The 72,089-nt window shown below is 43.2% G+C and overlaps 1 protein-coding gene and 1 long non-coding RNA gene across 3 annotated transcripts; both read left to right on the top strand.

The window, feature by feature from the left end:
• Positions 1-17,673: 17,673 nt before the first annotated feature.
• STRIT1 (small transmembrane regulator of ion transport 1) lies at positions 17,674-38,567 on the top strand. Of its 2 annotated transcripts, XR_005377240.1 has the most exons (6): positions 17,674-17,688; positions 27,066-27,183; positions 28,044-28,142; positions 35,010-35,212; positions 38,232-38,324; positions 38,425-38,567. XR_005377240.1 is itself a non-coding variant. In XM_038571270.1 (3 exons), exons 1-2 carry the CDS (start codon positions 35,200-35,202, stop codon positions 38,318-38,320), a joined length of 102 nt encoding a protein of 33 aa, XP_038427198.1. In that variant the 5' UTR covers positions 35,038-35,199; the 3' UTR covers positions 38,321-38,324; positions 38,425-38,567. The 2 variants fall into 2 exon arrangements, 1 of the variants encoding a protein (XP_038427198.1); XM_038571270.1 differs by lacking the exons at positions 17,674-17,688; positions 27,066-27,183; positions 28,044-28,142 and having other exon boundaries at positions 35,038-35,212.
• Positions 38,568-61,588: 23,021 nt separating this feature from the next.
• LOC111092004 lies at positions 61,589-70,258 on the top strand. The gene is made up of 3 exons (XR_005376748.1): positions 61,589-61,724; positions 66,928-66,996; positions 70,075-70,258. It is a non-coding gene; the product is annotated as an uncharacterized LOC111092004 (long non-coding RNA).
• The last annotated feature ends 1,831 nt before the right edge of the window (positions 70,259-72,089 follow it).

Below are 72,089 nucleotides of genomic sequence, written 5' to 3'. Positions count from 1 at the left end.
TTTCACTCAGCATCATACCCTCCAGTTCCATCCACGTCGAAGCAAATGGTGGGTATTGGTCTCCATTTCAAATGTCATAGATGTGTTCATTCTCCACAAAGCGTCTTGTAACCCAGATTCCTTTCCTCCTTTAAACCAATTTCCTGGTTTGGTTGGGTATCGTGTGCCATCTGGTGGCGTGGGGTGAGCAAGTGCATGTTGTTTTTAGAAACCGGCTCACTCTGATCTTCCTGTCTGGCCTGCTTGCTCCCTGAAGAATGTCAGAAAGAAAATCCTGCAGTAAATATGTGTCTGAGGGGCATGAGATCATTCAGATAATTTTACAAAATCATATCTAAGTTGTAAAAGACGGGTAACGTTAAAACATTCATTTTTAAGCCCGACTTAAGGCAAAACTGAACTTTTCCTTGGCAGTATCGTTACATGTCAGAGATTATGAGGAAGTTTGTGTTAAAAATATATGAATCCTTACAGAGGATCATAGGGGAAGAGAGGAAAAAAAAATCAGATGAAATCAGAGAGGGAGACAAACCCCAAAGAAACTCTTCATCCTAAGGAACACACTGAGGGTCGCTGGAGGGGAGCGCGGTGGGGGGACGGGGTCACTGGGTGATGGACATTAAGGAGGGCACGTGGTGTATGAGCACTGGGTGTCAGGTAAGACTGATGACTCACTGACTTCTACCTCTGAAGTTAATAATATGTTAATTAATTGAATTTAAGTGAAAAAATCTCTTAAAATATATGAATCTTGTGGGAATACTTCTAGTCTGATTGTGAATTAAACTAATTTTAGCAATTGAATCAGCTTTGTCTCTATCCACAGATCTATCCATCTACTCTCTCTCTATATGCCTGTTTTCTAAGATTTGATGTTCTTATAGGGTGGTCATGGCACGCACAGGATTAACAGGTTTGGCTGCAACCTAAGCAAATAGGATAATTTTGCCAACCAGAGACAGAATGACAGCAGATAGCATTACCTTCAACGCTGCCTTTTTGTAATGATGCATGGAGTAGTTGTCAAAATGATCCGTGGGCCAGTCCTCCTGCCAGCTCCCCCGTCACCTCACACCCGAACCCCCCAATTCTCACCGTGCTCTCCTCCACCTCGCAGAGCGCTGCTCTCCTAAGCCTTGCAAGACTCCGCCTGCTTTCTCCCGCTGTGCTACTGGATCTGTTTTTTCTATTTCCTTTCCAAGTGTTCTCCAATAGGGCCCTGGACTAAGGGGATGATGGTGCCACCAGCCCTCATCTCTCATCTTAGATCGTTCAAAATAAGGCATCCCTTCTCCCTAAAAAGACATAGATTACATCTCCGTAGAAATGCAAATAGCCCCTTCTTAGGATTTCGGTTTGCAAAATTCTCGATCTGCTTGGCAGAGTTTAAGATGTCTCTGTAGTGGGGCCTCTGCTTTTGCTCAAGCCCTAGGCAAATAATTTGCTTCTTAGATCATGCACCCTCGCTGCCAAGTCGATTTTCTTCAGTACCTCATTCACAACCCTCTTCCTCCCTGCTCTCCTCCCCACTCAGCCTCATCCCACCCTGACCAGTATTCCTTCTGGTCTCCATGACAAACTTGTGTTTGACTCTCGCCTGACATGGTACCACTTCTCTCCCATGAACTGAAAACCAGCAGTTTTCTAAAGCCCACACCAAATCATGCCTCCTCCGAGGGCAGGACCGTTGTTTTACCCCCTGCCAGGATCTACCTGTGCTCTCTTCTTCTTCATCAATAGCTGAAACTTTGGAAAACCTAGGTGGCTTTGCGTTACATCAAGATCTCTTTCTAGATAGTTCCTTTTAGACATCTTGTGATCTGAAAGTCATAATCATTGGAAACATTGCTTGGCAGAAACCCAATACAAAAATCCAGAAAGATTTTCTTTTACAACTCTCCCTAGACGGTGAACGGCTTGATTGAGCAATATTTTTTAGGTTGCTAGCACTTGGCAGAGCTTTCTGTGAGGAGTATTGTTGACTCATGTAACAATGAATAATTTTTATATTGAAATTCACTTCTAACTTACCTGATGTTTCTATTTGCCTCGAGACGTTAGCAAACATAAAAATGAAAAAAAATATTGGCATATAACAAGGGAATATTTTTAATCTAGCGTTTTTACTAGAAACACGTTATTGCTTTTTTTAAAATGGAAACACCAATTATTTTATGTTCGCAACAGAATCATTCAAATCATAAAGCATCAAGAAAAAAAAAAGCATTTAAGAGAATAAGAATGATTGACTCATAGGACTCTGACTGCCCTGACACTATACATTCCAGCTTGGGAATTTTCTGATTTTGTAGAAAGGCCATTTTTTTCTTTCATTACTTCTTTCCACAGACCTAGGACATTTTTGGTGGGGAGAGGACGGTTACTGATGCTTAGGAAATTTTGATGTGATATTCCTGCCCTTCTAGTAATGACTGGATTTTCAGTTTCTGCCATGGGCATGTTACGGGATGCCAGGAATTCATCATTAGTTGTTGCCGTGAAAAGGGAGAGAAAGGAAACAATAATAAATATATAACCTATCTATGTATTATATTTAATAAATAATAAATATTTAGTACATAAAAAATACAATGAGCTCTTGTTGTTGGTGCTTGTTATAGTGAAAATGGTAGGCCCTGAACCATTTGACACTGGACGTGCCAGTTAACTCATTGCCGTGTGCTACAAAAATCTCTAGTCTAATGTAGCTTCTGCAGACAATGTGAAAACAGCATGTCCTATTACCTCCAGCTTTAAATCTATGGACAGAGATGTGTCCACAGCACGGGGTAATCAGCCACTAGAAAGGGAAGCCGCGTACCCAACATGACCACCGTAAGCTTTATCATTTGTGTCTTGATCAAATCCAGGCGATGGTAATTAGACATTCAATTGGAATTAAAGGTCAGGGCTGTGTTATGGCCAAACGAGGGAGCTGTTGGGTACCTAATGCATGTGAGAACCGGGCTCTCCCTTGTAAGCAATGGGAGGCAGTCGACGGCGTTTAAGGATCGGCTGAACCTGTTGCATGAGCAAGATTTAAAAACCGGAGGACGCCTGCAGTCTCTGTCCTTAGGGGAGGTGGCAACTGCTCAATCCCTAAGGGTCCTGCATCCCACTGGGGAGAGAGGATTCAGCTTACTTGGTGATGCCTAAAAATCTAACATAATGTTGCCTCTTTTGTGCTCGTGTGTCTGCCTCAAGTGACCTTGTCAGGAAACCTTAAAGGGATCCAGGGAGCTGGACCTCTCTGAGCTTACACATAGTTTATAAGGGCTGTCTTTGCTGCTTGCTAATGAATGTTTGGTCAACACCTACCTGCATGCATGTTACCCTGGCTTTTGTTATAACCTGATAGCAAGAGTGTGGGGCTGCAGCTCATGCTCCTCTAGAGGGTGCTCTATAGGCTACCGCTATGATCACGCCAGCTGAGGTTAGTGAGCCACAGTACGTAGACTTGTCCTTGTCAAATGCCTTCGCTGAGGGAACACATGCCAACATCTCATCCGTCAGCACTGCTGGTTTGTTAGACTGGATTGCACTTTGGCAGAACCAAACTATATAGCATGCTAGAGGATGCAAGTCTTATGGGGGCAAAAAAAAAAAAAAAAAAAAAAAAAAAAAAGAAAAGAAAAAATAGAGCAAGATAAGAAGAAGCAGTGTGGGGGCAGGCAGTTGGGTCCTCTGGGGTCTTGGCCATTTTAAGCACCTTGAGTTTTCCTCTGAGAGAACTAGGGAGTCGTTGGAGGGTTCTGAGCAGGGGACTGACATAATTCTGACTGTTGGACTGAGAGAGGCGTTGGGGAGCTGGGTTGGAAGCTGGTTTTACTACTTAGGATGCTTCTCCGGGGAATCCAGGAGATGACAGGTCCTCGGGCGTCAAATACTGGAACTCCCTCCCCCCACAAAATGTAAAATTCACCATATCCAGCATCTAATCCAGATCACCAGGGGTATCTGTTTCCTGGGGCTGCTATAGCCACGGCGCGCCAACTGGGTGGCTCGAAACAACAGAAATGGGCCCCGTCACCATTCTGGGGGGCAGAGCAATGAAGGCGAGGTGTCCTTTCCCTCGGAGACTCTGGGTGGCCGCCTCCCTGCCTCACCTTGGCTTCCAGGGGCGACTGTCGGTCCCGGGGCCCCTGGGCCGTAGCCGAGTCACGCTAGCTTCTGCTCCTGTCATTGCGTGGCTTTCCCCCGTGTGCCTCTGTCCTTCCCTCTTCGTGTGACACCGGTCGTCCTGGGCGGAGGGTCTACCGCTCCGGGGCGACCTTATGCACGGCAACAACCCTGATCACGCCCGCCTGTCCCTGCAACACCAGCATCTCTCACTGAGGCAGCAGGGGAAGGACGTGGACCGGACTTGGCGGGTGTGGGCCGGGCGAGGGCACTCAGCCCCGGAGACCCGGCATGCGGGAGGCAAGAGACGGCGTCTGTAACCCGGCGACCAGTCGAGCGGTAGAAGCCGAGGACAATCTAGTGACACATGGAAGTCACTGCCGCGGATGCTGCTGCCACTACGGTCAGGATTCTCCATAGGCTCCACTTTGGATAGTTTTCTTTTTCATTTTCTTTTTTAATCACTATGTGTTCTTCTGGATTAGTTATCTTTACATAATTCCACTTCATCCCACAGTAGCCGAGGGGACACAGGTAAGAACTGGAGCTCATAACGTGTCCCCTAAAAAATCCTTGGTGAGTGGGAGTCGTGGGGATTTTCAGAACTCCTTCCTCACCCTTCGACTTGGAATAATAATACGTCACACACAAGTTGTGATGAGCAAATGACATTTTTATAAACCACCTGGCATAGCACGGACCCTTAAGAAAGGGTAGCAAGGGGGATCCCTGGGGGGGGAGGGCTCAGCGGCGGAGCCCCTGCCTTCGGCCCAGGGTGTGACCCTGGGGTCCCAGGATCGAGTCCCACGTCGGGCTCCCTGCATGGAGCCTGCTTCTCCCTTGGCCTATGTCTCTGCCTCTCTCTCTCTCTCTCTCTCTCTCTCTCCTGAATAAATAAATAACATCTTAAAAAAAAAAAAAAAGAGTAGCAAGGATTCCTGTGGATCACGGCGGAGGCGAGGAGCGAGGGCCTCACCGGTGGGTGACGAGGGAGCTGGCCGCACTCAGGGGATCCGATGGTTGGGACCTACTGCCCTTGGTGCGAACTCCCCGACGACAGACACGTGGGGGGGCCCAAGTCAGGCTTGAGTGAGCAGTTCTCATCACAGGAGGTCTTTGAAGAAACGGTTTTTGATGACCGTCCGCTCCCTGCAGTAATTAGACCCGGGTCAGCCCCGCGTGTGTCCTCGGGGCCTGGCGTCAGCGGTCGCGTACCGTGCCCTCCCGGCAGCATGACAAGGCTCTCCGTTGTCCTAGACACTGTCTTTGCACAGGCCTTTGTTTCCTTCAGCAACAGCGGAAGTCCCACTGGGGTGACGTGACCCGCAGCGACCGCGCGACGGTTTCTTCTAGAGCCAGGCACCTGCCACAGGGCACCTGCCGGGGTTAGGGCGCCGGCCAGCACCTGCCCTCTGGGGAGCCCTCCCGGGAGCTCGCCTCTGGGCACCGTCCTTCCCGTTGTCCCTCCACCTGTGTTGGTGGCTGCTTCCTGCCATTAGAAACTTCCAGATAATTTCAGCCTGCAATTTTTTTTCCTCTTTCAGTGCTTCAACAGCCATATAAGTAAGTCCTGAATTAAATCCCTTCTGTTTTGGGGGCACCCGGAGGGGTTTAGTGAGCCCAGGGCGTGACCCTGGGGTCCCGGGATCGAGTCCCACATCGGGCTCCCTGCAGGGAGCCTGCTTCTCCCTCTGCCTGTGTCTCTGCCTCTCTCTCTCTCTCTGTCTCTCCCATGAATAAATAAATAAAATCTTAAAAAAAAATCCCTCTGTTTTAAATACCCAGGGTAACTATTGTCTTGACTAGACCCCAGCGGAGAGCATGTACCAGGGCAAACAGCTGGAGCCAACCAGAGAGATGACAACAGTGGAGCGGAGGGTGGGTAACAGGAAAAGTGCAGAGCTAAAAAAATAAATAAATAAAAAGATTAAAAAAAAAAAAAAAAAAAAGAGCAGGGCCGGGGGTGCCGGGGGCGCAGTATCCAGGAGGAGGACTTCTGGGGCAATCCCGCCCTACCAGCCACCGAGGGGACTCCAGGCAGGCGTGCTGTCCTAGCCACCCGCCCCTTCAGGCCCGGCGGCCTTGCCCAGGTGGCACCCCTGCTCCCCGCCCGGCTCCCAGTTTGCAGGCCGTGAGGACGAGCGCAGGGGGCCCCTGAGCCTCTCTCCATGTGTGGCTTCCCCTTGAGCGGTTCACAGGTTTGCCCAGGGCCAGCTTGGGGGGACTGACCACGCAGAGGAGGAAGGTGGGGGGGCCGGGAAGATTCTGTGCACCTGCTCAGGTGGGCCCGGTGGCCAGCGGGGGTCAGCCCAGGAGGGTGGCAGCCACATGACGTGGCGAGCAGAGCCGAGCGCGGCCGGGCCGGGGTGTAGGTGTCACGGGGTCACCCAGCCAGGGTGCGGTGTCACAGGGGTCACCCAGCCACCGCACCAGCCCTGGGGGGAAGGGCCCCGTCTTTCCCTAGTGAGCTTTACCAGAACGGGTCCAGTCTGTTTACCACGTTTTAAAGAACCGGACCTCTTTTCATGTGTCGCCTACTGTCGCGAGGTCGCCTGGATCTGCACACGGTCAGCGTGGGCCCGTGAAGCTCCCAGGGAAGTGCACGTGCATCCTCGGCTTTCGGGCAAAACCTGCTTCGTATCGTGATGCCAAGTGAGTGGATGGCAGCGCCTTGTACCCTGGGCAGGTGGCCACGACCACCACGACACGGGAAACTGAAGAGACCTTTCGCAAGTAGTTTGAGGGTGATTCGGCTGCCTGGCCTTCGGGTTCAGCCAACATGAGAAAGTACCAGCTGGGCACGGAACACCTGGACAGGGATAGGATCCTGGGGACTGATCATCGGATAAATCAATCATTTCAGTGTGGCTCAGAGGCCGCCGGTGTCTGTCGTCCTTGGGCCGCACCGTGCATGGTCCCCACGTAAGCGCAGGCAGGCCTGGAACCCTTCTGTGTGGCCGCAGGAGGGCGGGGGCAACAGGCGCCGTCCGCTTTCAGCTGTGGTGTGGCCTGTGCAGCTGACCCTCCCCAGACCACAATTGGCCGCCCGGAAAAGGGTCCCCCGCACCCGGCTGGGACTCTGAGCTGAAGGAATGAGCTTGCTCCTGCTCGACCCCGGACACACTCCTTCCATCTTGTGACGAATTGCTGCGGGGCCCACGGACACTGGGACCGGGCGGGTCCGACGGGCCCAAGCTCATGCTGAACAGTCGTGGACGCCGGACAGCTGGGTGGCCCCATGACCAAGCCCTTGGTCTCACACGGAGCTCAGGAGCAATTGGGAAGGTGTTTTGCAAAAGGTGTGTAATTCCTTCCTGCGCAGGGCATGGCCTCGTCCCGACCCCAGGGCCCGCGTTGCCGTCCTCCACGGCGCTCACACTGCCCGCAGCGTCTCTTCCCCGCACCAGGATCTCTAACACTGCGGGGTCCGCGGGCCCAGAGACCCAGGCGGCCGGGCCCCTCGAGCTGCTGTGGTCGGACCTGCTGCAGACCTCTCCTTCCCCGGGCCCCTGTCAAGCCTGGTGGTCCTTGTGTCACCTGTACGGACACTGAGGGGCACGCCCAGGTGTGACGTAAGCTGCCTTTAGAACCTCGATGCATTGAGCAAACTTTTTCAAGGGAGAAGGTGTGAGATACAATAATTTGTCTTTATCTTTGGACGGGATCTACCGGCAAGCCTCTTGCCATTGGACCCTAGATTTTTTTTTTTTTTTTTTTTATGTTTTAACGTAGTCCCTTGAATCTTTGTAAGGCTCATCTTCCACGTTCCAGAGAACATGGGTCTCCCCAGGCCTTCAGCACGCCAGACCTCTCCCTTCTCCAGCCCAGGCAGCGTAATGCCACACAAGGAACGAATCCGTGTGATTCTCTGTGGGCCTATCCAGATGGTCCACATGTCGGATTAGCAGGGGGAGGAGAGTTGACCTGGCTCTGGGGCAAATGATGACCGTGTAGTCCGGCCTGTTCCACACGAATGCAAACTGTTTTGGATCTTCTTTTCTGGCCACCTCCCCCATGGCCTCTGAGCCCCCAGCCCCCAGCCGGGACTTAGCTCTGACAGGCAGTAGCAGAAAATTAGCAAACGCTCGGAAGAGGAGCGATTGGTGCGGAGGAGAGCGGGGTGGGAATGGGCAGGAAGATTCTGAGTGGGTCATGGTTTCAGCTCAAGTGCCGCCTCCCCCCTGAAGTCCTCCGTGATGACAGCGCCACTCCCTCCTCACAACCCTCCCTCATTTGCACCTTTCACAGGAGCCACTTGTCACGTCCTGCTCCCTTGTCACATCCTGCCCACACGCAGATGACGAGGACTCCTCTAACAATCTAGGCGCAGCGAGGGGGCTGGGTGGTGGATTTCCAATTTTCAAAAAAAAAAAAAAGAATTCATCTTTGTTTCCCACCCCTCACAAAGGGCACCGTGGGACCTGCTTCTAGTAGGGTCACAGCAGATGCGAGCCCAGCCAACAGAAGCAGGAGGTGAGAGCTGGGTTTCAGCCTGGGGCTTGTAGCTCACAAAGATCAAATCCCAGTTTTCAGGAAATGAGAGTGTGTAGACGCGCTGGTTGGGACCTTCCTGGGTGGTGAAGGGACTTATCCTGTGGATGTGCCCAGAAAGGTCTCCATCAGCAGTAAAGCCCCCGTCGGAGAGCAGTGGGTTAAACATTTAGGAAGCGAGTGGGGTGCAAATTACCAATCAGGGCACACATTTAGACGCTCATTGATCTATCTGATGCATCCGATGAGGGTTTTCACAATAAACCGAAAGCCTTGGTGTCGGTGCAACAGGAGGCAGCCCGAAATGGCATAAAAGACCGACATCATCCAGTTTCTGAATAAATACCAGCTCTCGGGAGCTGGTCATGGGCCTTGCCGAGCCCCCGGCCTCCGGAACCGGCTGCAAGCGAGCTCTTGCTGCGGACCCAGGGGCAGGAGGTGCCCGAGGCAGGTGGGCCCCGCAGCCACCGCAGCCACCGCAGCCACCCCGCTGTCCCTGGGGCTGTGATGAGTCTGCAACTCCCGCCCAGTTGCCCGTGAGAGCGGGGCCGGGGAAGCCACGGATACACGTGGCCTGGCTTGGCCTGGACGGAAAGCGGCGGCGGGGCTCGGTCAGGGCCGCTGCTGGGCCCGGGGGACCCTCTGCCTGTAGGTGCGGCTGCACGCGGGAGCCACGCTTTGCCGGCTGCTCACTAGAGGGTGGTAGACGCTCAGAGCTGCCTGCGTGAGGCCCGAGCTCCGTGCAAGCTCCGTGCAAGCTCCGTGCAAACTCCGTGCAAGCTCTGTGCAAGCTCTGTGCAAGCTCAAGTGTGTCCCCGGACTGGGAGGCTGGAGGCCAGGCGTCCTGGGGCAGAACATCTCACCGGTTTTAAGGAAGAATTCTTTACCCGTGTAGTGAATGGATCAGAATAGCCTTCCGACTGGTTTTCTGATGTTACCACACGTGTCCACCGGCGGACGACGGAAGAGTGAGGGAGACACCCGAAGAGAGGAGGACGTTTTAATTACAAGGTCCACGTGGAGAACCAAACCCGGCGAACAACAGGTTCAAGGCACAGGCTTGCTGGGAGCTAAAGGTTCTTAAGCAACACAAGCCGCAGTTTCATATGGTTTAACTCCGTGTTTTGGGGTCGCCTTTGTGCGTGTGTGTGTGTTTCCCTGGGGACATAAGGTGTTACTAATTTGTTTTTTCACTTGATATTATGCAGAGACAGTTAACGTTCACGTGTGAATAGAGATTCCGTACAGCTTGAGCGCAGGCTTCGCATCCTGTGCGGATCAGAGACGGTTCGCTAAGTTTTGAAAGAGAATTTTTAAGGAACTGAATTATCGGTCCGAATTTTATCTGAAATCACTGTTTCCCTTAACTGTGTTTTTTTTTTTTTTTTTTTTTTTTTTTAGCTACTCAAGAGCAATAAGAAAGGCAAGAGGGAGGGGCAGCCCAGGTGGCTCAGCGGTTTAGCGCCTGCCTTCAGCCCAGGTCGTGACCCCGGGTCCCGGGATCGAGTCCCACCCACGTCGGGCTCCCTGCATGGGGCCTGCTTTCCCTCTGAGGCCTGTGTCTCTGCGCCCCCCCGCTGTGTCTCTCGTGAATAAATAAATAAAATCCTTAAAAAAGAAGAAAGGCAACAGGGAATCGGTGTCAACAGCACTGGTGCTTGATTAATGCCAAGGACGTGTAATCTAGTTGTGGAAATGACACTGATGGTGGCGCAGGGATAGAAGACAATGGGACAAGCATGCCGGCGCCAGTCCAATATTCCTATAGCGCTGAGGTATAGACCCTAACTGCTAAAGAAGCTCAGAGAAGGAATCAGGCTTAGGTGAAGGTTTCTAAGAGGCCTAAAGAGGGAGCATAATTTGGAATACAGGGGGTTTGTTTGTTTAGTTTTTTTTTTTTTTTTTTTAATGTCTCTTCCTTTTCTTCTTATTTATTTATTTATTTATTTATTTTTTAATTTTTTAATTTTTTTTCTTTTCTTCTTATTTAAATTCGATTTGCCAGCATAGAACACCCAGTGCTCATCCCATCATGTCCCTTCCTCAGAGCTTGTCACCCAGTACCCCCGTCCCCCCACCCACCTCCCCTTCAGTGACCTTCCGACCTTCCGTATGTTTCCCAGGGTCAAGAGCCTCCCATGGTTTGTTTTCCTCTCTAATTTGTCCCCATTCATTTTCCCCTCCTTCCTGGAATAGTTTTGAGAAGGTAGGGACTGTGCCTAACTTCTCAGGACTGCATCCCCAGGGCCCTGGGGTGAGGCCTGGAATGCAGTTTTTTTTTGTTTTTTTTTTTTTTTAAATGTCAACACCTCTGCTCTTTTTATGTAAAAATGGTGATATTGGCCTCCAGGGGAGGATGTATCATTGACGATATTTTCCAGGAGTGTGAGGAGGCCATCCACGCATGCATGGATCGGGTTTTCCTAATATCTTTTATTAGAGAAGTAGGTAGGTTCTGGAATCCTGTCTAGGTCCACAAGTCAGAGAGCAGGTCATTAGCTCTTGTTGCAAGGGAACTTTCAACCTTGGCTTCATAGGCCTGGAATGAGCTAATTAATCTGCCACAGGGGATATGTAAAATACGCTCAGCAAAAATACATCATTTTTCTTTTCTTGAACGATCCAGAATAAAAGTGAAAAGCAGTAAGAGAAGTTTTAGGGTTTGGGAAGATATGTGGTTATGAGGTTTTTTTTTTTTCTTCCCTTTTTCTCCCCCCTCTAGTCTCTTTAAAAATTCTAACACGAAATCCTGTTCTGAATAAATACGCAGGCTAGGACGAAAATGGCAATGCGGGGTTAGCCAGACGTGCAAAATGCCTTACAGATTTTGAGACTATATTCTGGTTTTAATTTTTTCATGCTATATGATCCATGCTGGCTTCAGGCCATGCGTCCGTCCTCTTAGGTTGGAAACCTCTTGCCAGGCGGAATGTGGCTGGAAGTTATTAGAGACGCCAGTTCCATCGACTCTGCTACTTTGCACGGGCCTAGGGCCTCGGTTAAAGAACTTAGAGTAGATGCATTTGAATTTTGTGAGTCACTAAACGCATTTCCCCCCTTTAAGGGCCATACAACAGCCATAACCAGGTTTATTCAAGGTACAAAATGTGGCTGCAGTTTCCTGTATTGTGCACAAAATGCTAACATAGCTTAAACATTTAAACATTGGGGTTACCTACAGGATAGGGAACCACAATCTCCTCACTAGATTAAATGTTAATGAATTGCAGTGAGGGTAGAAAATGAGAACACGCGGAAACTTCCTGAAATGTTAGTGGAGCTATTCCTGCAGGAGGGACACTGCTCTGAGACTGGGGTTCCCTGGCGTCGCTGGCTACTAATTAGCCGTGTGTCCTTTGGGGAGTGTCTTCCCAATTCTGGCCTCACTGTCCATATCTGTAAAGTGGCTAGCCGGAACCAGACAACCTAAGGTCCCTCCTTGCTCTGCGGCTGTACGCTTCACGTATAATAAATAGCTCACTCGATGTATTTTAGGTGTCGAACTGATTCCAGAACGATTTGCATGTATTCACCTTGAAAAAGGGATGGGCTTCTGGGTGAGAAAAAATGCAAGACAGACTTCATCAGTACTTCCATCCCCAAATTGTGCCACTAACACCAGGGCCAATTTTTGATATGCTGTACCTTCAGCTTAAAAATAATTAAAAATCGTCAACGATTTCCTGCTTTTCAGGGTGGTTTTCGTGTTTGTAACGGAGAGCCTCGCGTGTACTTGCCTGAATTATACTCTGTTATAAATGGAAAAGAATTACAGTGAATTTGGTGGGGAGGTTCGTATGAGCCTTTTAATTTTGAGATGCGGTGAAGACAGAGAAATAGAAAATCGGGGGTTGACATTTTGCGTTTTATTGGGATTAGATGTCTGGAACCAGAACTGGGTCCGCAGCCAAAGCCCTGCCACGGGGGAAGTAAGTGTCCCTGCTAAGTCAGTGTCCCCGTGCGCTCGTAGGCCTATGTGCGAGCACCTGCTTGAGCTCTGGTGTGCGTTTGCCGGGTGCTCCCCTCTACGGCCGCTCATCAGGGTGATGTCAGGCGGCTCTGACCAGGGGCTATCGCTAGACGGAAGGTTCCTGACTCCAGGATCGTGGTGCATCTGGCACATGCATGTGCGTGAGGGGGAGAGGATCGAAATACCCAGGATCCAACTTCAGCCGATGTCCCTCATCTCAGAAATCTCAGAAGTGCATCTTTTTTTTTTTTTTTTAAGATTTTATTTATTTATTCATGAGAAACACAGAAAGAGAGAGAGAGGCAGAGACAGGCAGAGGGAGAAACAGGCCCCATGCAGGGAGACTGATGGGGGACTCGATCCCAGGACCCCGGGGGTCACAACCTGAGCCGAAGGCAGCACTAAACTGCTGAGCCACCCAGGCTGCCCTCAGAAGTGCATCTTATCTATTTCTGTTCTTACCAAACTTACACTCTAGCTTTTATTATTTTATTTTATTTTATTATTTTATTTTTTATTTTATTTCATTTATTTTATTTTATTTTATTTCATTTCATTTCATTTTTATTTTATTTTATTTTATTTTATTATTTTTTATTTATTTTATTTCATTTATTTTATTTTATTTCATTTCATTTATTTCATTTAATTTTTATTTTATTTTATTTTATTTTATTTTATTTTATTTTATTTTATTTTATTTTATTTTTTGTCCCGGTGCCTTTTCTTCTTTGGATTTTCCCTGAGTAGACAAGCATGAAATGAATTTCTCATTGCATTTTACTAATGTCAGGAATTCCTGGAGCTCAATATGCCCCATTGGTAATGGTCGGCAGCCCGGGGATGGGGAGTGGCTGCTTTGTGTGATGCCTGGGACCCCCTCATCCCACCAGCTGCCCCCAGTGTTGCAGCCAGGCCCCTCCCCAGGCATTGCTCTTGGCCGAAGGAGGTGACCTTGCCCTGCTGCCATCTCGTCCCTGGGGTGCCCACATCCCCAAACTGGCCCGTGTGGAGGTCCTGAGGGAGTCCCCATGCTCAATCCTAGGAAGATAAACCCTTCTGGAAAAGTTAATAGGGCCTGTCTGGAATCTTAACACGTTGAAGTCAGTGCTTGTGTTGTTCACTTTAGTGTCCAGCATAAAATTTAAATTAAGTAAAATAAATGGATGCAATTTTATGATTCGGGAGTAAAAAAGACTCCTTTTTTTTACTGCAAATATTCTTAAAACTTCATTCCCTCTTTGGATATATTGGAGCATTTTTTTAAAAAATTGCCAGATACTGCTCAGTATGGTAATCATTATGTCTCTTACTGGTGTCTTTATAAGATTTATCCGCTAGCCTTTTTCATCTTCATTAGAATGAAAAATTAAAATGCTTCATGTTATTCATGAGAAATACTTAGTGGAGCTGAACACATATATAACTGGATTTTTTTTTCTTACGATTAATTATTTATTTCTTCACTGTTATGACTCAAATCACAAACATAAATGACAATGAAAATCTCAAAGAAACAGCCTAATCTGTTTTGCACCAGTTTATAGGTCCATGCCCTGTACTTTGTATGCAACATCTATTTTAATTTAATTTTAATTTTTAATTTTTAAAAAGATTTTATTTATTTATTTAGGAGACACACACACACACAGAGAGAGAGAGAGAGAGGGAGGGAGAGACACAGGCAGAGGGAGAAGCAGGCTCCCTGCAGGGAGCCTGATGTGGGATTTGATCCCAGAACCCTGGGATCGCAACCTGAGCCAAAGGCAGATGCTTGACCACCGAGCCACCCAGCTGCTCCTATTTTTATAAATATATAGGTTTTTTGGGAGGGGGAGTCATGACTGAACTTTGTAACTTTTGTCCACCTTTTAACCATGCCATATGAGATATTTAACGGAAATTGTTGGTATTTGCCTGTTAAAGAAAATGTTGGGCTTTTATTATGATGATCTCTTGCTAGATTTAGAAATGAACAGATGAAACAAAGTGCACTCTATATCAAAATGGCACGTAGAAATTTCAATTGCTCTGTGTATCAAGAATATGGATAAACAGCATATAGAAATTTTATTTTTCTAGTAAATGGAGGAATTTATAACTTTGTAGTATCTTTTGTGAAACAAAATCAGGCCCTTCGGTAGTAAAATCAAGGTGCATTTAAAAATTTATCCTAGGCTGAAGCTCCCAAATATTTTGTGCGTGGAATGCAATATTGGGCATTTTTCAGCTTTGTTTAGTCCAAGCCCAAGGTGTTCATAGCCCAATACGGTTTACCTAATGGATGCTTTCCCTTATCAAATGACAGCTGTATGTATGGTTTGATATTATGAAAGTCATGGAGTTGTTCAGGCTGGGGCAGGGAATCTTGTATCGTTAGCATTCACTATGCAGGTTACATAAAGCATTTCCAGTTAAAGCCTGAAGCTGCCATCATGGAGCTAGCAGAGGCGTCAAGGCCATGGGCGTGGGGAACACGGCCTAATGTTCAAATAGCCTGTGAAAACACATGCTATTTACGGCGTTGAGAGAACAGTCTGGTAAAAGAATCACACTGGGCTTCCATAGCCTGGCTTGGAAGCCTGTTCTAATCCATCCATGTCTCTTCTTGGGTGTCAAAGAGAACTCTGGGTAGAAGTTTCAGAAAATAATTTCTATTTCTTATTTTAACTGGGTTGTTCAACCCTTTTCTCAGGTGCTATTTTTGGCTCTTCCAAATTTCACTTGTGTCTCCCAAAGCCAGTGGGGGGCGGGGGGAAACAAATATAAAAACAAATTGCACAGATGCTGATATTTGAGGGAATAAAATGCCCTTTGAAAGATCTGGATAGGAATTAAATATGTAAATGGAGACTCATGTGTTTGTCAGACTTATGAGGCATAACAAATTCATTATTAGTATTTGGGGCAAGGGATGTGGCCTATGTCTCCCGTCCTGATAAAATCTGCTGTTTCCAAATTGTGTTGGTCATCGTTGTTTTGGCATCTTTTACCTTCTTTGCTTTGGGAAAGGCCACAAAAAAGGTGGTGATTGCTTACAGCTAAATTAATTTGGGAAATTCTTGGTTAAATCGATTTTTTAATTTCTTGGAGGCTTTTACATGAAAACATACTGAGTCTTTAGGAAAGGGTTATCATAGTGGCATTTAGCTACTTATTTGATGGCAAAATCTTTTTTTTATGTGTGCACCATTCATTAATAGAGTATGTGTTAGAAATTCTGGGATTTCTGGATCAGTTTTGGAAATGCCGACCTTGCTTATAATATTGTAGGAAGTTTTTTTCTTAGCTTTGAAAGCTTTAGGTTTTCTCTCCCAACGCTTTCAAAGTCACTACAAAAATGCAATGATTGTTCATCTTTTAATTTCTTCTTGTGTAAGATGGGCCAGACAACAGAAGTCATCCCACATTTGAAGATCCATGAGAATTATTTTTTGAGCAGGACAACTTTATTTTTCTCTTTTTTGTTAAAACATAACTTTCTTAAGCAACATAACTTTTTTCTGTGTTGGACTTCTTAACCAGCAAATGAGCAACTGAAGGAATGAGAAGAGATGAAGATTAATGATGGTGTGAATAACTTGGACTTTTTGGACCCTCCCTTGTTCCTCATGAAGGCATGCTGAACTTTAGCGGTCTGAGCAGTGCATGTGAGGACGGGCATCTGTGAGGTTGGATTCTTCAGCTGACTGCCTGATATCACCTCTTCTGCTGGGGAAGTGTGGGTGTGTGTCTATCAGTTCTCAGGGACTTGTATTAAAAACATGCATTTCTATTTCATTTAAAGCATGTTACTCAGACCCATCTTCTGGATCCCAGATTAAAAAAGTAATTTAGTACCACTTTGCACCACCGAGGAATCTAACATTTACAAAATATTTTATAGATAACCTAGTTTTTAATTTTTTTTTTTTTTTTTTACTGTGCTGTTGTACCTACTCAAGTTTTAATAAAACAGGCTTGGCTGTGGTTTTACTACAATGTGGTTATTGATCTATGTTTTTTCCTACTTTGGGGTAAGTTTTGAAAACCCAATGCAGTTGAAATACATTTAGTCAAAATACGCCTGCTCAGAGTGCTACATCAGCAAACCCATTTTTCATGTTTCTGTAAATGTGCTACTTGACCAGAAACACAGTGTATCCCATCAGCCAATTCCCAAATACCGATTTCCTCATTCCTTGATCTTTCTAAATGAGGTCAGATACGCAGCGCCAGCCAGTCGTGCCCCGCTGCCCCGTTGCCATTTCTCATGATCTACAGCATTCCCTCTTGCCCAAAATCCCTCAGAAAGACTGTTCCGTTGCGTGTGAGACATTGTACTCCCCCAATCCGTGGATTGTTTTCCCTTGAAAAAAGAACATCAAGCTTGTTACTAACTTGTTTTGGTTTTGTCACTTGACCTTGCTTTGCAAAAAGTATGTATTTCACCATTTTTAAAAAATCCTACTTCTCAGCAGATCATGAGCAACAGATGTCATGTGTTTTCCATCTCTCTCAACCCCGTGTCACTAGCACAGCGTTACGCAAGGTAGATATTCACAAAATGTGGTGAGATCATGTCTGCAGATCAGTGTTGTCATTCTTTATAGTAGTATCCTACACGTGTTTGTGTGAGATCCCCGTGTAATGAGAAATGTATATTTGGTCTTCACTGGTTCCTGGCACAGAGCTCCTAAAAATCCTTGGAATTTCCTGAATGATAGGGATGAAGGGAGCATCTTTTGTTACTCATAACAAGCCTCTTTTGACTAAACCAGAGTTGGTGCTAATGAGGTGACCATCGGAGGAAGGGGGCTGGTTGCCAGAGGAACCAACTGTGTGATTAGAGGTTTGGAACTTTCAGCTCTACCCTCTGATCTCCAGGAGGGGAGAGGGGCTGAAGATGGAGTTAGTCACCAACGGCCAATGCTTTAATCCATCATTCCTGCATAATCAAGTAATAAAGGCTCCATAAGAATCCTAAACAACCGAGTTCAGAGAGCTTCTGGGTTGGTGAATTCATGAATATGCTGAGAGAATGGCACATCCAGAGAGGCTTGGAAGCCCTACGCGTTTCCTACATTTGGCTGTTCCTGGATTATATGCTTTAGAATAAACCAGTCATAGTAAGTAAACTATTTTCCTGAATTTTGTGAGCCATTCTAGAAAATGATTAAACCTGAGGAGGGGGTCATGCGAACCCTCCATTTATAGCCAGCAGGTCAGAAGTACAGGAAGGAAGCCTGGACCTGAAACTGATGTGTGAAAAGTGGGGCCAGTTTTGTGAGACTAAAACTCTTAACTCCGGGTGGACACTAATTTCGAGTAGTGTCAGACATGAATTGTAGGACATGAGGGTTGGAGAATGGGTTGGTGGTGTGGGATATCACCTCCCCCCCCACATAGTTAGTGTCAAAGGTATTCTGTGAGTTGAAACAGATCAGAGTGTTAGCTACTAATATCATTTATGGACTGTCAGATATTTTGCTAATGCTCACCATATATTTTTTCTGATTCAAACGATCTTTTAAGATAATATTCTTGGCACCATTTTGCCAGTGAGAAAACCAAGAGAATTACTCAGCCAAGTTTATATTTTGAATAAACTGAGTTTTCAGTTTTTCTCAACTGCCAACCCCCACCTACCCCCACCCCATACATGCCTCTATAACCATATAAAATTGACCAAACCCAATTTATTCAATGAATATATACTGAGTGCCTCCTGTGGGCCCAATATTCTGCAGGATGCTTTGTGTGAGAACATACAGAAGGAAAATAATAATAGGAGGAGAAAACACGTATTTAATTCTCAAAAAATAGATATTTTTCTTGTCTTCCTCTGTGAGATGCAGTGAGGCACAGGATTGCTACGTAATTTGTCCAAGGTCACACAGCTAAGTATCAGAGCCATTACTGAAACACAGGACATCTGACCCCAAAGCCTAAATGCCTCTTCTAAATATACCAACCCTTATATCAATATGTTTTTAGCCTAATTTGAAAACAAAACAGATATACATGGTACAGCTATAGAACTATGATTTCATAGTGTCCATACAAATTTGTTTAGTACATGCACTGCCGAAGCGAGCACGTGTCCGTACAAATTTGAAAGAACATGCTATAACCTTCAGTTCAAGATAGAAAAATACTTTCATGGATCTCACATGCAATTTTCATGAGCTGCTATATGATTCAATAATAGAGATCAGTTCAATTACTTGGTTTAATTACGAATTTTTGTTCGGTAAACTTTTTATGTAATCTTTTGACTGAAATTCTCTAAAAGAATCTCCCACCATGACTATTTCTGCCATTACTATTCTCAAAAAGACAAAGACCAAGAAGATCACATTTAAGCCTCTGAATAGAATATAATATCTTTGGTGAAATGCAGTTGGCTCATTTAGACATAGTTCTGCTCAAAATAACCTAGATGGGCTGGATGGAATTTATTGCATTACTAATGTTCTAAAGGCAGATTTCCCAGCAATAACTCACCCATAAAACTCCACTTTAACAAAAGGCTACTTGATAGCATAGAATAAACTGGAATGCTTTTTATAGCCAGGGATTTCCAAACCATAAATATTCCCAACCCTGTAAGCAAATGGGTCAGAAATATTTATGAGGCACCTTGCATTTTTATCACCCCTGCAATGGAATACAGCGAAATTTCATCATGACCACATTCTATCTTACTCTAGTCTGGTGATGGACTCCTTGGCATATCATAAGCAATCCATTAGTGAGAGGAACTTTGGCATTCAGAAAGGAATGAAGGGAAAAATAGAGAAGTTGTTGAAACTGGTTATTTTCGAGCAATATGCTATCAATTGCTAAACTAAGTCTAATAGTTAATTTCAGAACAATGTCAATGTAATTAAGCACACATGAACCAAGTATTTTGTTAGGCACAAAGATAAATAAGACAGGATGGTAGAGACTAGGTAGGTACTTGGACACACAACTAGACCACAGTTCTTAGCCTGCTTTTGTATTAGACTGTGACTGAATTCTGGCCAGTGGAACGTGGGTAGGTTGACACACACCTTCAAGGAGAGCTTAAAAGATCTCCCATGCATTTCTATAAAGGCCTTTAGTTTTTTGCCTCTCATAAAGATCTAGTGGAAGATTTTGAAGCCATAGGGGCTAATGGGTCCACTAGTTCCCTGAAAACCTAGAAGGAGCAGAGCCCTCTACCTCCAACCCACACTGGATTATGACAGGGGCCAGTAAACCTTTGGTGTGTTAAATCACACAGACGGTAGAGTTGTTGGTGTTTTACAGCTCTTTTCCTACCCTAATCCAAGGTTTCTTAATCTTGCACTATTGATTTATTGGGCTAGATAAACCTTTGTTGTGGAGGCTGTGCATTGTATTATATTTAGCAGCACACCTAGTCTCTACTCACTGCATGCCAGTGGCACCCCCCCTCCCCCAATCATGACAATCAAAAATGTCTTCAGACCTAACAAATGTCCCCTTGGAGGCAAAACTGCTCCTGATTGACGGCCACTGGCCTCATATAGTAATATTTCTTGTTTTTTAAAAGTTTTACAGAGTCCCCTCCTTTTTTATATGTTTCTGAACCATTTGTTTGAAGTCAAATGTCTGAAAGGTGAACAACACCTTTACAGGTTACGAAGAGCTTTGTTATACAAGATAACTAAAAAGAAGATTAGAATCGTAAATGACCATTGCATTTAGGAGCACGTTATAAAGACGTTGCAGCAATTTTTACATGTTTTTCAACTATGTAGTTTTCCTTCACAATCGAACCCACCCTCACCCGGCTTAAATCCAGTGAACCGTAGATGGACACTAAAGAGTTATCACTTGAGGCCCATAGGATGTCTTTCATCTGTGTAACAATTTTATAAGATCTGGGCTTTTTATTTCTATAAATAAGGTACAGGGCAGTTTTCTACTTTCCTCTCATTTTTATGAAATAGGAAAAATTGTTCAAATCGTTGAAAAATACCTCTGTCTGTATAGACAAAGATGGCAACATAGTCAAAATGGAACTGGTGACATCGAAGAGGCTTCACCATGGGAATTGAATGAGATCTATGGTTGTGTGGGAATGTACAAAAGTCTGATTTTACTTTGACACTTTTCAGTCTTAACCCACTTTCCCTATGCCTAGTTTCTCCCCTGCCCTGTCCATTCCCACTTTCCCATCTCCACCTCTGGACTGGGCATAATGGGGTTTGGACTATTTATCTGGCTTCAACCTTGCTATCTTCAGGGCTCTGTACCCAGCCTCTGATCTTTCACACCAGCCAGCCCAGATGTGTAGGGCAGTTTGGTCTCACTCTCCGTCCCAGGAGAACATTTGCCTGGTACCCCTCCCTTGGCCCCTGCTTGTTACAGAGGAACATTACAGACAGCTGGATGCTTGGTAATAAAAAGGATAAAGAAGATAGAGTCCTTGCTCTCTTAGGAGCTTATAATCCAGCAGCAGAGGCAGAGGTAGACGCAAACAATACTTAGAAGGATTCCGTGGAAAGAAGGAGACACTGGAGTGACCCTAAGTTCAAAGTCAAAATACTGGGGTTGGAATGTTCTAATCCTAGTGCATTCCGGTGAGGATAGTTAAAAGAATATCTTGACCCGAGCCAGCAGCGTGTACCTGATGGAAGTCGTCTTTTAAAATTCAACTGTAGGGACGCCTGGGTGGCTCAGCAGTTTTAGTGCCTGCCTTCAGCTCAGGGCGTGATGCTGGAGTCCCGGGATCGAGTCCCACATCGGGCTCCCTGCATGGAGCCTGCTTCTCCCTTGCCTGCGTCTCTGCCTCTCTCTCTTTCTGTGTCTCTCATGAATAAATGAATAAAATCTTTAAAAAAAATCCAACTGTGGGCATGGTCCCCCTTCATCATTCCTGCAACTGGGGCACAGGAGAATGTTGCAATTAAAATCTATTTGTCCTAACTGGTGGGAATGGTTAGTTTGCTGAATTGGTGGATGCAATAGCTTGTCTGTTAAATCACCTTCTGGTGTTTGTAGAGCAGAGTGATTAAAAACCAAAGACTATTGGGTCAGAACACCTGTGTTAGGATTCCAGCTGTACCACATACCCCATTGTGACTTTCACCATCTAACTTAACCTCCTTTGTGTCAGTTTTTTTATCTGTAAAAATGGAGTAAGAAACTGTTTGATAGTGTGTTGTGAGAATTAAATGAGTTAATACATATATCTATACCAATATCTGGCACCTAGTAAAGTTCTCTATAATTGTTATTTTTATTAATATTTATTTGTTATACCTTATAGAATTAATTTATTCAAGTAATGTACTATAGGCCTCAATGATTTTATCTTTATAAAAATTACTTTTTTAAAAAATATTTTATTTATTTATTCATGAGGAGGGGTGGGCAGAAGGAGAAGCAGGCTCCATGCAGGGAGCCTGATGTGGGACTCAATCCTGGGACTCCAGGATCACGCCCCAGGTCTAAGGCAGGTACTAAACCACTGAGCCACCCAGGTATCCCCCAAATTACTTTTCTAATTACAGTATTTTCTTTTGCACAGTAACTTGATCCCAACGAATCCCTCCATTTTTTTGTTCTGTAGTAAACATGTGACTAGATTTCTGCCATTATTCTACGATTTCTAGAGATGCCTGATATCATTCTGGAGCTCTGAAAAGGGAAGAGATTTGGTTGGATTATCTTTCTTTCCTTTACTAAAACAAAATTTACTCTGTTATTATAGACTCTAAGGGTTTATTTTATTTCCTTTCCATGCTATTAAATACATTTTCCTGATTTCTAAAAATAAAAATAAGTGCACTTCACACAAATCACTATAAAACTCAAATTTTTCTGCTGCTTACATACGTTTTTCATATTTTCCTTAGTCATTTGCAATTTTGATTTTCCTCAGCACCTCTGACGTGTGGGAGATAAGATGGCAAATGTCTTGCATTTTAGGACCTGGATTACAAAGCCTCAGGAGGCGTGAACAGACTTGTCGACACCATAAAACAACTGTATTTCAAAACAACTGTATTGACCCTCACCACCTCACTATGCAGTAGCTCCTGAGTGGTCAACACAACTTAACAACTTTATATGGGCCACACAAACATCGTCCTTCTCTGGCAAAAAAAATAACCGCTTTTTTAGAAAAATATTTTTGCAAAAAAAGTAGGATTTAGAGATTAGGATTATTAGTAATCATCTGGAGGATGATTACTATGGAAGGCCTCAAGTTCATGAGGAGTTACTATGTAGAGAAAAGGGACCAGGTGTTCTCTATCTCTAAAGAATCCTAAAGAAATAGCTAACCCTCAGCATGAAGTAGTTAGGTCGGGAATGAGAAGGGTTGCCCATGGTGAGGGTGAAACATTGAAAGGCACCTCTTTGAGGAACACCTTAAAATCGGAAAGAACTCCAAAAGCAGAATAATTATCCTGGAGCACTCTCAACATTTGAAATCTAGAAAAGCTTTATACTTTCACAAAATGTGCAATTATTTATCTACGTTCCTCAATAGGCATCCCTAACATCCTCAGTGATTGCATGTTTATGGTCATGTGTTTGGTATATATTTCCTATAGATGGTAAATAATTTGTATTTTGTTTCCTCACATGGTCCTAGTGTGCAGTCCAGAGAGGTAGACTTGGGTCGGCTGTGGAATCAGCCAGACCTGGGCAGGTGTCCTGCTCTATTTTTTGGATTCCAAGATCTACTGGTGTTTGACAAATTGCTTAATCTCCCTGAGACTTCGTTTTCTATAGTAAAAGCAGAAAATTAAGGCATAAATCAATGTATTTGGGTCACAAATACAATGCTAACAGTTAAATATGCAGAGTAGTTAAAGATGTATTTAAGGACACATACTGTATATACATATGCGTACCTTAAATATGAGTATTTTGTAGAAAAATGTCCAACCTATAGGAAACAAAACTCTCTGAACAGATGCATAAATACCTAATATCTTATATTAAAATCTTTGTCCTACAAAAAGTGTCACTCAAATGATTCATTTCAAAAGCAAAATATTGCTTGGAAATTTAAAAATTCAATTCCTCGGTCAAAGAGAAAAAGTAAAACGTCAGAATATCTAGAAAATATTACTGGTTAAAACATGACACATTTGAACCCATGGGATACAGTTAAAATTATGCTCAGAGGAAAAATACACAACCTTACGTGTTTCTGCAGATGAGCAACAATCAATGATTTCAGCATCATATTTTAAAAATTCAAGAGAAAAATTAAATCTGCTGGAATAATAAAAATAATTCTGAAAATAAGAACAATGAAGGGGGACAAGACATGCAGATTTTATTTTTTTTAATTTTTAAATTTTTTAAAAAAATTTTTTGACATGTAGATTTTAAAACATACTTTCAAGCTAGGATATTTAAAACTGATTGTTACTCGTATGTGAGTACACAGGTCATTGATAAAGCAGGTCAAGAACCAGACTCAGATCGGCATCTTGATAAGAGTGTGGGTTGCAGACGTGTATGCATTTGTCAAATACTGAATGTACAGTTAAGATCTGTACATTTCACTGTATGTAAAGTTTATTTATTTATTTTTTTGTAGATTTTTTGTTTTTTTTTATATAAATTTATTTTTTATTGGTGTTCAATTTGCCAACATATAGAATAACACCCAGTGCTCATCCCATCAAGTGCCCCCCTCAGTGCCCGTCACCCAGTCACCCCCACCCCCTGCCCACCTCCGTTTCCCCCACCCCTAGTTCGTTTCCCAGAGTTAGGAGTCTCTCATGTGCTGTCTCCCTCCCTGATACTTCCCACTCATTATGTAAAGTTTATTTTGAAAGAAAACTCTGCAAACATATATTGGACTCTTGTTCAATGACTTGCATACTAAAACATTCGGAGGGAAGTGAGCTGCTATCTGCCATTTATTTTGAAAAAAAAATCAGAAAATCAGATGGACTGCTGACAGAGGGTTGCATATTTGAGAAATTTGGTAATTACGTGAAACTGTCTCAAACAATTGCCATACGCTTTAAAATGTCATAAGAAAGTGTTGGAGCATAGATTTAAATGTTTAGAGATTTAGAATACAATACAGATGGAAGTGCGAATCTTCCGGTGATGACTTTAATTATAGAACGAAAGTCACAATTAAAGAAAGTTATGGAACGAAAGTTCTATAATTCAAGTCTCCTGCTGTAATAGTTTTAGGAACTGGACTGCTGGCTGGTGAGGAGGGCTGGGTCTGGGGAACAGTTGCTCCTGGGGTGACTCTCCCAGATCCTGTAGAGTTCCCTGGTGTCCTGGCGGGGGAGGCTGTGTGGAAGCTGGCACCACTTCCCACGAGGGGGGTCTGTGGGGCACAGGCTTTCCTGCTGGGAGCCCCGAGGCTAGTGAGGGGGACACCGGGTCCTTGGGGCCAGCAGCAGTCTTGCAAAGAGCTTGGAGGAAAATGCAGTCACTGCTCCAGAGCCAATGTGCAGGCCAAGGGCGGCTCTTTTCTTCAAGCTTGAGGATCATTCACTCCTTTGAGTTTTGTGCTAAGTTGCTCTTTGAGAGCTAAAAAAGCCTCAGGATTTAGAACAATTCATTCAGGAGTTCAGGGCAGTTCATAAAGTGCGGTTATCTGTCTCCTGTGGTTTTGTGCAGCTCAACCCTGTATTTACGGTTCTCAAGCCCGTGCAGGATGGGTGTTGGGAGACGAGCCCCCAGCACGGGTAACGTTGCCACCGCGTGGAGACAACCAGCCAGGCCTCTTCACCCTTAAAGATGCCCTTTGACTCTGATGGGTCCTTTCACTTGAGGCGTGGGTGTGGGAGAGGGTGTACATGTTTTGGTGGTAAAAGGAAACTATCAGAAAGTTGATTCCATAGTTTTCGGAGTCCTCAGGGAGGGGAGAGTGTTAAGGAAACAGTTTACAGAACATGTTTGCAACCGAATAGGCTTCCTCAGCAGATCCTTCACTGACCATGCCATCCTGATGCCACCCTTTTTTGGCCTTGAAGAATTTCCATTTGAAATATGGAAGGGCCAGTGCATAGTTTCTGAGAAAAACCTTCTTTGTCTTTTGGTTTAAATCGACTTGGTTGACACTATCTGGGCTTTGAAAACCCCACACCTGCCCGGGCGCTGTTGGAAACGAGCACTGGAAAGCTTTCAGTGATGAAGGTCACCCAGCTCTCACACAGAGTTCCCACTGGACAGTGTTTCCATGAGGTATGAAGTATATAATTAGCAAAGGGACAGCAAATAAGATTTTCAGGAATGTGATTATAGAAGCAGAAAATCATTTCAGGCAAGAATGTAAAATGTTTAGGAAAGGACCAGAAGCTGACCAGTGATGACCTGGTCCGCTTCCCCAGTTGCAGCTGCTTTATGTTCTCTTCACAAACTCACGTGCAACGCTCCAGTCGGTGCTAAGTGCCTCGTGTACCTTGCAACTTAGTTCTCATGATAACAAGAGGCATAAAGCAGGTCTGATTATCTCTGTTTTACAGATAACGAAACTGAGGCCAAGAGAGTAAAGTCAGGGTAAAGCACACTTTTCAAAAAGATACAATCAGAACTCTCAGACAAATACAGAAAGGACCTGTATATCAAATATTTCATTGAATTTATTCACTAAGGACGGGAAGAGCTGTTTTGATCATTTCAAGGAGCATTAAGAGTGTCTTTATCGGCAACCTAACAAAGAAATGCTAGGATGAGATTGCCGAGCTAGATAGAGAACCAGTGAAGGTCCAGCAGCCCGCCGAGATTTGGGGTTATCTGCTCCACTGGACAGAAATCATTTGCATCTCTCTGCTGGACAAAAATTTATACGTTAGCAAGTAAATTCCCTAAGGGTGGGAGCTTTAATCAATGGTAAAAATGAGACGAACAATGCAGAGGTCTCGGCCTTTGTCCCTGAGTGATACTGAAAGGATCTACCCCCACCTGTCTACCTCACTTCCAGGCCCGGAGAATATTTCGGACAGTCACCTGCTCCCAGGTCCCACAGACTATTCGTGGAGCAGAGAGTCAAAGCCCTAGCACCGTGACGGCACCGTCTGTGTATTCAACCCTTTGGCATGACCCAGCAATGAGGTTTTTTATTTTTATTTATTTTTATTTTTTAAGAATGTTGGACCCCATCGCATCTGTGCAGATAATTCCCTCTTACAGCCAATACATCTTTGAAACACGAAGATCCCTTGGGTGGTGACACTCTCCAACGTGGCCAAGGATAGCACCTTTTGTTCCTGTGTTAGTAGATATTGCTGAGGCCACAGACCCCAGGAACAGGAGTACGATTGTAAGAAGGACTCTGAAACAGCATTTTATTTTTACCTCTGTCTTTATCTATATCAAAACGTTCAAGAAATAGAAAGATCCAGGCTGAAAGCCTATTCCATACACTGCGTTGCAAGATGGAGGTACTGGTGGCAATGGCTTGAAGTTCAGGGAATATGTCTTGGAATAAGAAATGTACTCACATTTGGGTCTCCTTCGATCCCCCTTTTCCTTTAACTTCTTTTCCACTTTAAAGTAGGCCGATCGGGGGCTCTCATCTATGATCACTGAACACTCCATGTCAAGAATCATATAAAATCGCCAAACAGGTCATATCACCATGATGAGGCCATGGATACCGGGAAAGCAGCAGAGAGGTAAGAGGTTGGGAGTCAGAAGGCTGCCTCTATAGTTAGAAAAGTCTCTCCACCTTTCCATGCATGTCTGCAGCCCTCACGACCTCCATCCTGCGCAGCTCTCAGCCTGGCAGGAGACCTGGACCATTACGATGCGCACACACTGTCTCCAGTATCGCCTCTGCTCTTGTGCACACTCCATTGTCCTATCAACTCTGGTGAAACCCAAGTTCAAAGATAAAACCAGGCTTACTCGGTGGGGCGGGGGGCGGGTATGGGGATCATGATTCAAGGGTTCTGGGATAGAGCCCCATATCCCGCTCCCTGCTCAGCGGGGAGCCAGCTTCTCCCTCTCCTCCCTGCTGGTGCTTATTTCTCTCTCTCTCTCTCTCTCTCTCTCCCAAATAATTTAATGAAATAAATCTTTAAAAATGATAAAATGATTAAGAATTTCAAGACACCGACATCAGAGCATTAAATCAAGCATGGGGGCCTTCTTAGCAAGGAGTCCTCAATGACTGTGCAGGTTGCGTGCCAAGAAGCTGACCCTGGAAAGAAATCTCAGGGCTCTGGAAATGCACATGACTTAGTGATTTCACTTACTTGCTCTCTCCAAATCGTCTTCTCATATCGTGAAAGTTCTGTTCTGATATATTTACCGAGGAACAAATATTTAATGTTTAGGTAGATGAGGGTAAACCTACGAGACTAAGAATAAACCATTAAAAATGGGAAAAGTCAGGGGTGCCTGGATGACTTAGTGGGTTAAGTGACCCACTTTTGATTTCGGCTGATCTCAGGGTGGAGAGTTCAAGCTCTGGGCTAGCCATGGAGCCTACTTTAAAAATAAAAAATAATTTTTTTTTTTTACATGGGAAAAGTCAAAAGACTCTGATGCCTTGGAAGGCAAGAGAAGAGAGACTTTCAAGAAGGATAAAGTCACCAATTGGAGTCAAGTGACACCAAGAGATCATCAGCAAGTAAGATTAGGACTGAAAAATTTCTATTGACTTCAGCAACATGGGATTCACATGACATTAGATCGTAGGAACAAGTTGTTTTAATGGAAAAATGCAGGCAGAAATGAAGTCAGAAGTGCACTGCAGAATGAACGGGGGCTGACAAATGGTGTCCTGCAACCCCACTTACATCGTGGCCCGAGGATTAGGATTGTGGCTGTATGTGGGCACACGTACCAGGGCACATCTAGTCCTTTCTCTCCCTCAGTCTCTCTCTCTCTCTCTCTTTTTTAAAGGTTTATTTATTTATTTGGGAGAGAGAGTACGAGATTGGGGAGGGTCAGAGAGAGAAGCAGACTTCCCACTGAGCGGGGAGACCGATGCGGGACTTGATCTCGGGACTCCGGGATCATGACCTGAGCCACCCAGGCTCCCGGACGTCTAGTTCTTTGTACATGTTGCTTCTCCTTCCTCTTTATCTCTGCTTATTGGGGTTTAATGATAGCAAATACCAGGTACTGGGGACCTACTACGTGTTAGGCTGATGCTAAGCACACGTACCTCTAAGTCTGCAATAGCCTCGCATTTTCCAAATGAAGAAATAGCCTCAGAGTACATGTGACTTGTTGGAGTTGACACAGCGATGACCAGGGCCGGCGCTCACACCGGATCCCAAGCCCCTCCGTCTCCACTCTCGTGGTGACCTTTCTGTGACATGCAAGGAGGCTCAGGGGAGAAGGTGATCTGTAATCCTTTGTTGCCTCTTAGTCATTAATCTCCATAGATTTTCCTATTTTGGAGGCCTCCGCTTGGATAAATCTTGCTCACTACATTCTATTGCAATTTGCTGAGCCTTTTGATTGGACTTTGAACACACACAATTGGGTGGGCCCAAGTATGGGGAAGTCCCGGCCAACCTCTCGAAGCCACATTAGACCTGCTGTAAATGCACCACCTCGAGGAGTTCTTCACACCACTCTGGTCTGAGGCTCTGTCATTTCTTGTCTTCTCTGCGGCTACCCTTGCTCCCATCCCAGCAGCCAGAATGATCCTTCAAAAAATATACGTCGGATCATGTAGTTTTTCTCTTCAAAACCTTCCATGGGTTCCCTCTTTCACTCAGGGGGAGAAAACAGCATTCTAGCATAGCTGGTGAGGCCTCCTTCCCACCTGGCTGAACTCTCCCCTTCCTGCTGTCCCCTTGCTCCCTGTGCTGAAGCCACACTACCTCCCCCCGGTTCCTTCAGTCCCGTCAGGAAAAGCCAGGCTCACGATCAGCCTAATTATTGAGCTTAGTCAGCCTTACGTTTTCTTTTTTCACAGCGCTTACTGCCTTTCTGAATGTAACCCCCGTAGGGCAGGGACTGTGTTCCTTGGTGTATCCCATGTGCCTAGAAGGTTGTCCGGTACATAGTAGGTGTTCAGCAAATACTTCTTTTAAAAATGAAAAATTTCCACTTTGTTACTATTTTGCCACGTGTTTCTCCCAACCCTATTTCACTTCTCTCCTTCTTCTTCTTCTTCTTCTTCTTCTTCTTCTTCTTTTCTTCTTCTTCTTCTTCTTTTCTTCTTCCTTCTTCTTCTTCTTCTTCTCTTCTTCTTCTTCTTCTTTCCTTCTTCTTCCTTCTTCTTCCTTCTTCTTCCTTCTTCTTCCTTCTTCTCCTTCTTCTCCTTCTTCTTCTCCTTCTCCTCCTTCTCCTCCTTCTCCTTCTTCTCCTTCTCCTCCTTCTCTTTCTTCTTCTCCTTCTCCTCCTTTCTCCTTCTCCTTTTTCGTCTTCATCTCCTCCTCCTTCTTTTTTTTTTTTTTTTGTGTTGGGGAGGTCTGAGGTTCTTGTCTAAAACTTTCTTGTTTTAAGAACTAATTTGAACTTTGAAAAAACTGAAGTATATTAATTCATGTGCCATAAAATTCCCTCTTTGAAAGTGTGCGATTCAGTGGTTTGAACATATTCACAAAGTTGTGCAACCAGTACGACTATGTAATTCCAGGACAAGAAAGTCCATGCCCTTTAGCAGTCACTCCCCATTCGATCTTCCCCCCAGGCCCGAGCAACCACTAATCTACTTTCTGTCTCTATGGTCTTGCCTGTGGTGGACACTTCATACAATTGAATCATACAATACAGTACGACTTTTTACACAGCATGATATTTTCAAGGTTCAACCATGTTGTAGGATGTACCAAAACATTTTTTTAAATGGTTGAATAATATTACACTGTGTGGCTGTATCACATTTAGTTGATCTATTTATCAGTTTATGGGCATTTGGTTTGTTTCTACTTTTTGACTCTCATGAATTACTAATGCTGCTGTGAACAGCATTGTTTTAAAACCTGTTTTCAGTTCTGTTCAGCGTATACCAAGGAATGGAATTGCTAGATCATAAGGGAGTTCTGTATTTAACATTTTGAGGAATTACAAAGCTATTTTTCAAAGCGGCCAAAACACTTTACATTTCCACCAACACTGTACAAGGATTCTAATTTCTCCACATCTTTGTCAACACTTGTTATTGTCTAGCTTTTTTATTTTAGTCATCTTAGTCAGGGTGAAGTGTTTTTTTTTTTTTTAAAGATTTTATTTATTCATGAGAGACACACACACAAACAGAGGCAGAGACACAGGCAGAGGGAGAAGTAGGCTCCCTGCAGAGAGCCCAATGGGGGACTTGATCCCAGGACCCCGGATCACCACCTGAGCCGAAGGCAGATGCTCAACTGCTGAGTCACCCAGGCGTTCCTGTCATTGTGGTTTTGATTTGCATTTCTCTAATAATTAATGATTGAGTATATTTTCATGTGCTTATTGGCTATTTGTTTATTTCCTTTGGATAAAAATTTATTCAAAGCCATTGCCCATTTTTTAAAAATTGAGTTGTCTTTTTATTGTTGATTTGTAAAGTTTTTTTTTTTAATATATTTTGGATAACCAACCATTTTCAGATATATGATTTGCAAATATTTTTCCATTCCACAGATTATCTTTCCCTTTCTTGATGGTATTCTTTGATGTACAAAAGTTTTAAATTTTGAAGAAGGACACATCATCTATATTTTTGAATGCTTGTACTTTATGTGTTATATCTGTGAAAGTCGCCTGGTTTACCTCTATGATTTCTTCTGATTTATAGTTTTAGCTCTTACATTTAACCTTTGATTCATTTTGACTTAATTTCATATATGGTATGAGGTAGGGGTTCGCTTTCATTCTTTTGCAGGTGGAAAGCTAGTTGTCCCAGAACCATTTGTTGAAAAGACTCTTCTTTGGCACTCCTATTGCAAATCAATTGACCATTAGTGTGTGGATTTATTTCTGGATGCTCAATTCTATTCCATTCATCTGTGTGTTTGTCTTTATGCCTGTACCATATATTCTTGATTACTGTAGCTCTGTTGTATGTTTTGAAACCAGTAAGTATAAGTCCCTTGTATTTCCTCTTTGAGATTGTTTTGATTATTCAGGATCCCTTGCAATGCCATATGAATTTTAAGATTAGATTTTCCATTTCTGCAAAAAATGCCACTGTTATTTTCATAGGAATACTCTGGACCTGTAGATTGTTTTGAGTAGTATTGCCATCTTTAACAATATTGTTTCACTTTGTGAACACAGAATGTCTTTCCATTTATCCAGATCTTCTTTAATTTCCTTCAGCAATATTTTGTTAGTCTTTGTTAGTCAAGTTACAAGGCTTGTACATCTTTGATTAAATTTATCCCTAAGTATTTTATTCTTTTAATGCTGTTGTAAATGTCATTTTTTCTTAATTTATTTTTCAAACTGTTCATTGCTCCTGTGTAGAAATACAACTGATTTTTCCATGTTAATCATGTATCTTGCAACCTGGCTAAATTTGATTATTTGTTCTAGCAGGGTTTTTTTGTTTTGTTTTGTTTTTGCATGTGGAGGGGGTTCCTTAGGATTTTTTTATATATATAAGATCATGTCATATTGCAAATAAAGATAGCTTAATTCTTCTTTCCTAATATGGATGACTTTTATGTTATCTTCTTTCCATTCTCCTGGCTACAACCTCCAGTACAATACTGAACCAAAGTATAAGAGTAAATGTTCTATTTTTTTCATGATGTTGTGGGGGAAACATTCACTCTTTTACCATTGAGTATGATGCTAGCTGTGAGTTTTTTTGGAGATAAGCTTTATGAAATTGAGGGAGTTCCCTTTTATTCCCAATTTGTTGAGTGTTTTGTCTTGAATCAGTGTTGGATTTTGTCACATGCTTTTTCTGCACCCACTGAGGCGATCATGGGGTGTTTGGTTTTTAAAAATTTTATTGATATGGTGTGTTACATTGGTTGGTGTTTGAACAGTGTGCTGACATTTCATTCCTGGGTTAAATCAACTTGGTCGTGGTATGTAATTTTTGGTGTATATTGCTGGATTTGGTTTGTTAGTTTATTGTTGAGACTTTTTGCACCTATATTTATTAGAGAGATTGGTCTATAGTTTCTTTCTTATCATATCTTCGGTTTTGGTTTTGAGGTAATACTGGGCTCATAGAATGAGTTGGGAAGTCTTCCCTCCTCTTCTCTTTGTGGGAAGAGTTTTTGGAGTATTGGTGTTAACTCAAAATGTTCAGTAGAATTCGCCAGTGAAGCTACCTGTTCCAAAGCTTTCCTTTGTGAAACATTTTTGATTATGACTTCAACTGCTTTACTTGCTATAAGCATATTCAAATTTTCTATTTCTTTTTGAGTCAGTTAGGGTAAGTTTATATCTTAAGAGGAATTTGTCCATTTAATCTATTGTGTACAGGTTTATCTACTATAATTCCAGACACTAATAGTTAAAAAAAAGAAAAATGAAGAATGCTGGTTTATGTTGAATAAAGAGCCAAATATTTGACTTTTTTAGTTTAAGTACCCTAAAAGAATCTAACATTGCTTTGATAATAAGGGATTTGAGAACTAACTCTTGAAGTAAGTATGCAAAGTAGAAGTATAAAATGTTCCTAAATGATATGCCCTAAAAGGAAAATTAACAATGCTGAAATATAAACCCTTGCATTTGTGAGTTCAAAGTGGATTCGTCTGTTAACGAATAAAGCATTTTTTCCTGAATAAATATCATATATATACATATATATATACATATATACATATATATATACATACACATATATATTTAATTTACTGAAGAGATACCAAAGAGATATTTTAGATTGAAGACTTTTCTAAGATCTAGGAATTCATATTCAATGAATTAATTTTTCTCCTTTTTTTCTCTTACTTTCTGTAGAAAACAAAGAAAAATAAATAATTTGTAAAGTAATTCCTCCTCAAAATTCAAATTGATAACAATTTATTGATCATTGATAACAATGATTTTAATAATAATCAATTTTATATAAAAATAAAGCTTAATATTGTAATATAGAGATGTTTTATACATTCTATTTTCACCCACTTTAGGCAATTGTTTTACACTAGTTTGTTCTTTAGAGGGTAGAACTGCTTCTGCCTTTTTTGTTTTTTTTTTCACTGCTTCTTTTTAATATCTTTTTTGTTTGTGTTTCTAAGATAGGGTATTCATTTGTATCTATTTAGTTAAAAAAAATCAGTATTTAAGTGAGATCAATCAGTCATCATTTTTTCCCACTCTGTCTCTGTTTATCTTGCCTCAGTTAAACTTTTTTATAATGTATAATTATTTAGTATTGAAAAAATACTGGACTTTAGCAATAATTTTGTTACACAGATAGAACATAGTCTCTCTTCTTATCTGGAACTGCCAGGCATTTAAAAAATATTAAATTGTATATATATAGAGAGATGGCAACTTGGTTTAAATGACATAACATAAACATATTGCATGATCATGCAGTAAACTTAGCAGAGGGTTGACCGCACAATCTAATCCGTAGGTATATGACTTGAGGTAGAAAATCACATGCTCTCCTTGCGCACGTGGGTAGTGGCATCCTAATTCATATGCCGCAAGGGATTCAGTGTGGCTGAGGCATCACTGCAAATGGGAAAGTAGAAAGATGAGGCGTTTTAGGTTTCTTAATGAGGAGTTCAGATTTTTATTTTCTAGGAAATGGAGAACCATTAGCGGATTCTAATCAGTGATGAGATGTGGACATTTGCAGGGAAACATCCCTCCTGGAGCTCTGTGGAGATGGATTTGATCAGGAAAGTCTTGTCTTTTAGAGGAGGACACCTTTAATGTTGTGATGGACTTTTGGGGTAGTTGGTCACAGGGTCATTTTGCAAAAACTTTTCCATTCAGACCCCAAAATTAAAGTTATTCTAGTGAGAACTTAGAGCACAGTCTAGGTCATGTTATATAAACCAGGTTGGACTTTGAAAAATGGAATGTCCTATTTTTATACATTGCTAATAAAAACAAGCTTATGACTGCTCTCTGAAAATTCTAGGCAATACCCCAGCCTTTTGTTGTTTTAGTTTCTAGTACATCTGTGTTAAAATGTTCTGTTTTTAGAATGGTTCAGAGCAAGGGGCACCACTTAATTTATTTTATCTTTTGCATCCTGTAATGTAATAAACATCTGTATTTCACACAGCCTTTTTATTTCATCTTTATGACACCTCTACTGGAAATAGAGCTCATTATCCTCATTTTAAAGTTAAAGAGGCTGATGCCCAGGTTAAGCAACTTGGCCTTCATTACAGAAATAGCAGAGTTGGAATTTGAAGCCAGTCTCTCCAACTCCAAAATGTTTTTTTCCCCCAATAGATCACCCTCACTCTTGGATAGAACTTGTCTCATTGCAATGCCATTTTTCCTACCTTAAACATTTTCTCCATGTTGTCTGAAGGCATTGGGTAAATTCAAAATCTGCCCATCTCAGCTTTAGGATAGCTCAGCTTTTTCAATTGTTTAGCTTTATCTTCCATAATAGCAGGCTAAAGAAGAGCCAGAGGAGTTCTGTTCTCCAACGCCTTACATCACTCTGCAGACAATTGGCAGTCAGGAGAGGGGCAGCTGCCACACTCTTCAGATATCTCTCTATTTAAAGTTCAAAGAGACACTGGATGACAACAACAAAGAGGTGAGCGTGGCCCTGACCAACCCACCCAGCAACAGGAAGAATGGCTGAAAAAGGTAAGAGTTAAGGCATCAGACCCTCTTGGCAAAAAAAAAAAAAAAAAAAAGGTCCAAGCTCCCTGGTGTATTTTACGTTCCCCAGTATTTAGTATTTCTGTTATTCTGAAGAATGTGGTATCACTGCTAAAGGGGCATAAACCATATATGTTAGCATGGCTACAAAAAATGCATTTGATGTACAATTTATGGTCCATGTCTGTATGCTATGTATACTTTTACAAGGATCAAACAAAAGTGCTTAATTTGTTCATCATGCTTTTTTCAAAAGATGAGTTAGAAGCCAGTTATTCTCCAGTGTCGTACCAGGTTGGAGGTATTGTGGTGTGCTGGACCAGAATGAAGGACATTTGATTTCTTTGTCAGGTCTGCTACTAAACAGCTGTGTGAGTCGGGGGAAGTCCCTCTACCCCTCTGGACCTGTTTTCTGACTCTAAAATGAAAATAAATAAAATGGGCTTAGTCATCTCTAATATGCTTCATGTCTGAATTTCTTTTTTTTTCCTGGTTTTTAAATGTGTATTATAATGGACAATAATCCCATGAGACATACAGTTTTATTGTCATCATTTCCGTTTCACAGATAAGGAAACTGAGGCATAGCCAAGTATAGTCACTTGCCTGTGATCACATACCAGAAAGTGGTGGTGCCATGTTCTGAACACAGACACTCCTGTTTCAGAGCACAGTGCCCTTAAGGATACTTCTAGGTATAACCATTTGGGCATGCTCAGGATTAGAAAGAGAGAAGCATTTTGAATTCACTCTTCATATTTTAAAAGGAGTTTTGTGCTTGTTTGCACTATAATGTAAGTGCCCTATACAAAATGTGTTGTGTTCTTACATATTCTTGTTTCTGTTTTTTTAAAGATTTTTTATTTAAAATAAAAATATTTTATTTTATTTATTTGATATGTTAAAATAAATGTTTTATTTTATTTTATTTATTTGAGAGAAAGAGAGACAGCTAGCAAGGGGGGAGTGCAGAGAGGCCAGGAGAAGGAGAGGAAGGAATCTCAAGCAGACTCCACACTGGGGATGGAGCCCAAAGTGGGGTTCAATCTCACGACCTTGAGATCATGACCTGAGAGGACACCAAGAGTTGGATACTTAACCAACTGAGCCACTCAGGCACCCCATATATATCCATTTCAAAATGATGCTACAGATTCTGATAAAACTTAAAATATTTGTGTTGAAAGAACACAGATGCAGGTATACTTTGAGTGTTAAAATACACAGTCAATTGGGACACCTGGGTTGCTCAGTGGGTTAAGCATCAGACTCTTGATTTTAGCTCAGGTCATGGTCTCAGGATCATGATTTCAGAATCATGAGATTGAGTCTCAGGGGGAGCCCCTAGTTGAGACCTGAGTCCTATTCCACCCTGGGTGTGGACTCTGCTTAGGATTGTCTCTCTCCGTCTCCCTCTGCTCCCCTCCCTGGTCTCTCTCTCTCTCTTAAAAAAAGAAAAAAAAATGCCTAATCAATTGTATTGTTTTACAAAGAGTAATAAATAAAGAGGTGTATACTTTTAGGGCTTTATTATATATTAATTTTAGAATTGTATTAAAATATGCTTGTATAAGATATTTATAAAGCTCCATTAAAATATTGGTACTGATTTTTAGGTTTTTTGAAATTGGGAAAAATACTAAATTGTGTATATATGAATAGTTAAAAAAATTAATGCTATGTACTTCCACTATAATGGCACCTTAATTCATTAAAAGTCTTTCATCCAAATGAGAGTAAAGGGCATTTCATAATGTTCATGTTATCTTTAAAGCAATACCACATGGCAGGTAAGGAGAAAGGTTTTTTCCATTTAGTGGTTAAAGCTTTGTGCAAGGTCACAGTGAGATGGAGAAGCAAAGAAAACCCATTGAATTTGCAAGAGTTAAGAGAGATTCCAACATTTTTGGAAACATAGATTTAAACCATTCAAATTCATTTTACCTGCACAAAGTTTGCTTTTATAAGAGTGTCTCCTAATTTTAGCAGTGTCTCTTTTCCTGATAGTTTTGTTTTAACAGCACTTAAAAAAAAAACTTCACATTTTAAAGTGATGGAAATTGTAATAGGCATGCAATTGCTAAGAATACGCGTTCTCTTTGTGAGCTGATGGCATACAATCTAATTGTGCTTTTCAATTAAGAATATATCTGAGCCCTTAACACGGAGACCTTCATGCTATATGATGTCTTTCTGTGCACTTTAAAAATCTTTTTGCATGATGTGTGTGTGTGTGCAATGAATATTTTAAAAATGATAATTTTATGAATTGCTTTTCTCAGATACGGGTACAAATAGAAGACGCAGGAGGAACCGTTGTTCTAATGTCTTTTGTGTGTGTTGGATCAGTGTTGGTTGTTCTACTGAACATATTAACAAAATAGAATCTCTTTTCTCTAGTTGAGAATGGTCATATAAGGTATAATGCTTTTCTCTTCCTATGATGCTGAGGGTTAAAGTCAACTATCAAGAGTAAAAACATTTTTCTACACCTTTCCCTACGTTATGATTACTTAGTTCGGGAACACTTGCCTCAAGAGTCATTTTTGATTGTTTCTATGTAAACAGCCGCTCTCTGTGTTGTTGAACAAATGTAGGAGTGTGTTCTGTATATGCTAAACACACACACACACAGTTTAGTTTATAAAGCCCTTGCACACACGCAATATCATTTGATCCTCACCAACAGCTCAAGAAGGTCGATATCACAAGTTTCATTAGCTCTACAAATAGGGAAGACCAAGCTCAGAATTGCCCAAGGTCACATAACTGTAAAAGGAAGACCTACGGTTTGAACATAGGTCTTCCATTTCAAATAGCCAGCTGAGCCCCAAGTACCCTTTGTAGAACAGAAGATAATAATCATGTCGGGGAATGACGTGAGAGTGTATTTTTTTCTCTTGGTATTATCAGTTTCCTTTTATTCTCTTGATTCAAAAAAATATGATGCCAAAATGACCTACCTAATCTGGGGTGTTTTTTTCTTTTGTTGTTTATTTTTAAGCTGCTTTATCAAACCTTCTGGTCCCTATTCTTCTCTTGATTGCCTGGATTGTGGGCTGTATCATAATGGTTTATGTTGTCTTCTCCTAGAAAGGTAAAGTTTTTCAATAATTGAATATATTTATTCAGAAAGACCATACATTACTCCAGAAATAATCTTTTCTGTTTTACTAATGGAACATTTTATCATGCAGGCAAGAAGACTTCAGACTGACATCATTTAGAAGAACTAAGAAAAGCATGAACGTGACAGATTATTAAACGTTTCTCATGTAAATAACTGCAATGTTTGACATCACTTTGTAAGCCTTTATAAACTTGGATTTGTAAACTGGTATTTTAGTGTGCAGTAGACTCTCTTTCAGACTTTTAAAGATTCCATCTACAAATAAGAACTATAATGAACCTGGGAGGTAGGAAGAAAGTTCCAAATTATGACTAAAAATGCATAACCAATAGGGAAAAATTGGTAAATTAAATTACATTAAACAATTTTCAGGTGGGGCACTTGGGTGGCTCAGTGGTTGAGCATCTGCCTTTGGCTCAGGGCATGACCCCGGGGTCCTGGGATCGAGTCCCACGTCAGGCTTCCTGCATGGAGCCTGCTTCTCCCTCTGCCTGTGTCTCTGCCTCTCTCCCTGTCTCATGAATAAATAAATAAAATCTTTAAAAAATAATAAAAAAATTTTAGGCTACCCCCCAAAAAATAAACAAAAAAGGAGCTAGAGTTAAGAAGAGATAGTTCATAGAAAACAAGATGAAATATAAACTTGCCCTTCACCTCTTGCTCATAAGAGAAGAACTGTAATTAAAACTGCCCTAGAGAACCATTGCTCACCTCTCAGCTGGGAAAAAAGAAAGATATTTGGTTATATATATATATATATATATACATATATATATACATGTATATACATACATGTATATACATACATATATATATATGTAAGCTGTGGGGAATAAAGCACGCTCATATACTGTCTTTAGAAATTAAAAAATGGTACAACCTTTTTAGGGGTGTTTGACAGTCAGTATCTATCAGAATTAAATATGTATTTGACTTGTGACCCAGCTATCCCTCCTCTAAGAATATTGCAATTTCCACAAATACGCACTAGTAAAAGTGCAAAATGGCACATGCGCAGGCCTACTCATTAAGGCGTAATGTATTATAGCAAAAGCCTGGAAACAAGCCAAGTGTCCATTAACAAGAGACTGATTGAATAAACTGAGTTCTAGCTACATAATGTGCTACTTGGGCAGCTCTGAAAAGAAAGGAAGGGGGTCTCTATATACTGATGTGATGTCATCTCTTGGTCGAAGTGTTGAGTGAGAAAAGCCAGGTACAGAACTGCGCGTGCTACCTTTGTGTAAGATGGAAGGCCTATATCAATATGTACTTTCTCGTTTCAAGGCAATATTCTTTTCTCCAGCACTTTGAAACAGAAGGTAATGTTTTTAAGCAGCAATAGAAATGAATTTTTCTGTAATAAGTATTTTATTTCCATGTTTCCGCAACCAACCCGGTCATTTTCTCAGAGAACAAAGAAAGCTTAGTGCAGTAAAGAGAACACAGTTTTTGGAAGTCAGATGGTTTTATCCTAACTTGGGGAGTCCTTTAAATAGTTAATCTCTATAACCTTAGTTTGTTCAACTGGAAGAGAGGGATAATAATACTCTCATGGGATTGTTGTGAGGACCGCAGTGTTTTCTAAAGCTGCTTGCTCTGAATCGATGGAGTCATTTATTAAAAATACAGATTCTTAAGCTCCTCCTCTAAGAGCTTATTTTGATAGGTCTGGAGAAAACCCATTAAAAAGAATCAATTCTCCAGGTTGTTTTTATGATCACAGAAGTTTGGAAAACACACTTATAACATATGTGTATGTAGGCATTGCTCCCTGATACATATAGACACTGACCCATAATAGCTTATACCGGTAAGTTCCAACCACTTTTCTGTTTATTGCTGCAGCAAAAAATTAGCACTTTATTATATAATATTACATTGTATTTTTAGTTACATGAAGTATAATGATACCTAATATTATTTGTACACTAGTGTTTTCATATATGTGAATTTTATTTTATCAGATTTAAGCCCTTTCTAGGTAAATCCAGTTCCTATCTTTCTGACTTACAGATTGTAGTTCAAAATAGACAACTAATAAATATGCATCAAATGGCTAATTAATTATTTTCCCCCTACAATATCCATGAATACACAATGTCGATGTTCTAAGTTGGAACTTTAAAGATGTTGCTGAAGCAATTGAAGCTGGATTGGAGTTCTCAAAGATGTGACTAGTGATCTGCGAGTAATAGGTTGAAGTAGGTGATTGCATGTAGATTTTACAAGGCATGGGATCTTATATGTTTCTAAATTTCCAAAGTCTTCTGTTTACAGTCTATCAAAGTTCAAATATAATTCTTTGAGAAGAAGAGCATAAGGAGTTAACTGTTCCTTAACATTGTTGATGGCATGAAAGCTCGGCCACATCCACACTCTATGCTTCCTCGACCCCAAGACCTATACTGATGTCAGAGCGAAGAAATACTGCTTTCCTAATACCTAGTAGGACATAAGATATAAAAACCTTTAATGAAAGCTGTTTATTACCCTCTGTGTCTGGGAAGAGTGATAAATTCCATTGAGTTTTGAAATGTCTAAGGAGGACTCCTCCTGAGCTACCAAGCCTGGTAGGGCTGAGAATATTCCGAGGATAAATCCTAGAGGTCTGTGCTCAAACCGATATAACGTTTTCAAGTAATAGCCATCTATCAATCTTGTAATAAAATAAACTTTAATCTCTTTTTTTTGAGGAAATTATGTCCTAGTTTAATTATTTATTATATTTATTTATTTGCTTTATTTACTATCCTTCATTTTTGCCTATTGCAGTTTCTCGGACATCCCCTTCCACCTTTTCTTTCTTTCCTCTTCTTTTTTTGGACAGGCAGGATAAGTCTCTTAAAACATAAATATACATTTGCCTAAGAGTCCCTTGGAGGAAAGAAATGAACACCAAAAACAGAAGAATAATATTTTGAGTTGGTAATTTCCCAGAGAATGAGATGGATGGATGTTTTACCTTTATTCCATTCTTCTTTGAAAGTGCTTTCTTGTTTTGCGCAGTGAGATGGGTATGCAATTTCTTATAAATCATCTGGACAAAACACGCATGGGTACAGAGTGGTGGTTTTTTGGGAAGGACAGAAATATTCTAGGGCTTTGGATTCTGGCCATTACCCGAGATTTAAGGCATTTTCAGTAATTTCCTTGGGCTGGTCATACATGCCCTTATAAATTCAAAATTTCAAGTGACACAAATATATATCTGATAAAGTTATTTTTAGAGCTTATGCCTATGAATGTTAAAGGAAATAGGATATTGATTAGAATCTTGATGCTGAATGAAATGGGGTCATGGAGAAATTGTTTTGAGTTATAGGTTATCTGCTCTGTAAAATTGGTCCAGAAATGGAGAATAAATGGAAACAGGCTTTTAAGTGGTTTGCATATTGATGTGCTCAAAGCCTCTAAACCGGTGCCTTATTTGCTTTCTCCCACTCTGCCGTGTGAGGTAGACTCAGGATGGGATGCATTCAGATTTAGTAAATTCAGGCGAATTACCCATTAGGTGAATAAACATGGTGATCTCATCAGATGTTACAGACATTAAGCATATTCCTTAATTTTGCTAAAGCTAGAAACTCGTGTTGGAGCCCGTTGGCAATAGATGGAGGGATTGCTCTGGAGTCAGAGTACGATCACCTCCTCACACATATGGCCACATTCATCCAATTTTGTTTTCCCGCTTGCTTTCTGCTCTCCCTCCCTTCCTATTCCCCCGCTGTATGTAACCAGCACTTCTTTCCTGGTCTCAGTAGCCTGTGCGCAGCAATGAGGTCACTTTAACGTCACTAATTCCAACTTCTTTGGCTCTTGCATCCTTCTAATGAGGAGGCTGGAGGGTCTCACGTGGGCTTATACATATGTCTGCCCTGCTAGTCATCACTTCTCCTCTGCAGGATCTAGCAGTTTCTCGCAGGCACTATGGGTGGTTTCCCATTCCCTCCATCTCTCCCATGGCAGCCCTCACTGGACCTGTATGTTGGTCTGTGGGCGAGTTGCTGTTTGTGGAGCCCTCAAGCAGTGCTGCCTATGTCACAACCTGCCTCGGAGCCTAATTAATTCATTCTTTTTCATTTTTATTTTCAACCTATCCTCTCACTTCCTAGGACCCCGGCATAGATCCAGGGCAGGGCCAGACAGACTCAAGTGGCACCTGCCACGCTGAATTCACAATCACTGTGTCAAGTTCCTTAAGTCTGGATTCTTCTTCGATAAAGAAGAGTTCTCCCAGGAGTCTCCTTAGGTTATGCAAGCAGGCCCTAGTTTATTTGCCACATCATGATGCCAAATGTGCCGAGAGCTGTTTGGCTCTCACAGACACTCAAGCAACGTGTCTGGATTCTCAGTCTTCTGACACAAATGAGTAGGGTCAGTGATAATTTAAAACAAAATACTGGTCTCAACTCACCAAACTGATTTTAAAACCAGTGGATTGAGCAACAGTGTGAAGAGCACTACTTTAGAATTGAGTGTTTTTAGACATTATCATCTTGGTAAGAATTTATTGGACCACCTATACCTCCAAACACACACACACACACACACACACACGCACATAGGGTTCTTTGTTCTTACTGACACCTTTTTCCCTTTGCATCCCCTACTAAGTGGTAAGCTCTCTCTCTTTTTTTTTTTTTTTTAAATTGATGTATAGTTGGCGTATAGTATTATATTAGGTTCAGGTGTACAACAAGGCGATTCAACATCTATATTGGTTATGAAATGTTCACCATAGGTGTAATAAACTCTTTCAATGTAGGATGTGTGACAATGTAGGATTCACTACATATGACAGGAGGATGTCCAATGGATGTATATCAAGTGAATAAATGAATAAATGAATGAATGCCAAACAACCTCATGAGATATATCAAGAGTGTGAAGCTCTTAGCACAGTGCCCGACACTTACTACATACTCAGCTAATGTAAGAAATTATTTTAGTCATTATTAATATCAAAATTTTCTTCATTACCTTTTACATACGCTCTTATTTATTACACTTGAGGATTCTGTGAAGTAGAAACTACCGTCAACTCCGTGCTGAAGATAAGCAAACTGGGGTACAGAGATGTTGAGACTCATTCATGATTATATAGCCAGTGACTGGTACAAACCTGAACCTGTATCTTCTCATTTCCAGTTATAAATTATTTTCAGCTCTACTATATGATCACTAAATCACTAGATTCCTTTTGAACTGTACTGTAAGATGTACCAAATTTCAGAGGAAAGAAATCTCTAACCTATGTTTAAAGAATTGACAACTACATTTGTCTTTTCTGGGTAACATTTTATTTTCATGTCTCTTGGTTCCCACATTTAAGTCCCATGGCCTGACCTCTGTCATCTCCTTCAGTTTTCTATTATTTCAGTCCTTTTCTATGTAATGTCGTCAGGTTCTTAGATTTCTGTTGTCAGACCCTTGACATAAAGGGATCTTTGTACCGTAGAACTTAAGGTCCTTAGCCAGATAGATCTGGGCTGCCTACTTTCACTTCTAGCTCTAAGCCAACTTTGCATACTCTGTTCTGGAAAGGAACTGCTCTTGGCCCTAGCATACTCCACCCCCTTTCTCAACACCTAAATTTATGTAACCACCTTCTTCTAGACTTTAAATTTTGGCTCAATGTGAGCCTCCTCCAAGAACCAAAAGTACACGGAACTTTAAAGCTTTCTCTATACCTACAGATGGAGAGAGTGACTTGAGGGTTTTCAGGTTGCACGTGCTGTAGCAAATATCACATAAGCACTTGTAAATAAACCTGTAATCCCTTGATGTCAAGGGTTTTTGATATTTGCCAGTTCTAGTAACAGTGACACATGAAGAAGACTATTATGAAAAGAGACATCTATGATAAATGACCTCTTCTTCCCCCAAACCTCAGACAACACAGAAGAAAGTAAAAAGCTCAGATTCCCTTCACCTACCTTCAGTGCTGCCTCCCTTCCTCAGAGGTAACTGCTATTAGCAATTTAATGGATATCCATCCAAAATCATTTCAATGTGTTCACAAAATGGTTTACACGATATGGTTGTAGGAGTGCTTTCTTATACATTGTTTCACTTGATTCTCATGAAAGGGAGGTATCCAGATGTGTGAAATGAGATAGATGAAGGCAAATCTGTTCACAGTTGCACAGCTGGTCACCAACTCAAGCAGAACTCGATCCAAGGCTGTTGTATAGTCTTTCTGCTGTAACAGATGCCAACTCACAGTATGGATTGACAGAAAGGGAGAGAGCATTGGCCTCCTACAGTAAATGACTCTGTCTTATTTAAGGTGTGGCATGTATGTATATTGTTTATATTTTTATATCCCATTAGCCTATATCTTCATGTAGTTAAAGCACTGAGCAGCTGTGCTTGTTGTGAGGTGCTCAAAAGTCTCTCCATCTCTTCCTTCTTCTTCACTAAGGCTGAGGCTGATGTATTCATTTTCCTACCAACCTTGGTGGTATACAGTGAAGGCGATGTAGAGTGAAGATGATGTGGGAGCTCTGAAAGTCCAATTATCTGGTCGTCTGGTGCATGTCTCTAGATTTAAAATTTTTCAAGTTTATAGACTTTGCTTCATAGTCCTGGGACTTAGATATGATACAGAATACCCACAAAAGTAATCCTTAATGCACAAACATTAATAAAATACCTAGGAAAAAAACGTGACTAAAAAAGTGAAAAAGGCAACTCTGAAATATTGATGGAAGAAATTGGTGCAGCCACTGTGGAAAACAGTATGCAGTTTCTTCAGAAAGTTAAAAATAAAACTAACATATGATCCAGCAATCGCACTACTGGCTATTTGCCCAAAGAATGTAAAAACACTAAAACAAAGGGATACGTGCACCTCAATGTCGTTAGTAGCATTATCTACAATAGCCCAATTATGGAAGCAGCCCAAGTGTCCACTGATAGATGAATGGATAAAGAAGAGGTAGCGTATATGTACCATGGAGTATTATTCAGCCATAAAAAGCTAAGATCTTGCCATTTGCAATGTTGTGGATGGAGCTAGAGAGTATTATGCTAAGTGAAATAAGTCAGAGAAAGACAAATACCGTATGATTTCACTCATATGTGGAATCTAAAAAACAAAACAAATTAGCAAAGGAAAAAAGAGGCAAACTAAGAAACAGTTTCTTAACTACAGAGAGCAAATTGATGGTTACCGGAGGGGAGGTGGGTGGCAGGAAGGATGGATAGGTGATGAGGATTAAGGAGTGTACTTGTGATGAGCACTGAGTGTTGTATGGAAATGCTAAATCACTATATTTACACTTGAAATTAATATAACTTTGTTAACTATACTGAAATTAAAATAAAAAAATTAATAAAAAAGTAGTCCTTTAGAAGACTTTTTAAAAATATCTACGCTTACATAAATTCAATTTAGAGAAAAGAGAAAAAATAAATCGATGGCATTCTGGTGATGACTCCCATCGAGGAATCCAAAGAGTTTTAAAGACCAGCATCAACAGCTCATTACTCTTAGTACCTTATCTGTAGATCGTGACAAGGAAAACTTCTGAGAAGAAAAGGGCTTTGGTGTACAAACATGTCAGGTAAGAGAAGCCAAGTGGAGTCCAAGCAGAAAGTGAGGCTTTACGACACATTAGCTCGAGGAAAGCAGACCAGGGTCAAGCGTGGAGCAGAACGCAGTGTTATGTTTTCAAACCATGTCTGACTTCTCTTTGACGTCACATTAAACATTTAGCCACCAAGAAACATTTGAAATCCATTGCCTGAAATCATTTCGCCTAACAGTTGTTTTTTTTAGGAAAAGGTCCTATTCCAGGGAGTGAAAGCATTGTGCCCTTCCGATTACTCATCTTAGTCTAAGAAAACAGTGAAGAGAAAGTCCAACTGAATACTGAGCCCTGGAAAGACTTGGAATTCCTCTGCCCTTGAGATCGATGGTGCATGCATTGGCGACTGTAGAAGAACTTGAAGAACAATGAAACCTTAAAGGCTCAGTAATCATCAATCATATTGCAATTAATTGGACGGATTTCCAACAAGACTACTTGATGTTGTGCTTTTTTTCTTTTTTTAATGTCTGGCCCATCCATTGTTTGATAAAAGATCATAACAGAGATTTGGTTTATTTTCTAGTAGATTAATACTTTTTTTTTAAACTACCAGACCAAAGACCCGTAGGGTATGAATCATCTTGGCAAATAAGTGTCCAGAACCACATTGTCCTTCAGTGTTGTTGAGATAGAGATTTGTTTCTCTCAAGTCAACGTACACTGTATTTATAAAGTACACTCCTTCAAACTAGCTTTCCAACCCTTCTTACATCCTTCCAAAAATTATTTATTGCTTTCCAATAATTCACTACTATCATTATTAATCCCACTAAGTTCTATCTGAAGGAATTTTAACTATTTAGTAAAGAAAAATTTCTACGCCTACATAAATTCAATTTATTCAAGTCTATGTGGATATAGGTGTATGTGTAACCTGAAAATTAAATTTGATAAAGAAGTTTCCTTCCTCTAAAAACTATTTCAACTCTTTGGGTGTTTCTTATCTGGTAGTTCTCAAAATTTTGTCCTTGGACAAGTAACGTCACCTGGAAACATGTTAGTAATGCACATACTTGGACTCCAGGGCTGTTCGATCAGGAACATTGGGAGTGGGGCCCAGCCATGGTGTTTTAAGTCCTCTAGCTGATTCTGATGCACACCTGCTCATGCTGGAAAACTGTCTGCAAGCTGTCTCTCTAACTTCTCCTAAAACATCATCTTAGCTTGGGCTTGTAACAACCTGACACAGTCTTTTTCTTGAAATGTATGAATTTCTTTTTAAAATAAATGTTACAGGGGTGCTTGGCTGGCTCTGACAGTAGAGCATGTGACTTTCAATCTCAGAGTCATGAGTTCAAGCCTCACATTAGGCATGGAGCCTACTTAAGAAAAATAAGTAAAGGGACGCCTGGGTGGCTCAGAGATTGGGAGCCTGCCTTTGGCCCAGGGCGTCATGATCCTGGAGACCCGGGATCGAGTCCCACATCGGGCTTCCTGCATGGAGCCTGCTTCTCCCTCTGCCTGTGTGTCTCTGTCTCTGTCTCTCTCTCTGTCATAAATAAATAAAATCTTAAAAAAAAGAGAGAGAGAGAAAATAAAAATAAGTAAAAGTTACAGAACAGAGTTTTTGCTCTGTTACTGAATCTGGCTCTGGGTTTACTTGCAGTGAATATTACATTAGTCTATTCATAGGTAATTCAGGGGTTACAAACTCACACGCTTTGGGGGACAGCAAGATAGCATAGATGAGAGACAAAAGTAATGCAAAATAGAGAATAGTGACAGCTGTGTGAGTGAATGGAGCATTCACTCCTTTCTGCTCACATCCACTGAAATTCGTATTTAAAATAATACTATCTGATAAAACAGACGACATCGTAGTCGGTAAGACTTTAAAAATCTGTTTTAAGTATATTGTCAAGAAAAGACACAAATAGTGGTTTTCATTCCAATTGCTGTTGAAATTATGTATATTTAGATATATATGAACCCCAGAGTAAACAAAAGAAAATAACAGTGTATAGTACAGGGAGATTCTCTGCTCTGTGTCAGGCTTTAGGAAATCAAAGTAGAGTCTACAAGTAGGCTTAAGGACTTGTGCAGACTTTGAGATCTTTTCACAATGACTTGATTTTATTTCCTCATCTGATTTCACTTAGCATTAAGTTAAGAAATATATGCAAGAGCAAATTCAAGACAGCTGCCACTTGAAAAGAAATCAAAGCATGGAGAAGCAGAGAAACTAACATAAAATATACTTTTTTGATCTAAGATCACTACTATACAGGACTCTCAGGCTTTTGGATAAAAAGTTAATGTAAGTGAAGCAAGTGTTACTGATTTCCTTTCATCTAATGAAGTTTTGGAAAAGGAAATGACATTTCTGTTTTTCCTCCCTTCCAAGAGAAGACATTAGCTTTCTAGTTAGCATATACTTCAACTCAAAACTTGAAGAATAGGTATTTATTCCCTTTTGGCATAATGAACGTATTTGTTTTGTTGGGCTTCTGGAAACTATATGATAAAAAGGAAATAAAATTTAAATACAGCCTTTCTTTCATTGTTTTCCTCCAAACAAGATCATCTCTGTGTTTTAAAACTCATTTTATGTCCTTTAAAAAAAACACTCATGTTTATGTTCTATTGACAGTGAGATTCTTTATATCCTGGTATTCCAAATATGAAGCAGAGAAAATTCTGAAAGTTTACTAAGAAATTGGCCACTTGTAGAGTTGAAATTTGAATCACTCGTTTCTGAAGCATGTGTTCTTTCTGCTGTTCCCCCTTTCAACAAAAGCATGGGTTGTAAACTGGAACTTCCGCAGGGACAAGGTGAAGGAAAGAGTCAAGTGAAGATTATGATGATTTGGAAACAAATGCCCCATCTGAAACACAAAGCTGCTACTAAACCAGAACAGGTTTTTTTGGCAACTAAGAACTTAGGAAATTACCAGATCTTCCCATTTTTCACAAGAAGCTAAAAATATCTACTTTTTAAATGTGACATCTCTGTATTTAAAATACTGTCTATTATTATTTTTTTTTTTTAAATAGCATTTGGGTCAGACACAATGCTCTATAGTTATGTCCTCAGAGCCAACATTTAATCACTCCTTTCTCTAGTGGCTACACAGATGATGGGTGCAGGATGGGGCCTTTCTCTGAAGGATTGGTCCATGATATAGAGTTCCTAGGGATATTTTTTTTCTGGATTTACTGTCTAGATGCCCACTGTCAGAGGCTCTTGCACAGAAGACCTGGCTATTAATGGAAATATAAGCTGGTGCAGTCACCATAGAAAATGGTATGGAGCTCCCTCAAAACATTAGAAATAGAACTACCATATGATCTAGCAATCCCGCTTCTGGCTATTTATCCAAAGGAAATGAAATCACTATCCCCAAGAGATATCTGCACTCCCATAGCTAGCATCACAATAGCCAAGACACAGAAGCAACCTATATATCCAAGGACAGATGAATGGATAAAGAAGACGTGGTGTACACATACACTTGAGTATTATCCAGTCCTTAAAAAGAAGGAAATCTAGCCACTCATGACAGCACGGATGAACTAAAGGACATTATGCTGAAAGAAATGTCAGACATAGGACAAATACTATATAGAACACTTGGATGAAGAATCTAAAATAAACTCATAGAAGCAGAGAGTAGGATAATATTTGCCAGGGGCCAAGGGAAGGGGGAAACAGGGAAGTATTAATTTGGTCAAAGGGCACAAAGTTTCAGTTATGCAAGATGAATAAGTCCTAGAAACACACTGTACCACACAGTTCCTATAGTTAACAAAACTTTATTGCCTACTTAAAAATTTGCTAAGAGGGTACATCTTATGTTAAATGTTTTTATCACTCAGTAGTGATAATAAAGAGGACAAAAGAAGCGATGGATGTGTTTACGGCATAGATTGTGGCAAAGGTTTTATGGGTGTACGCTTATCACCAAACTCATCAAATTGTGTATGTTAAATATGTGCAGTTTTTTGGACGTCAACCATACCTCAATAAAGCCGTTTAAAAATCATTGGAATTGAGTTATAATTATTAGTAGTAAGCAGCTGATAAAAATCCTAGAATTATTAACTTAAATTACATGAAGTTGAAATGTTTGCTTATTTGACCTAGAAAAACGGCCATTTAATATGGTAACATATTATAAATTTTGAAAATAATTCTTAAACTTAAATAATAAAGTTTTATTTAATATATATACATTGACTTGAACAGAAAAAAAAATTATATGAAAGCTTCTAGGGATGCTGACACCATTTGAAGATCGATCCATACTCTAGAGATCTGAATACGTCATGTAGAATTCCATTTAACAGCAATTTATTGTGCCTCTACCATGTGCCAGATATTGTTCTAGGTACTTGGGATGCATCAGTGGATAAAATGTCTTTTTTTACTTTAAGATTCCTGCTGTCATGGAGGACAACTTATATTGTGATAGGGAGAAACAAACTGTTTGGATTTTATGGGTTTTTCTACTAGTATCTTTTTTTTCTGCTCCAGAATCCAATCCAAGAAACCACATGGAAACCAGCTGTCATGTCTCCTTGGTCTTCTCCGATCTGTGCTTTGTCTTTCATGACCTTGCCACTTTTGAGGAAGAGTGGTTGGGTAATTTTGTAGATTCTGTCTCAATTTGAGTTCATCTCTTTTCCTGAAACTGTGCTAAGAGTGTAGGTTTGGGGGACGACCAACACAGAGATGATGGCCTTTCTTGTTTTATCCCACCAGGGTACGTGATCTCAGAATGATTTATTACCCGTGATGTGACTGTGATCACTTGGGCGAGGGGAATATCTTCCAGGTTTCTTCTATCCCCTAGAAGTGAGACACTAGGTCCAGCCTACACTCCAGGGGTGGGAATTAAGCTTCCCCTCCTAGAAGGAGAAATATAAAATCACTATAGTCATTGATATATTTGGGGGGAGATACTTTGAGGCTATGCACATATTCTATTTTTTTTTTTTAAGTTTAGCATTAATCATTGGATCTCGCCTGCAGATATTACTGCTGTGGAGTTCTGATGGTGATTTTCTGTTTCCCTCATTCCTTCCACATTCATTAATTGCAATTATTGTGAGGAGGATTTGTCTCTTCTCACCAATGTGTTTATATTTTATTATTTATCTATATTACCACGGATTATTTCTCCTTTGAGTTATAGTCCAATACTACTATTATTTTCTTGCTCAAATTGCTCCAACATTGGCCATTGGGAAGTCTTTCAGTTTTGTTCCTCTTTGAAGTATCCCCATTTTCTACAGAGCTTCCTTACTTTCTGGGTGCTATAAATTGCTCCAAACTTATCTTGCATTTTCTCTATCCCAGCCCTACAATCAGTCATTTCTCCAAGGAGCCCTGGTACCCTATGCTGGAGAATGATATTTAGAAACCAGGCTCTGGGCACTTGATGGACTCATTATTCCCGGAATGCCATTGCTCTTGACCCTCCTTGCAGATAGAGTTAGGAAATAGATATATATTACTAACCTGAGTTTCCTGTGCTGCTGTAACAAATTACTGCAAACTCAGTGACTTGAACAACACCATTTCATCCTATACTTCTGGAGGTCAAAGTCTAAAATTGATTTCAGTAGGCTAAAATCAAGACGTCGGCAGGCTCATGTTACTTCTGGAGGCAACAGGAGAGACCTTGTTCCCTCACCTTTTCCATCTTCTAACCCATCACCTTTCCATCTTCCAACAGGAGAGACCTTGTTCCCTCACCTTTTCCATCTTCTAAACCCATCTGCAGGAATGGGTTTCCTGCATTCCTTGGCTCATGGCCCTTTCTTCCATCTTCGAAGTCAGCATCATAGCATCTTCAAATCCACATTGCATCATTGTGACACTCTACTTTTGTTGTCACATCTCCTCTGACTCTTGTAAGGACTGTTGTGACTACACTGGACCCATCCAGGTAATCCAAAGTTACTCCCCCATCTCAGGATTCCAAATGTAATCACATCTGCGAATTCCCTTTTGCCATGGAAGGTAGCACAGTCACAGGTTCCAAGGATTAGGATGCGGATATCTTTGCAGAGGGGTCGTTCTTCTACCTACCACCTCATATACGAACAGGACTAGATGTATGTATGTATTTACCTGTCTGTACATATACAAAAATAAACATAAGTTCATACTGATGAACTGGATCTATTTTGATAATAGCAACAACTTGATTTCCAGTTAGGTTGATGTGAGGTATGAAAGAAAGAGGAGGGAGTCCAGGGTGACTTACTTAAGCTTTTGACCTGAGCAACAAGAAGAACAAAGCTGCTATCAACCAAGAAAAGAAAGGCTATGGGCAGAGCAGCTTTCGCAGGAAAGATCAAAAGTTTAGTTTTGGGAAGGATGTATTTTAGATTTTATTAAAAATGCAAGTGGAGCAGTTTGGATATAAGAGTTTAGAATTTTGGAGGAAGGTTTGAGCTGGAGAAAAAAATTTTGGAGCCATCAGGATATCGACTGCATTTCATGCATGGATGAGATCACCAAAGAAGTGAGTGTAGATAGAGAGAAGGCCCGAGGACTGAGCCTTGACATTTCCCAACAGTAGGAGATTGTGGGGAAGGTAAAATAAAAGAGAGGGTAAGTTTAAAAAGGTAGATTTTAGCTGCCTTGGTAATAGGATAAACCAGAATAGTTCTGGCTTGGAAAGATTGTTTTATGATGGATATGTAATTTTAAAATACCGGTAGGAAGGATACTGGGTATTAAAAAAATATAGGGATAGCATCTTAAAATTGTTAGATCCAATAACATATTTTTCTCAATCTCAACAGAGATCAGTACTTCTATACTTGCCTCTTGTAGGAGAAAATTGAGTGAAAACGTCTCCCCAGACTTGTATTCATCATTTAGCCAGATAGCCAACCTCCTGGTTCTGCTGAGCTTCATCCTAATCCATTAGAACCGAAAGCATGAGTTATTGCTGAAGCACTAGACTTCGACCTGGCCTTAGCGTCACACATCATCTCGCTCTTTTGTTCGACTTTCTGGGTTGCAAGGAGCCTTAGAAAAACTAAGATACAAGGCAGCCAGTTCTTCAATTTACTAGACCTATAAAGCAATCAACGTTGATTTCGGCTATTGTATGAGGCAGATAGTTAGGGAGAAATCACTCTTCAAAGACAATTGCTTCAAGTTCTATAAATTCTTTGAAACTCAGCACATTTTCTGCGCAACTGTAGAGATCTTAGTCCTTATTAACAATCTTATTATCCTCGGATTCTCACAGCGCCAATTATGCGTATGGAAACATACGAAAAAAGTATTAAGGGCAAGATTACAACAAATAATCCTTTCCACTCCAGACTAAAAATATCCATTCCAGGGTGGAGATCAGCAAAGTCAAAAGAATTGCTGATTACAAAATGAGTCATAACATCGGTCCATTGATTGGAGATGTGGATGCAATTGCCTCTTAAACTACCGCCGGATTGCAATCTAGCAGTACTCGATTATGACAATTGGGTGAGTTTACGTGAGTTTCTGTTTAGTTTAGCAGCTATTTCCAGAGGTACGGGCTATGGGGAATCCACATAAATACAGATTGCAGCAGAGGAAGCTACGGTGGACTCTTGCAGGTAAGGCTCCTAAAATTACTAATTCAGATGCTGTTTGGCGGGTATATTTCAAGGCCAAGGCGATGTCAAATGCCTTCCAGGCCTTGGTGAGATGGGGCACGTGCCTGCGTGTGCATGTGTGTGCCTGCGTGTGCACGTAGTGTTTGCCTCTGTGTGTGAAACATGCTCATCCTAAGGGAACTCAGATGATTCCTTAATGTTGGCTGGTGTAGACGTGATTCGACCAGAGATTATTCCACCACGAGGGATGAAATGAGTGGCATCAGCGCACCTAACAGAGGTGCCACGCTCGGCAAAAGCGAATGCCGCCTTTCCAGGTCTCCAGGTCTTTTGGCCTTGAGCCAGAAGATTATATAAATACTTAAGATCATAAGGCTTTCTGTACCGCCTGACAGCGTAATAGTTCCAATTCACATCAGTGACACGACAAGGCTACAGGGATGGATGAGTAGGGTTTAAAATAAGATGAAGCTTTTATAAAGCTCTGTAAGGTATTAAGCTGCCTTTCCTTTCATTTAAAGACAGATTTGGGATCCCTGGGTGGCTCAGCAGTTTAGCGTCTGCCTTCGGCCCAGGGCCTGATCCTGGAGTCCCGGGATCGAGTCCCACGTCGGGCTCCCCGCATGGAGCCTGCTTCTCCCTCTGCCTGGGTCTCTGCCTCTCTCTCTCTCTGTCTCTTGCGAATAAATAAATAAAATATTTAAAAAAAAACAGATAAGACAAAGATTCGTGGCTTAAGCGACACGTACTCTTAACGAGCCATTAAAGGTCCACAGACATAGCTTTGCTGTGTGGGACACCAACTCTTTGTTTCATACCAAAAAATGCCTGTAAGTAAGTGCTGAAAACAGTTCTCTTCAAGGCAGTCCTTATACATGCAATGCTATGGCTATCAGCCTCTGGAAAAAGTAGGCCGATGCTGTATTAGTTTGCAAATGTCTGAAAATGCAGAGGCCATGGTTGGTTCTGTGCCCTGCAGCACATCTGCCCAGAGGTAACCGGGGAATTTCACTTGCTACTTTGAGGAGCTGGTTGAGGGAGTGAAACTGTGGGAGTTTTATTTAAGCACCTATTTTTATTTGTTGTCTATATTTCTAGCTTGAATCAACTAGAATAAAACACTGAACTAGTAGACAAAATAGAATAATTACAGGTCCAAATGAGGCTCTTATACAGAACTCCCATAATTTAGTTTCATGGATGTTAGTAATTGTTGCATGGCAAAAAAAAGAAAAAAAAAAAAGGCTTCATGGTCAAATAAGGTTTGGGAAAAGCTGAGCTTAGTAAAGTAGAATAGATTTCTTTACTGAAAGACTATGATATTTTATATGATAATGTACATTTTGAATCTCTAAGAAAGGGATGTATAACATATACCTATCTTTATCTACATACATAGATTTTTATAGATATGTGTGTGTTTTTAGACATATATTTATATCAATATATACATGCAAATAAATATACACAATACACACAAATAGATAAATTTTATATATAGTTTATATTATATAAAATCTATATATTTATGTATGTATATATGTGTGTATATATATATATATTTTATATATATATAAACTGTAGAGATATTAGTCCTTATTATCAATCTTATGGCGCTTGAATTCTCATAGCACCAATTATGCGTATGGAAACATACGATAAAAGTATTAAGGGCAAGATTACAACAAATGATCCTTTTTAAAAAATAGCACCTGAAGAAAGCTGTGCACCCCACATCTGGCACTAAGTCATCAGCTGGCTGTGTGATTTTATTTGAGTCACTCAGCCTCTCTGGACCTTATTTTCTTCCTCTTTAGATTAAGAGAGTGAACGAGATGACCTTTCAGGTCTTTGGAAGCTCTAAGAGCTACGCCTCCGTTTTGGGGAAAGCTATCATTAACCGTGTCGATGTCAACCACAAAATCTATACTCAACATCATCAGCTTTTCTTGATGGTACATCATGGAGCCATGTATTTTTCTAAACCCTTCATTTAGCTGTGAATCAGCATTTTAAAATAACAGATGCTTACTAAGCTGACTTCTTCCACTCCTTGGCTCAAAACAATTGGTATGTGTGAACTGGCATTTCCTACTTCTTATTTCCAGCGTTTGGGGGAAGCCTGTGTCAAGAACCCCACTTTGTTTTCAGCTGCCCCCGCAAAGCAGCCCTCTTCTAATATTGGAGCACCAGAGGGTGGGGGGGGGGCTATCTTCGATTATCTGGAAGTCAGTTCTCTGCAGTCCTCAGGAGCACTCAGCACCCAGAGCCATTTCCCAAAGTAGACGGACATCCTTGGTGGGTGTCTCCAAATTACCTTCCCAGGCATATCTGCTTCTAGGGCACAGACCACACAGTGTCATCTCTTCTGGGGCCCCAGGACAGCTTGGCACTGGATTCAGGTAGGTTTGGGCGGTGTGGACCAGTGGCTCCCATGACAACGGGAAGCTCCCTGTTTGGACGCAGACAGAGCCATGGGGTCTCTCCTTCAAGCAGGAGCCTGTGTCAAGGGCCCACACAGCAGTTAAAGGTTCTGCAGGAACCGCCTAGTGTTGCGGACCCGCTTCTGCTGACCGTCTAGACCTGAAGACGAGCAGAACCAGAGGAGGTAGGCCGGGTTCCCAAGGCCTATTAAATATTTTATTTGATTTATTTGGTTTTATTATTTTTTCTTCCTAAGAAGAGGTTTTTATTGCCCTTGGTCCATAGTGGACCCTGCACATTATCTCTTGGTCCCAGGGCTCCAGGATGGGGGCCAGTCCCAGGGAGGCCTCCGGGTGGGGACCTGAGCAGGACTTGGCCACCAAGGGGACACGGACAGGCAGGTGGGGGTGGGCAGCTGCCTCACCTGCTCAGAACTCTCTTGCCTGCCTGGGCCTCAGTTTCTCCACGACCCCTGGGGGGAGTCCCAGGTGGCAGCCTGAGGGAGCCAGGACATTGCCTTCCTCACCCGACCTCGGACACTTGGGACTGCGGCCAGCGTCTCCCAGGGGACCCCTCCTTCCTCCCCAGCATCCCCTTCCACCCCCCCCTCACTGCCTTGAAAACCAATTTTTTTTTTTTCATTCAAACTGCCTGAAACGTGTGTGGGTACAGAAAGCCCACCTGGTCGGCAGGGCGAAGGGTGGAGGAGGGGAGGCAGCGGAAACTATTCAGGGCTGCCCCCCCCCCACCCCGCCTCGGGTCCTCCCCCCACCCCGGCCCTGGATCCTTCCCTCGCCCTGCCCCACCCCTCTCCTTCCCCGGCCACCCCGCCCCAGGTCTTAACCCCTCTCCCCACCCCTTGCCCGGGGTCCTCCACCCACCCCTCCCCCCCTGCCCCAGGTCCTTTTCCCACCCCTCTCACCCCCACCCCACCCCGGGTCATTCCCCCTGCCCCACCCCCACCCTGGGTCATTCCCCCTCCCCTCCCCGCCATGGCCCGGGTCCTTCCCCCTCCCCTCCCCACCCCCAGTGCCCTGGATCCTTCACCCACAGCTCTCACCCCCACCCCACCCTCTTGCCCCAGGTCCTTACCCCCGTCCCCCCACCCCGGGCCCTCCCCCCCCACCCCCCCGCCGTGCCCCTGGTCCTTCCTCCACCGCTCTCACCCCCTCCCCACCCCAGGTCTTTCCCCCTCCCTCCCCCCCGTGCCCCGGGTCCTTCCCCCACCCCTCTCACCCCCACCCCTACCCCGACCCCCTTGCCCCAGGTCCTTCCCCCGCCCCCCCACCCCAGGTCCTTCCCCTACCCCCACCACATCCCCACCCCACCCCCTTGCCCTGGGTCCTTCCCCCTCCCCCCCCCCAGCCCCGGGCCTTTCCCCCACCCCTCTCACCCCCACCCCACCCCGGGCCCTTCCCCCTCCTCCCCCCCCCCGTGCCCCCTCCCACGGCCCTAACAGGAGCCCTTGGGGACCCGCCTGGGGCTCACGGCTGGCTGGGGGGGCTCCTAGATCCCTTTAAAAGGGGGCTTTTTTGCAGCAAGCGGTGCGACTCCTCAGGCCCGAGCGCCTGCCCCAGGACAGAGCCCGCCTTCCCCGCGGTTGGAGCTCAGCGTGCGGAGCCTCTGCGTCTGCGCGGGGCGGGGCGCGTGCTGCGGGATGGAGAGCAGGTGGCGGCGGTTCAAGGCTCCCGGGCAGCAAGGGCCCCTGGAGCTCCGGGTTTAGGGGCTTTACGAGCTCTTTTGAGGAACCATCTTAAGCGGTGGGGGGGCAAGTCCTTCCAATCAGAGCTGGGCGGGATGATCCCCAGGGCTCTGGGTGCAGGCCCAGTCGGGGCTGTGGTCCGGTACCTGCCCACCTCAGCTCAAGGTCCACGGCTGATGTTCTTTTCTGCTGACATCTGGGAGCTTAGGTCCTACCCGCCGCTTGCCCGTGATGCTGGCACATGCTCTGTGGTCATTTGCCTTGTTTCAGGGCGTCTGGCGGGAGTCATTTCTGCAGAGGCTACAGAGCAGCAAGCTTAGGCTGTCCTGACTCCGCGTGTTCTTGTTGGGGACCCCGGCCCTGACCACCTACCTGTGCAACTCAGTCCCAACCATGAGCCGTAGGTGCCCAGAGCTGACCCGAACCAGACCCAGGCCTTATCCCAACTGGGCGCCCACAGGCCGACTTCAAGTTGGGTTCGTTCACCTCCTACACCCTTGGGTCATCTTGCTTGTTGTGCGTTTGTCTTCTGTCCTGCTCTGTGCGCAGTGTCAGGAGCCAAGTTTAGTCACAGGGTGAGATGTCATGGATCTGGAATCCTGAACCTGCCTTATAATGGTGATTAACTTCATTTTGTGACCAGATACAGCTGACAACGTGCAAAGACACAACTTGTGCAAAGACACAACTTGTGTGTGCGCCTTCACAGCGACAGCTCCCTTCTGGGGGCAGAAATGTGTGTTTTGTCGTTCTTCCATCAGTGCAGCCACCAGATGGCATTCTTTTTGTACGTTTCCCCCTTTTGCTTCCCCATTTCCTGGGACGGGAGTATCTTTGAGGTACTCTCCGGTCTTCACAGTTTCTGGAAACAACGAATCTAGATGAAACAGATGGATATTTCTTTGCCAATATCAAGTAAAATGGATGAGCTGTTTTAGTTGGGGGAACATTTATCCACAAAGCATAATGTTTTCATTTATTTACAGAAATTTCCTCAAAAACAAAGCTCAGAAGACTCTCGCAGTAAAAACCTCAGCTTCTCGAAGAAGAAAGAATAGGCAAGAGTTGAAAACGATTCTCCAAACTATTGTGTGTCTGGGGAAGCTTCACATTTTCAAGGAAACTGGCATGAATAAAACAATGGTATTGATTCACCTCTTTTGGAAAAACATGCGTATATTTAGGATTTGAAGAGTGCCAGTTTGTGGGAGACCAAGGAGCATGGATGTTTAGCAGATGACTGTGATATTGATCCAAACATTCTGCTTCCTTCAAAGTGAGAGCCAAGAATATGGTCTAGTTTACAACTTCTGGTCCTTTTTAAAAAACTATTCACCCCCACCCGTCCCCAAGGAGCACAACAATACGTATAATCAAAAGAAAAAATATTTCTTCTTCTGTTCTTTGTTGGGCCAAGCCATGATGATGAGAAGAGAATTGCCAGTGGTATTCTTACAAAAAGAAAATTATGTTAATAAAATGCTTTCTTCCAGCATTGCCCGCACACTGATTAAATTGCCTGGGCCAATTTGTGGGGTAATCATGACTTTCTAGGGTTCTCAGAATAGCCCACGAATGTTCCCTTTTGTCCCAGAACAGTATCCTAATCTGCTGGCAGGCTGGCTTGCGATTTCATCAAGAAGGCATGCCTGGCTTTTTTTATAGGATTGACCACAACGATCCCCTTCCTGGGAGTAATGACCCCCAAATGCGTGCTGAACTGAATGGCGGGGCGTTTCTCGGAACCAATCCATCATTCTTTGTCCCTATATCATGTTCAGTCATCTGTGGTCTCCTGGTTTACTCCTCTCCCTGGATCTCCCCTGATTTGTCTGAGAGACGGCCATCCGGCCATCCGGGGTCTTCTGACCCGAGTGGAATGGAAGGAGTAGGTTTGTATGGAAGGAAACAAGCTGCAAGAGAGCCCGGGGGCAAAGCGGATTTGGGGCAAAGCTATTTAGCTGAATGCGGGAAGAGGAGGAGGACAGCAGAAGGGGTTTTTAAAATTCTTTTCTAGAATTTCCTGCTGCCACTTCCTCCAACTTGCAAGAAACACACACACACACACACACACACACACACACACACACACCAAACCCACTCCATTGCTTGCTCTCTTTTTGCCTCTCGGTGCTCTCTCCTGAATCTTCTTTTTTATCCTCTACGATCAATCCTTTTTAAGGTTTTATTGTTTTCCCTGTGACACCTACTGTGGACAACAGCAGTCGGTCAGAATGCTTCCCCTCAGTGTTATCTGCATCTTCTGCAGAACTAAATATCGGAAGTCTTAAGAACTCTGCAGAAGCCGAGGAAAAGGAGGTTAGTAGAATTATCAGTATCGGTGTCAGGGTTTGTGATGAGAGGCCCAGACTGGGTTAATAGGTCACTATTAAAAGTAAATCATTGTATACTGAAGTGGCCATCAAACAAACTTGCTGCGACGAATTTTATCTCGCATTTTCTATCAATATTGCTTTTTGACCTGGAAATAGTGGGCGAATAATTTTATTAGGCAATGACCTAAATAGAAATGTCCACTTTCCTATCCTCTAATACTATATACATGCAAATACTTTCCTTTTTTAAAGATTTTATTTATTTATTCACAAGAGAGAGACACACACACACAGAGGCAGAGACACAGGCAGAGGGAGAAGCAGGCTCCATGCAGGGAGCCCGATGTGGGACTCGATCCCAGGACCCCTGGGATCATGACCTGAGCCGAAGGCAGGCGCCCCACCACTGAGCCACCCAGGCGCCCCGTGGGGATGCTTTTTGCTTTGAAAATTCCTTTGGGGAATATCAGACTGCCTTCAAAATCAGCATCTTATTTTGGGGGCATCTAAAGATTTTATTTATTGAGAGAGAAAGAGAGAGCACGTGGGGAGGGGGAGAGGGAGAAGGACAAGCAGACCCCCAGCTGAGCAGGGACTCGATCAGGGCTCGATCCCAGGACCCTGAGATGGTGACCTGGGCCTAAGGCTTCACCGACTGAGCCACGCGGGCACCACTGAGGGCATTTAGCTGAGGGGTGTGAAGAGTCCAAATCTGCGGTATTGAGAGACCAGTTGTGACTTTTCGGACTCTTAATTGCCTTCTAAGAACCATGGCTTAGATGGTCTTAGATGGCTCAGACCTTTGCCTCATTGGCTAAGACTTGATGTTCCGTGAGGCCGAACGAGCTCTTTCCTTACCCCAAACCTGTTGATAGGCCCGGTTCCCACAGGGCGGGGGCTGCGGCACCCTCTGCGGCACCCTCTGTCATTGCCGTGTGCCGGGCGCAGGAACAGCCAGTGCCTCAGTCCAGAGGACACTGTGCCTGTCTCCACAGAGAGGCTGGAAAGGGCCCAGGGAGAGGCAAACGCAAGATCAGGGCTTCGGGAGACTTTCATGGAAGGTGGAAGGTGGGCTAAGCATGAGGTCTGGAATGACCGAACTCCAGGGCATTGGAAGGAGCCTGTAGAGGTCGCCAGGGCCAGAGAAGTTAGTGTATCGAATCCCTGAATGGAGGGAGGCCAGGGGGGCTGGACCTTGAAAAATTAAGGAAGTCACGTCCAGCTAAGTTAAAGAGAGAGAATGAGCCTTCATCCTCACTCGATCTGCCGCTGATCCCCTCGGAGTCCGGGGAGCGTCCGGAACACCTTGTGGCTGTCCTCCTTCGGAGCCGGTCGCCTTACGTTAAAAGTAGACACCAGGAGAGTGATTTAAGGCTGTGTGGCCTAAGAAAAGAATTCAGACCCCCGCAGTGAAGACTCCACGCTGGTTCCAGGGAGGAATATTAGTTTTCTAGTTGAGAAACATGGCCTTTTGGCAGCCGAAGCCAGTGCTCATGAGCTGATAAAAATGACCCCAGTGCATGCTCGGTCGCCTCCCCAGGTGACATGAACAGCTGTTGCAAAATCCCAGACCCTGATTCCTGCCAGACCACAGGCTCCTGAGCCCAGAAAACAAAACCATGACTCATGGTGAACATTCCCGGGCCCTGAGGTGGACGTGGTCACACACACGCACAGCCCAGGCTCACGCACGCACACGCACGGTGCCAGGGGAACTTGGACTCCGTTATCTGGCCGTCATGTCCTGGTGAGGACTCCAGCTTTCTCTGTTCTTGACGGAATCCAAAGACCTTTCGGGAGCCCCTCCCTCCTCCCGACACCGGGACAAGGAGGATGCGTCGTCTCATAAGGAAAGCACACGCTCTGAGGGGACCTGTTTTAGCCTCCTTTGGTTTTCTCTTTCCTCAGGGCTCCTGGGACTCCCCGTCTGGGGGAAGAGACATGGTAGGGGTCTGGTTCTTTCCCCGAGAGCAAGGCAGGCAGTCTCGGGGCTCTTTCTGTCCCTGGGGTTGTGTGGCAGCCTTCAGGATGCGGTGGCCGTTCGTTGTCAGAAAAGTACGTCCGCCCCAGCTCCAGGGGTCTCTGCTCCAGGACCTGGGCAGAGAAAGGTGCCATTTTTGGATCTAATACTAGTATCCTGAGATTTAAAAAAAAGAAAATTGGAAGTTAGTGTCACATGTTGGAAAATGACACAAATGGTTCCATGTCAGCTGGAGCTGGAGACATAGGTTCAAATACTCGCCAGGCCCAGGTGGTCACCGTGGACAAGAGAAGCAGGCCGCAGCCCGGCTGGCGGGGCGGATGGGAAGTGGGGAGGACCAGGGCAGGCCGTGGGGACGGGGGCAGGCCATGGGGATGGGGCAGGCCATGGGGATGGGGCAGGCCATGGGGATGGGGGCAGGCCATGGGGACAGGGCAGGCCGTGGGGACTGGGGCAGGCCGTGGGGACTGTGGCAGGCCATCGGGACCAGGGCAGGCTGTAAGGATGGGGCAGGCCGTGGGGATGGGACAGACCGTGGGGACAGGGGCAGGCCAGTGGGGACGGAGCAGGCCGTGGGGGTGAGGGCAGGCCGTAGGGATGAGGCAGGCCGTGGGGACGGGACAGGCTGTGGGGACAGGGACAGGCCATGGGGACAGGGGCAGGCCTTGGGGATGGGGTAGGCCGTGGGGGTGAGGGCAGGCCATAGGGATGAGGCAGGCCGTGGGGACGGGGCAGGCCATGGGAATGAGGGCAGGCCGTGGGGACGGGGCAGGCCAGGGGGACAGGGCAGGCCGTCGGGACCAGGGCAGGCTGTAGGGATGGGGCAGGCCGTGGGGACGGGACAGACCGTGGGGACAGGGGCACGCTGTGGGGACGGGGCAGGCCGTGGGGACGGGGCAGGCCGTGGGGACGGAGCAGGCCGTGGGGACGGGGCAGGCCATGGGAATGAGGACAGGCTATGGGGACGGGGCAGGCCATGGGGACGGGTCCTGTCTGAGGCCGGGGAAGCTGAAGCTCCGTGTGGCTGACCGCTTGCTCTCAGGTGCTTTCAGGAGAAGCCCGCGGTCCCACGTACTCCGTGACGCCCCTGAGACTGAAACATCAGCTGCCAATTCAAGCTGTAAAAAACCCCAAATTGCTTTGCTGTTCAGATACGACAAATGCAGATTAGTTATGAGCCATCAATTTTTGACTGTGGTTGCAGGAAGACTTTACCATATGAACATTTTTATTAACGTTTTCGGTAGGATTTTCTGAAACTCTGAGCTCCTACCAACCGGGAAGAGGGAGCACCTACACCCTCCTCTGGAGCCCTGGGGCTCTGGACCGATGCCAGGGCCAGCGTGAATAGTCTTTGAGGGAATCATTCTTTTTTCCTTAAAAACCCAGGCTAATTGCGCGTTCTTCCCCGTAATACATTTGCGTTGACCTTAATCCACGATTTTGGTTTTAATTGCTTACCTTGGCGCCTAGACTCTAGTCTTCAATAAATATCTGTAACGTGAGTGGCTGGAGTCCAGTTGGGAGTTCTAGTAGCTACCGCCTGTTGGTTCTGTTGCTTCCTGCACTCCTGTGTGAGCGACGCGTCCTAAGATAGGAAGTGACGGGGTTACTCAGTTGGTAGGTGACAGAGTCGGTGGCATTGCGTCTTCAGGCAGCGTTACACGACTTGGAACTCTTCACCAAATTCAGCCCCTGAAAGATTTTAGTGGGGTCCTGAGGTTCGAGCTCCCATCATTTGGGCTCGTTTCCCAGACTCCGCATCCCCCCACTCCCTTTCCCCGCCACACCCCCCCCCCCCCACTTTGATGAAGCACCTACTACTATATTCCAGATAGGGAGGTGGAAAAATAAATAGACACGTTATAATTCAACATAGAAAGTGAAATCAGAGGTGCAGGGGTGGAATCCGAGGCCCTGGACATGCGAAGGGATGCGTCTGACTTACATATTCCTTCTTTTTCCCTTTTCACAGATTCCTGTAGATGTTACCCTTGTGTTGCTCATCTATCGGTCATAGACTCTTTTTTTTTTTAAAGATTTTATTTTTAAGTAAGCTCTACATCCAACGTGGGGCTCGAACCTGCAACCCCAAGATTGGGAGTCACTTGCTCCACCGACTGAGCCAGCCGGGCGCCCCTATTGGTATATAGTGAACAATAACCATAACCTGTTATTATTATGTCTCTTGATTCTGGGAGCCGACCAGCCACAGCGGCTCGAGGGCTCTGCTCTTGCGGTCGGACAGTGCGTGGGTCTAGGCTTCTCTCTCCGTTTTCCTCTCCCTGATGACTCCTTCTAGAGGACTTTAAGTTCTTCTGGCCTTCTGACTCTCCCACCAAGCAAACGTTTTGGTGCCATTCCAGGGGAAGTCCTCTCCCGCACGCTAATATCAGAGAGTGCCCTGAAAACCCAAACTACTTCCCCTGCCAGTCTTACTTGTCCTGATCACAAGGAAGCATGTGAAAAAGTCGCTAGTATTTTTAAAATCTCAGACTCCTGGCTTTTAGTTAGAAATCTTCACTCTGGATTTCAAGAGAGTTATCTCAGAGGCTTCCCCAGCGATGCCCGTGGTGTAGACATCTCAAAGCCCGTCTCACGTAGGTGTCTGGCAATGGACAGCGGCTGTGGCAAGAGTCTTAGTGGAGGCTGTTGGCCTGAATATCTACAGGCTTGGGCTTCCTCACACCCTGGAGCTGGGGTGCTGAGGTCAGACATCCTGGGAGGGAGGGAGCAGGTTTCTATCTGCCTCTTTGCCTTTTCCTACTTGACCTCAGAAGCCCAATGGTTTCACCTCCTCTGCCTTCCTAGCCAATGCGGGGCGGCCACAAAGGCCTTGTTTCAAGGCAACAGGACATGGAATCCGCCTCTTGATGGGAGGACTGTCAAGAAGTTTACAGATATGCTTTAAAATCACTGAAACTGAAAAAAAAAAATCACTGAAACTTCAGTTCTTCCTCTGTGTGGCTCTCAAGGGTCATCCAAAGGGAAGGCAGCCGCCTCTTGATCGCATAGTTAAGCTCTCAGCAGGGTTGACATTGCCCTCCTCCTAGCTCAGGTCTCAGGCGACAGACGATGAGGACAGAGGAGCTATGGTGACTGCCTTAGAACTGGGTGTCCGGAGGCATCCTGGACCTAGTCCCACAAGTGGGCTACATGTGTTATGTGAATCATTGGAATCATGGACTACTTGAAGCCAAAGTAAAAATGGCAGAACTTCCTGGAGCATCCAGGAACTCAACCACTTGAGAAGAAAAAAAAAAAAAATAATTTCATTCACAGGACTTGTAAAAGAATCAGCTTTATATTAAAGCCAACCACCTGAATTTTAAATAATGAAAACGACACTCAAGGAAGCGTTCCCTCGCATGGGGTCCCCTGTGAAGTCCTCAGTGGGCACGTTCACTCTCCTCTTCTGTAGCGTTCGGCATTCTTTCTGGAAGAGTTGAGGAAGCACCACGAGCTCTCTCACCTTCCTGTTGAAAGCCCAGGTGAGACTGTCGGTTCTCAGCAGAGGATTGGAGCTGAGGTCTCACTGATTCTAAGATGTGCTTTATTCTTCTTAATTCTGTCTTCCAGGACATTGGAGCAGGAACACCCTACCTGTTGCTGCTGCGGAGTCTTGATTATCGGGGCCTGAAGTCGAGTCCTACACATCCTGGGCTCCGCAGGCTCCTTCTCCCTGCCCACCTCTCAGCATTTCCACGGGTGCAAATGGTGGCGGCTGCTGTTTACCGTGTTGTTTGCTTGTTAACTGGATTTTTCAAGCCTTCTTTTCTATGTCCTCATATCGCAAAGGAATTTTCCTTTGGGGGCAGTATTGCCGGCTTTCGTGTGCTCTTGGCTGTGCCATCAGGCACGCGCCCACCTCCTGGCCCTCGCTCGGTCAACTCCGACCCCTTCCTTGACCACAGACCCAAACATGTCAACTAAACGGACCCAAATCAGGAGACCACTTGCATCAATTTCTTTCACTGCTGTAACAAATTAGCACAAACCCAGTGGCTTAAAACAACAGAAATGCATTCTCACAGTCCAAAACTGGCATTGGCACAGCTGGTTCCATCTGGAGGCTCCAGGGGACAATCTGCTTCTCGCCTTTTCCAGCTTCTGTAGACCACCTGTGTCCCTTGTCCGGGGCTCCTTCCATCTTCAAATCACATCCATCCACTCTCTGCTTCCAGAATCGCAGTGCCTTCTCTCGGACTCTGATTCTTTCTGCCTCCTTCTTCTGCGTGTCCTTGTGATGACATTGGGACCCCCTGGGTAATCCAGGGTAACCTCCCCCGGGGCAGGGCCCTTAATTTAATCACATTTACAACATCCTTCTGCCTCATAAAGTAACATATTCACAGGCCACAGAGTTTAGAATGTGGAAATCTTTTGGGAGGGGCATTTTTTTATTATTTTTTAAATTTTTTTTGCTTTTTTTTTTTTTTTTTTTTGCATACTACACTGCTCTTCTGGGAAAGCAATCCGTTCAAAGGTGGACATATAACTGAAACAGGAAAATTAAATCTTTCCCTGGGATTATTATTAGGATGGGAGGAGAAGTTATTTTTCCTGGGAGTGGCCAATCTTGAAGACAATTATGGTGGGGCTGCTGGAAACTCTCTTTCCAGTTACTGGATGAAGCTCATCTGCAGGAGGGAATGAAGCCAAGTGATTGAGAATTGTAGCCAAGGGCAGTGATGATAATATTTGAGCACCTGTATCCAGCTATACGTGACACCAGACCTACCCATGATTTCCTAGGCTTAGGAACCAATACATTCTTTTGGCTTTGAACTGAATTTCTATACTAATAAATCTATATTTTTCTCAAACAATGAGAAGGAAAAGGAGGTGAGAGTCAATTCAATTATTTTTCTGTTCTTTTTCAGGGATATGATAACTGTGGTTGAATATAAATGAAGTTGAAGCTGTCAAAATAAGTCTTTATAAACATCATTGGGTTTTGTTTTCTTAGGTCTTTCCCAAACTACAACAGAGAATTAGAAGCCAACTCTATTAAAAAATATGGATGTGACTGCAACTGGTAAGTTATTGGTATAATAAATTTCTTGACTTTTTGCCGCTTCCTCATTTCCAAAAGGAAAGAATGTCTCTCTTTAACAAGAAGCTAATTCTTATAGGCTCCCTTGTCTAGAGGGAGGCAGGTGGATAGTGTTAGCAACTTGTCATCTTTCAGGCCTGGGAATGTTTGTTCTGAACAGTTTTGTCCACTAAGAAATTATTCTTGGCCTGTTCCAACAGGATATAGTCGCAGAAGCTGATGTGTGAAGAAAGAGTGGCCCATCCTCAAAGGGAGGGCATGGAATGGTGGGCTACTCTTGCCACATTCCGTCAGGAGGTGAAGGTTCTTTCCCTTCCCTTGAAGCTGGGCTGGACTTCCGGCTTGTGTTGACCACCAGAATGTGGAGGAAGTGATGCCTTGCTAGCGTCAGTGCCAGCTCCTTAGAGGTCAGCTTCTCCTTACTCCTTCTTGAAATACTGCCTCTTAGGATCCAGACACCAGGGAATAAGCGTGGACTAGACCACTAAGTGATAAGAGGCCACAAGGAAAGACCCTGGGGGGAGAGAGAGGACCGGTTTGGACCTTCCACTGCCAGTAGTGCTCACAGATGAAAGCAGTTGCATGGGGTGTCTAGGTGGCTCAGTGGGTTAAGCACCTGCCTTCGGATCAGGTCAGGATCCCATGGTTCTGCGATTGAGCCCTGCTCAGCAGGGAGTCTGCTTCTCCTTCTCCCTCTGCCCCTCCCTCACTTGTGTGCCCGTGCTCTCTCTCTCTCTCTAACAAATAAATAAAATCTTTAAGGAAAAAAAGAAAAAAAGCAATTGCATGAATGTTCCCAGCCAATACTGCTTGGAACAAAGATGAGATTTTCTCAAGTCTACCCAAATTGAAGGATCATGGGTTATATCTGATTGTATTTCAAGCTATTAAGCTTTGGGGTTATTTGTTATGCTGCCTAAGGTCACTGAAGCGGGTGGACTGCCTAAGATTGGCAATAAGGGGTTGCAGTGGGTGACATGGTAGCGGAGACTTTCGTGTTGTTTCGTGTACATCATGCATTTTGCTTTAATGCATCCTGTAAGTGTAGAACCTCATACTGGAGAAGGGTTATTAGGAAACTGAGTGCCAGGGGTCAGTCGGCAGGAACCACTGAGAAGGTTTCCACGGCCACACTTGGCTCAGACGGTGGAGGATTCCAACAGGTTGGACCTTTGGGAAAGGTTTTTAACAGGATGTGTTTCTTCACCTTTGCTCCTTCCTGCTTTTCTGGCAGATGTCATGAGTAGAACCCTAGGGGTCACCTGGGACCATGAGACAATTTGTGCATGAAAATCCTGCACTAAAAATGGCAGAGCAGAAAATTGGAAGGATCTAAGAATTAGACGATTTGGTGGGGTTGCCGGGTCTGGAGTCCTTACTTCCAGATTTCTTTCGCTTGATGAAATAACTGTCATTTCTTTAGGCCACTTTAAATCTCAGTTACATTCAGCCGAAGGTGTTTCCTGATGGATACACTCAACAAAACGACCAAAGCTGTGGGTCATTAAGTGGGCTATGAAATGAATCATATTTAACATGATTTACAAAAGTAAAGAAATATGTTTCCCCAACCTTTGTTGCAGAACTTGTAGTAACAGGTCTTTGGAAAATAGTAGCATAAGAACATTATCACCAACGAGGTTTCTCTCACACACTGAAGATGTGGGAACAGCTTGAGATTTAAGTGGATGTAAATCTGGGTTTGAATTCTAGTTCCTTCTCTTCCGAGAGGTGACTTAATCTCCTTGAACTTCATATTCCTTATGTAAAAAAATGGAGGTAAGAAGACATCCTACTGAGTTTCTGGGATAATTTAATAAAGTACCTCATTAAATACAAATTACACTCTCGGGCCCATAGGGAGCCCTCAGTAAATGACAGTGGTATAGGTTGTGCATGGTGGGGAAAAGGGGTAATTCTATGGAAAAGAACAAAGTGAGGGCAGAGAGACACGAGTTGATGCAAAGAGGAGAAGGCTCCGATGTTATGATCATGATTTTCAAAGCTCTCCCTTCTGCAGACCTTCATCTCCTCAAGGAGCAGAGACAGCTTTTAGAGGAAGGAGATACTACAGTTAGTGGGTTGTAAAGCCAGATATTAAACCAAACACCCAGCTACATGCTCAGAATTGGAAAACAGAATGAAACCTCAAACCTGGGCAGTTATGAAGAAAAGAAGCCAGTTATGAATGAAAAACTCACTTCTGGTTTTTTCTTTAGCAAATATTGACTACTTCCAGGGTTTCTTGCGCTGAGGATAGTGGAGAACAGGACAGGCCAAGTCCCTGCTCTGGGGGAGCTTTTGTTCTGTACCAAGGGGAGGCTATAGGTACGTAGACGGGAGCATGCCCTGTCAGGACCCGTGGAATTCGTTGAGGAAAGATCAAGCAGGTGAAGAGGCAGAGAGGGATGAGGTGTAAGGGATGCTTTTGAGACTAGGCTTCTTGGGCCCAAAATAATATCCAAAGAACATAAATTAAGTATATAAAGATCAAAATTGCTTGGTTACTTTATCTTCAGATCATCATGGGTTTTGTCTGAGGGTCCTAGAGAGAGATGCTGGTCCATCATTTTTTTCTCTCCAGAGAGATTTCACAATGCAGCTCCCGAATACACTTTCTGAGTATCCTTAATCTGCTGATATAATTTCCCCAAGCCTCAGTTTTCTTAACAGTCATATTAGATTCGTAATACCCGCTTCACAGGGTTTATGGGAAGCCAAGGGAAAGGTTAAGGTTTGCGAAGTGCCTGGCACGCTTTCAGAGCCCCTGGAATATTCATTCCTTTCTCTTTTCCTGGAGTAGGATTTAACAAAAGGAAAATGCTCCAAACTAAAGCCAGAGACATTATTTGTGGAAAGACAAGAATTCTTGATTGTTGGGGTGATGACTTTGAACTTGAGCTTCTGATGGAGTTTGTGGATTACTGAGACATTGGAGAGATGAGGCCCATGTGTATCCTTTAATTAGAATGAAGACAATGGGTTGGATCCAATCATGCCTTCCCATTTTTTTTCCAGCTCTGTGGTTTCTGACCTTGGTTTCTGCCCTTTCTTTTTCAGGCTAGAAGTCGAAATTTCCTAGATGCAAATTCACGGACGTATGCGGGTCTGCCTACATTACAATAATCTGAGAAAGTGTTGTAAAAATAGATGCCCTCATCCCAGTCTGCACTTTTTATTTTTTTCACCCCCAGCTCTAGAGATTTTGATTCAGCATGTCAAGAGTGGGGTCTGGAAATGTTACTGAGACAGAATTGTATCAAATTCCATTTTAGGTTGTTCATTCAGTTATAATAAAAATGGTTATTCTCCTTTGAGCCTCGTGTAATCTTTGCTAGTCATTTGCCTTAAATTTATAAAATAATAATTAAAAACTACAGCAATATTTCCTTAACATAACTTAATATTTTCCTTATACAACTGTCTACGTCCATTTCAATCTAGTTACTATTGATTCAAAGACAGAATCTCAAAAACAAATTAAATTTTCACTTCCATCTTTAGGTGGATTTTGCACAAACTAGTGATTACTTTCTTAAACCCCTTTTCTCTTATGAATTTTAGCTTAAAAAATAATGAAACTACTACATTCAGCCAGATATCTAAAATCCAAATTTAAAGACTCTTAAAAAAATGAACTTTTCAGTAACTGCCATTGGTACGATTGGGTTAATAACTGAAAAAAAAAAAAAAAAAGTTGAATCTCTACCTCACGCTGTAAACTGGTATGAATTCCGAATTAAATATTTTAATGTAAAAACATAAAACCATACAACTAGAAAAGAATACATGGATAAATTTCTTTTTTAAAAAAAAGATTATTTATTTATTTATTGGAGAGAGAGAGATGGCGCGAGAGAGCACAAGCGAGGGGGGAGGCGGGGGGCAGAGGGAGAAGAGGAAGCAGACTTCCCATTGAGCAGGGAGTCCTGTGTGGAGCTTGATCCCAGACCCCCAAGATCACCACCTGAGCTGAAAGCAGATGCTTAACCGATTGTGCCACCCAGGTGCCCCTGCATGGATAAATTTCTTTATAAGATTTGAGTAATGAAGGTCTTCCTATGACTCAAATTTCAGGTGCCATAAAAGATTAGGTAAAGACCCAAAATTCTGCATGGCAAAAAAACCCCCCAAAAACAAAAAAACAAAAACAAACAAACAAACAAACAAACAAAACCCAGCCCCACCGGAACTATGTGAAAAGACAATAAGCTGGGGGGAAAAAATCTTCAGCTCATATAAATAAGAATTAATATCCCTAATATACATAGAATGTCTTTTTCTCTTTTTTTTTGAATGTCTTTTTCTTTAAAGAAAAAAATGTCTTTAAAGGAAAAGTTTGTATAATTTTTGAAAGTTGGCAAGGCATAGGAGCAGACACAGAAAAGAGAATGTGAATGGTCTCTAAAATTTATGAAGCGATGTTCCAAATTCCTCATAATAAGAGCGTAAAGCTATATCGAGACACCATTTCTCAGCTAGCGGATTGGTAACATCTCACTCTGCGGGAATGCAGATTGGCCCAGCTCCTGCAGAGCGTGAGCTGACGCTAACTATCAAAGTTACAACTGCACTTACCCATTGAGACAAGCCCACTGCTGGGGGGGGGGGTGCTCCTACAGACACCCCTTTCCTGGTGCACGAGGAAGTGAGCTTGAGGATTTTTTCATCCCAGCTCTGTTTGTCCAAATAGTCCTAGTGTCCAACGAGGGAGGATTAGCTAAATAGCTCATGAACATTCAAACAGCGGAATACTTGGCCACTGTAAACACCTGGATACCATTCACAGCTATTGACGGCCCCTGAGATATGTGGTGCCACAAAGATTAATCCATCTAGAGCAACCTGTCAGGTAACTTTTGTGCAGGAAGGGCAGGAGAAGGGTGCATGGCTATATTGTTTTGTATTTGAACTAAGACTCTTTGTTACAGATAAACTAACAAGGTAGTTGAGGATGAAGGAAGCAAAGTGGATTCAAGGACAAGCGGGCACTTCTTTTGCTTTGCAATCACCATGTGGCTAATATTTTTATTTGAAAGAAAAATGACAATAGTTTTTCGCATGGGTTTTACGGA

This window comes from Canis lupus, chromosome 23 (assembly GCF_011100685.1).
Source record: "Canis lupus familiaris isolate Mischka breed German Shepherd chromosome 23, alternate assembly UU_Cfam_GSD_1.0, whole genome shotgun sequence".
Lineage (NCBI taxonomy): Eukaryota > Metazoa > Chordata > Mammalia > Carnivora > Canidae > Canis > Canis lupus.
Note: the sequence above shows the minus strand (reverse complement) of the source record. Positions and strands in the feature narration are given on the sequence as shown.